We start from the raw sequence: 72,089 nt of genomic DNA on the forward strand, positions 1-72,089 counted from the left end.
GCCTTCGATGCTATAGCCAACTTTCATCTGAGTGTGCCTTCGTTAGCAAGCAAACTGTTGGTTTCCCTCTAATGGGATTGAGATTTAAAGGGTACATTTCTCCCTTTCTTTTCGACTTCAGCAGAATATCATTTGACTTCTTTTCAACAATCTCTGAGCCTTCGTTATCAAAGGAGACCTTCAATCCGGTCCCAACTACCAGATGTGAGACACTAATGAGGTTTTGTTGCAGTCCTTCAATGTATGCGACCTTTCTGATTGAGAAGTCGTCATTTTTAATCATTCCATAGCCTTTGATAGTCCCAAATGAATTGTGGCGATACTTCACTGTTCCACCATCCTTGAGAGACCGAAACTCCCTCAGTTCTTCCCTTCTTCCTGTCATGTGATGCGAGCAGCCACTATCAATGTACTATTCTTCATCAAACTGCTCGTCATGAATAAACTGCAAAATATCAAGCAGATTTAGGAACCCAAAGTTTCTTGGGTCCTTGTGAGCCTTTTACAGGACAGGGAATAGTAAGACAAACATTAACCAGATAAGTTCTTTTTATTAGAGTTGTTTCATTTTTTATTGTAAAAACTTTGATTTTGTTTGACTTAGACTCATTTGACTTAGTCGTAGGATTTGTGGTTTTGACGTCTGCATTCTTTTGGGTCTCTTTTGTGCGTCCATCATTATCTGGAAATAGCTTTCCTTTCACTTTTGAATCTATAGATAAGTGAGAATTAGAATAAGAATGAGAAGAATGAGGTTTAGAATCTTGATTAGATCGTTGATTATTGCTCCTCTTTGGTTGAGTATGAAGACTTTCTGCCCTTCTATTCTTCTGACAATTGGATCTGGAACTGAACGCATCCATTCGGATGCTATCATGTTGAGGACCGAAACCTTCCTTTCGGTTGCTTATATGTTGAAGACCGAAACCTTCCTTTTGGTTACTTGCATGTTGAGGACCGAAACCTTCCTTTCGGTTACTTACATGTTGAGGACTGAAACCTTCCTTTCAATTGGCCCTTGGTTCTCTTCATGACTTATTTATCTTTTCATACCTAACGTTATGAGGATTCTGAGATCGCCAAAACAGTTTTCTTTCTGGAAGTTTCTTCTTGTATCTCAGATTACGTTGGTGTTTTCGTTCTGCCACCTGTTTTGGATTTTTATGAATATTGGCCTTTTTCTTCGGTACTTGAGCATGGATTTCGCTCTTTGACGAACAAGTCTTACTGGATGCTATCACTGGTTCACCTGAAGATGTTTTGGTGTCCCTTGTGCTTGGCACATCATATCGTGTTGGTTCATTAAGTGGTTCTGCCACATACCTACCCTTCACTGTCCATGAGGTTTTCTGAGATAGGCCTTTTGTTTCAACAACGTTGTCTATGGGTGCTGACCAGAAAAATTCCTCACATCCATTAGCATTATCTTCTTCTACCAATGCTGATAGTTCTGCTGTTTGTTGAGGTGTAACTCCCTGAAATGTGTAAACTTGATTTGGAGTTGTTTGAACCTTTTGATATACAACAACTTTTTCCTTGAGGACTTTGGTCTTGTCTTTCGATGAGCGAGCGAACTCAACGGAGTTTTCAGAAATAAGATTTTTATTAGTTTCGGGTTCGCTCTTGACAAATTATGAACAGTCTACCACGTCCTCTTCAGAGATTTCACTCATGTCATCATCCTCATTAATTTTAGATGCATTTTCAACATCAATTTTATTTTCTGAACTTAATTTTGCATTCAATGAGTCAAATTTCTGTACCATTTCGGTTCTTAATTTCAATTTATCATTTTCATCTAACAGATTTTTGAGCATGTCCTTATGGTCTTTTGACTTTATGTAGGACTCTATTTTGTCAAGACCAATTTTGTAGGCAGGAGATATTTCATCAGAAGATACAACATTTTCACAGTTGTAAGCTTCGGCATCAACTTCATCCTCCTTCAACTCAAGGAAGGGTAAAATCATGTGATGTATTTTCTTTCCTATTTTACAATCGAGATGTAACTGAGTGATATTAACATATAATCTTTTCGCAATCAAACAAAAAACGTTTCGTGTTTTTAAAAGCTTAAGATTGTCTTGTTGCAAATAGATTGACTCATCCCTAAACCTAATTAATTCCTTCTCCTTTTGCTCAATCCAGATTCTCCTCTCCTCACTCTTCGATGATATCCTGCTAATTTGATCAGTCAGGTTAGAGTTTGTGACACGAGTTTGGGTAAGACTACTACTTAAACTAGAGAAATTTAGATTTTAAGCTATTCAGTTCCTTTTCATAGTTAGTAATAGGCATTTTCAGAGAAGTGAGAATATTTTGTACCTTCTTGATCAACTCATCACATTCTTTGATCTGTGCACTGATAGGTTTCGCAGCAAAACACTTGTCCTCTCGCTCTGTCTCATAATCCAACCCACCATCTGTTGTGTATCCTCGCATCTGTGATACACCTTCCGTCACCATCAAACATCTTCCCTCAACATTTTCTTTTTTCACCAGCAGAGCCTTGCCATGCGTGGGCTTTCTTACTTCTTCATCCTCTGAATCTGTGGACCATACCTACACTCCACCAAATTCATCATTATCACCTGTATCCTGTACAACCAAAGCATTCATGGTGGTATTGTTAGATGTTGATTTCTTTTTCTTGATCTCCTCTAATCGTCTTAGGAGGTTCGCTTCCTCATCGTCTTCATCAACTTTTTCATACTTCTTCTTCAGCATGCAGTCTTTAGCAAAGTGGTTCTTGCCTCCACAATAATGACATGCATAACCCAAGTCACCACCAATCTTTGTTTCCTTCTTAGATTCTTCAGAATTTGAACCCATCTTTGGTTCCTCCTTCACCTTTTCGGAACTATAACTTCCCTGCCAGTTTCAGTTCTTGTTGGCAGGGATCTTCCTTTTGATAAACTTTCTTGGATCGGAAACCATCTGGGCATACTCTTCACCGGTTAGATCATAGTCAGCTAGATCTAATTTTTCTTCTTCTTCAACAAAACTCTTTCCTTTGGAGATAAGATCCAACGAACCCAAGCTAAAAACCACATTTGTTTCCTTTGATACCGCACTTTCATGGGACTTCAGAATTCCCACTAGTTTCGCCAGAGAGTATGATTTGAACTGTTCGTGTGCCTTCATTGTAGACACAACTACCATCCATTCGGGTCTAAGACCGTTCATGAAGGTAACCCTCTGCTCAATAACCTTCCTTTTGATCCTGTGCTTTATCATCTTATTAAGGAGATGATTAAACCGATCAAAGGCCTGAATAAGTTTCTCTTCGGGCTTCTATTTGAAATCACCAAATTCAGAAACCAGCAAGGTTTAAATCGAATGTTCCAGATCTTCATCGGTAGAGTACAATTCCTTTAACATATCCCATATTTCTTTTGCTGTAGCACATGAACTTACCAATCGAAACGTATCTGATTGTAAAGCAAACCTAGTTATTCTTAAGGCTTTAATATTGCACTGAAACTTTTCTGATTGTACTCCATTTGAGTTTTAACAATCTCTGAAGTGCTTGAGTGAGCAAACGGACCAACTGTAATTGCTTCCCAGATCAAATACCCATCATCCTATGAGTTGATTACATAATATTCGAAGTGGTGCATCCAGACTTCATAATCCTGAGTGTATAGAATTGGAATTATTGTTGTTGATCCAATACTATTGGAGATGTTGATTGGATTGGATTGTGAATCGTCCATAGACATTGTGATGATGTTTGATCAATAACCTATTTAAGATCAGACTTGTAATTTATCGTTAGGGCAAGATTGACAATTAATGAGATACGCCAATTTGGAATGATGGCTCAGTTAAAATATCAATCAATGCAGAAAAAAACTCTAATAACTTCTTCAACAGAAGAGATTTGTATGAATTACACAGCCTCCTGCTCTGATACCAATTTATAAGAATAAATCTCTAGATCGTTTAGATCTTTCACAGGTATATTAATAAAGAACAAACTATTCAATCAAACACAAGAAAGAACACAATATAGAATTAATATGAAGCTTATGATTCAAACGTAGTCACGCCATAGCAGAGCTCGATAAAGAACTTCCACTGTAGAGGCGAGCTAGTGTTTACAATACTATGATCAGAATAATAAAAGTGTTACTAGCTAAGGATGCATGCATGCACCTTAAATCCTAAAACCCTAGAATAAAATAATGCACGGTTGGACAGGCCCAAACCGGCTACAAAACTTGGCTAAAAGGAACGAGCCCAAGACACAACATCATAATCCCAACACGATGATCCTTATAACCATGAGAAGGTAACTAGAACCTCTACGCTTCTATCAACTCATACTTGCCTTAAAACTTCCCGAACTAAAATCCAATTACCATAAAAGCCTAAACTAACACTTTACCGATATACCCCTTGGCTCCAAAACACAAACCAAACTCCCGAATCATCTAAATTACATTACCCACACTCAAATAGATCTAAATCCCTTTTAGTTAAAGGCCCTCAGCCTGATGATACCCGATCTTTGGTCACTACCCCACATTAGGAAATGATTCAAAACAAAGTGTTACATGATTGCAAGCATCACACCCCTTTCTTGTATTAAAATTCCTTAGTTAAAATGTTTCTTGTTATGGAAAATCTACCAAATCCTCAATTTGAGTTCAGGCATACTCGAGAGTATGCGTGAATCCTCACACAAAGGCTCTAATACCAACTTGTAACATCTTAAAAATTCAAGTAAAAATTTCATTTTTAAATTCATTCCAATCATACACTAATCACATCAAAACAGGCATGAGTATATCATAGTAACATATTATCATAGTACAAAATCTAAAAAACATATGATGCAGAAAATCATAGGTGGATGGAGTGCGATCAAGTTGGGCCCTTCGTTTCTGAGCTGGAAGTACCTGAAACATAAATTGAAAACCGTAAGCATAAAACTTAGTGAGTTCTCCCAAATTACCCCATACCACAGAAAAAAATACTAGGTCTATTTCACCCCTTTTGGTATGCTTCAACCGGTACTGGGTCTATTTCACCCCCCTTCGGTCTATTTCAACTAATATTGGGTCTATTTCACCCCACTTCATTATCTTTCAACTAGTACTGGGTCTATTTCACCCCCTTCGGTATCTTTCAACCTATATTGCATCTATTTCACCCCTACCACTAACACATATAATCATAATAATAAGAGTTACAAAGCTATCAGGTTGATATATGTATAACAGGTAATTGTCACGGAGAAAATCATCATACTACAAACATGATTTATTTGGCCCACATTGTTGCCTTCGACTCATGCATACAATAAAGGAAACTTACCTCAATCTGAATATATCAAATCACTCTTAGGCTGCGACTCATGAAATATCTCTCACTAAATCACAAGTAAAGAGACCCTAATAAGAAATTAGGTCAATAATCCAACCCATGAGCCTGAACCATAAATTCTGGCTTTAAAGGCACACATGCTGCTTACTCCTTGCCTTATTGGGCCTAATCCATAAAGGCCCAAGTCTAAACTAGCCCAAAAGCCATTCTAAGTCTAACTAAAAAGGACCCTAAGGCCTAACATGGGCCCAAGAGCTCCCAGATGGCCTTAAGCCCACTAATGAGCTGATACCACAATTAAACCTAAGGCCCAACTCAATCAAGAAAAATAACTCATCTAATTCTGAGCCCAAAACTCCCAAGGCTCACAGATGGATGTACGATCGATGACCTAGCTCGTATGCCCGACGTACATCGCTATTGCTAATCCAAAAACGGGGCACTGACCTACTACGCGCGACCTACTCATGAGTACGCACGACGTACTAGTCGGACAACTGCCCTTCTCGAATTATCTTAACCCATTAAGCTTATGATGTCCAAAGTTAGATCCAATGTCATTGAAGTGTATTAAGCCACAAATTTGTAAACTTTATGCTTTTCCATGACTTAATGGGACTCAATCCATGAATTAGGCCTTCTATTTCCCTTAAGTGGTCACCAACTGATGCATGGTTGAGTTCTAACCTCTAAGATTCAATTTTTATAACTTCATCCACCCTTAAGAGACCAAAATGACAACTCAAATGGTCTGGATTAGTTCATACTTCATGAGACTAAGTTATGGGACCAAAAGATGCTAAGTTCTTCCCCAAACCTAGATCTAGACTTATAATGAACAAGTTTCAGACTTTATACCTCCAATGAGCTAGAAGTCATGAACAACCTCTAGATCTATCAACTCTTTCTTGTCTAATGTTTCTCTTCAAGCCTCCTTCTTCTTCAAGATCACAAAATAACACCGAAAAACTCTTTGTAAGCTCAAGAATGCTCTCAAGATGGCAATGGTTTCGAGATTAGATAAGAAAAGGCAGGGGGGGGGGGGGGGGTTGATAAGGTGAAGGGGTTGAGGGGCTTAATGATCTTAAATAGGGTACCAAGCCTAAAAATTTGGGTTTTCCCTTGGCTTGCATACGCCTCATGTACGCAGGGGACACCCCTGCTTCGCACATGCATGTGAGTACGTGGTGCGTACCTTGTGTACACCCAGTGTACTGTGATCTTGTCCATGAATAATAAAAATAATTGCAAAAGTTATGTCTGGCGATTCGGGCATTACACATACACATCAAAGTACTATGGACTTACAAAAATGCAACGAAGGGTTTGTGTTAAGAAAGTTGATTGGAATAGATACAACATAATCGGAGGTACATGTAGAAGATGATGCAACTAATTGTCAAATATGGTGGTAGAAATTGTTGATCAAATTCTGGAAATTTGTTGAGGGCGACGAAGAACGAGGGCAACCTATGGCTTGAGGAGGGAGGCATGTTCCGATGTGGAGAGTGGACAACTATGGCAAAGGGAGGCGGGAGGCGGGAGATAAGGATACACGTGCGAAAGGAGTGGACAACCCCCTGGCCCTATATAAGCTCCGCCAATGAGACTTAGAGAGACCTGTTCTCTTATTGGCACGAGGGGGGGGGGGGGGAGAGAGAGAGAGAGAGAGAGAGAGAGAGAGAGAGAGAGAGAGAGAGACTCATTCTCTCATTGGTTGTGGTGATTAGTTGCGGAAACGGAGGACTTAGAACAAAATAATAACAAAAAAAAATTAATTAAGAAAATTTGTTTATTAGAAAATAATTTGTTTTGTCCTTTTCAAAATAATATATTTTGACTCTTCAAATTTTTTATTGCACAACAATACTACTGTGTATAGTAAAAAAAACATCCGGATAACCTGCTGTTTATCGATTTTCAGCATTAGAATACCATAATAAGTCGGAGAGGCCCTTAGATTAAACATTTAAATAAATCATTGCAAGTGTCTTTAGTTGAAGCACTACTTTCACATATTTGATTAAACGAGTTTATACTTGAGACGGAAGCTGAGCCGGCCAACGTCGGCAGTATTACATATTATATGAAACAAATGTCATCTAATTCTGCTTAAAAAGCAAAACTTTGTTTTTCAAATTTGCAAAAGCGATATTCTTCGAAAACCAATACCCACATTATGGGTTCCGCCTGCAGCTGTTGTGAGTCAGACAAGGTTGATGAAGGGTATGCAAAACTTTATTACGGATTCTTATTTCAAATCTTATAAAAATTAATGGCGTATTTTATTTTTTTCCTTTTTTTTCTTTTAGGGTTCTGTCAAGAGATGGCCATTCTCCATGGCGGATCTTTACCTTCAAGGAGTTGCAATCAGCCACCAATGGTTTCAGTGAAGATAACAAGCTTGGAGAAGGAGGTTTTGGAAGCGTTTACTGGGGAAAAACGTCCGATGGTCTTCAGGTCAGTTTTTTTCTTCTTGTGTTTTCTTGAAGATATCATCCTGTGATTCATGCATGCACTCCCGATATACGCATATATATAGCTCGAGTCATGCATGATCATGAATATTGAAATCGTTCTACATATATTTTCATCAATTGCTTAACTGTCTTTATCATGCAGATCGCAGTGAAGCAATTGAAATCGATGAATTCAAAGGCTGAGATGGAATTCGCAGTGGAAGTGGAAGTTCTTGGAAGGGTACGTCACAAGAATCTGTTGGGACTGAGGGGTTATTGCGCTTCGGCTGAACAACGACTTATAGTCTATGATTACATGCCGAATCTTAGTTTGTTATCTCACCTCCATGGCCAATTTGCTAATGAAGTTCAACTTGATTGGAAAAAGAGAATGAAAGTTGCTATTGGCTCAGCTGAGGGACTATTGTAAGTTTCCATAAATACACTTTTTTCATTCGTTTTCCAACTTTTGCATAACTGAATAATATATAATCCGAGTCCGACTATTCTACTGCCTTGTGATTTGTTAGAGATACATCAATAAATTAGCGAAAGTCTCACCATTTATATATGAAAATGGTTAGTAGTTTAGCAAGTGACGTTTTTTGAGAACTTGAGAAATGATTAAATTTTGTCATTTACTTATTAAGAGGATCTGCATGCCATAGTCGTTTTCCCCTAATTATTTTCTTTAAAGAATTCAAGATATTACTCTAAGTTAAGAAATGGCATTTCTATTTTTGAGTAGATTATTGTATGTTTCGCCATATTAAAATATTAGCTGCCTAGCTGTTCGTGTTGCCGGCCGTTGTACTGAAAATGGGATCAAGAAAAAAAAGGAAAACTTGTCGAAAGTCAAACTATTTTATTTGAGTACATAAATATATACGGTTTGGTTATAAAAAAAGTTATTTGTTTTTATAAATCAATAAGGATTCATCCACCATTCTTACATATATTTTATATTATATTAGTGTATGTTTAAAACAACGGAAGAAATATTATTAAGAATCAAAATGGAATTATGAACTTATCTATTTTAATATATAAAAATATTTTTTCCATTTGTTTGATTCTTATTTAATTTTTCAAATGTTATTTTGGGTTTATTTTGAATAAATTTTTTTACCACATATCAGTTTATAAGTTTATTTATCTTTTTAAATTTTATATAATATTTTAATATAATAATTACAATAAATGTAATAATAAATTGATATCAATGTCATTAATTGATTTACTTTTTTATTTTAAATTTTCAAAATTATAGGTCACTTATTTATTTATTTAAATTATTGGTTTAAATTCAAAAGATAACAAATATTTCTATTATAAAAATTCATTATTTTTCTTAATTTAATAAAAATTTAAATTCTCAGATATTTACATCTTTATATTTAATTTTTTTAATCTAATTCATGTAATAGATAAGTCTCACAACTAATCTTTTATTAAATGATACTACGATGTGTGTCTAAGAGTGGTAGGTGCTGACCAAATGATAAATTATAAGGAACCCTTACAAGGTTAGTGTTCCTTATTATTCTAAAACCATTGAACGAATTAGTTTCGTTACACACATAAGATTTAAGTGTTCACCATCCGAAGACAACACAATTTCGTTACACACATAAGATTTGAAGTTGTAGTATAAAATGAAAAATGTTGAACGTAAATAGGTTTATCATAAATATAATAATAAATAATAAGGATAATGACTTAAAAATGTAATATATTTTTCGATTAATACATATTTGGTCGATGGGTTTTTTTCGTCAACAATTGTCGTTCAACTTGTTCAACTGTACACATTCAGTTTATATGATTGATTATTCTATGTAAGCAGAAAAAAATGATTTAATAGGATAATATATTTCTCACTTTGTACACATTTAATCATTAATATTTTTTTTTGTTACAAAATAAGTAATTATTGTGTTTGTACACATTCAACACTTACGATCGGTTTTTTTATGTTTTTTTTTCTCATGATATCTTACTTGAGACAATCATTAATGATGTGTTCGTAACTGTTGATATTTATGGGCCCCGTAACCCTGGTTGTTTGTTTGCTTAGGTTTTGTGGTTTGACTTAGGTATTGTGTTTTAAATATCGTAAATTCTTCATACGATCTTGGATTTTAAGGATCCTTATATCCACACATTTGTATTTGAGTCTACTACAACTTTTGTATATATTACTCCCGTAAAAAAGTAATATATTTTTACTTACAATTTTATAAAAAAAATATTCATACATACATTTATAAAGAACATATGTATATAAAAGATCATAAGTAAAAATATAGTACTTTTTAACGGAAGTAATCTAAATAAAAGTTGTAGTATACTTAAATACGAACGTATGTATATAAAATCATTAAAATCCAAGATTGTATGAAGGATATATGGCGTTCAGAATACAAGACCTAAACAATCAAGCAGTCGAAGACACGGTGGCTAAAAGCATCAACAACCCCGAACACATCATTAATGATTGTTCCATTTAGGATACCGTGAAAAAACTTAAAGAAACCGATCTTATATACTGAATGTGTACAAAACAATATTAATGACCAAATTTGCTAAAAAATATTAAAAACTAAATATGTACAAAATGAAAAACATATTAACTTATTAAATCATTTTACCGGCTTACATAGAATAGTCGGCTATAAAAACGGAATATGTAGAGTTAAACAAGTGGAAATGTCAAATGTTGACGAAAAAAAACTCAATAACCGAATATCTGCAAATCAAAAATTATATTACATTTTAAATCATTATCCCTAAATAATATTATCGAATTTTACAAAGCTTCAATTTTAGTCGTGTTCAACTTTTTTTAAGAAGATAAAAATTAATAAGGAATACTATAATTCTTTTTAGATAAATGAAACTTAAGAACACTAATTCTTTACAATTCTTTCAAACGAATCATTAAATTGTGTTTTAAGCAAAATGGATACTCTTAATCAGAAATTATTTGAAGACGCTATTTTTGTTTTTATAGGTACTTGCACCATGAAGTAACACCCCACATAATCCACAGAGACATAAAGGCTAGTAACGTCCTCCTAGACTCGAACTTTGATCCACTAGTAGCTGATTTTGGGTTCGCCAAGCTAATCCCAGATGGTGTTAGTCACATGACCACAAGGGTCAAGGGAACTCTAGGTTACCTAGCTCCTGAATACGCCATGTGGGGAAAGGTCTCAGAAAGCTGCGATGTCTACAGTTTTGGCATTCTTCTCCTTGAACTTGTTACAGGAAGAAAACCCATTGAGAAGCTCCCTGGAGGTGTCAAACGAACCATAACCGAATGGGCTGAACCTTACATTGAAAAAGGTCGTTTTCGCGAGCTAGCTGACCCAAAACTGAGAGGCAATTTTGACGAGGAACAGTTGAAACAGTTCATAAATGCTGCGGCACTTTGTGTGCAAAGTGAACCAGAGAGGAGGCCTAATATGAAAGAAGTTGTCGAGCTGCTTAAAGGGAATGAACCTAAAGGGAAAGTTATGCAGTTGAGGTTGAAGAGTGTCAAGTATGGTGATGATCTTGTGAGTATGGATCAAGCTAGTGATGAAGATTATGACAGTGATGCAAAGGGTGGTGGTCGGTATGATGAAAGTGATGCTTATGGAGTGTTTGGTGCGATGAGTAATGTGCAGAGGATGCATGATCCATACAAGAGGTATGCAGACAGAATGGGGAAGAAAGGTTGATATGAAGATCGTGAAATTTCAATTGAAAAAACATCAAATCTTTCATTTTCAGATGCTGTTTCCTCGGATGTTTAAAAAAAAAAAGAAAGAAAAAAAAGATATTTGTTGAATATCCCATCGCAGAAAAATATGGGTTTATATACAGGAAACTTCTACATATTTCTTAAATTATTAATTGGTTGTTTAATTTAATGTTGTAAATTACAATATCTTGAAGAATTTTCCTATGTTAAGAAACTTATCATTGCGTAAGCTATTTAAGTGCATTGTAATTTAATGTTTGATAATATACATAAAATAGTTCATCAAAACTTTTAAATTAGATTACATGTTAGTTTTTTTTATAAACTATTTGACATAGGTGTAGCTAGAGCTAGTACCATTCTTTCATGTTGTGTAAGAGACGCATAGAGGAAGGGATAAGAATGCCCATTCTCATGACATTTAGTCGAGCTAGCAGCCGTTTAAGCCATGTCTTCCAGAGGTTAATGTTGTGTTTTCCTAGGACCAACTTTAACCAACTACGTACAACTATGATCACCAGAACTCGGAAATTCTTTGTCAACTGCCATCCGTAAAGACATTCCCATATAGCAGTTAATGTCTTCAATACCCTCCTTCAAATTCAATGATCCTTATCTTGGTTGAGGTGAATCTATGTTGGGTATAATCTTAATGCTAGAAGATTGAGCTGAATAAAAGACAATGGGTCATAGCTTTGAACGATATGCATGAGAATGGTCCTTATCTTGGTTAGGTGAATCTATGTTGGGTATAATCTTAATGCTAGAATATTGAGCTTAATAAAAGACAATGGGTCATAGCTTTGACCGATATGTATGAGAATGGTCTGGCTATTATGGAAATCATGTATACCCACATTTACTTGTAGCATGTGTACCTACTTTATATGTACATCTATTTAGTTAGTCTATACCAGGGCCGACTTTATCATTTGCAAAACTAAGTAAGACATTAAGGCCCCTAATTTTAAAGTTTATTGTGTTATATATGTATGTATACGTATTTCTTAGGATACAAAGACAAGTTGAAGTTTGGGTTGGTGGTAAAAGAACTGGTTTATAAAACTAAAGCTCTCAAGTTCAAAATTTTTTGCTTACTTAAAGGACCCCAGTTTATTTGTTTGCTAATTGTTTGCTTAGAGCCTGTAAATTGGTTGAACCGCCCCTGATCTATAAATATGATAGGTTGTCATTTGTTTTTGAGAGTGTAATTTCCGTTTTTGAGCAGATCACACACCAAAGTATTGTTTTACTTTGTTTGTTATAATCTTCTTTCTGTAGTAGAGTTGTTCATAGAGGTTGGCTCCAACCCTTGGTATTTGTCACACCCCCAAACCGGACGACGGAAACGTCCGAGGGCTCTTGTGACTCAAATTGAATATCATCACAATGAATATACATGAATCATAACATAATTCATCACCATGCATTGGAATATTACAATTGATATTGTTTACATTCAATACATTGTTTTAGACATTACAAATCCATAACATAAACTACTGACAGATAATTTAAGCAAAACACCATGACATTTCTTGATATTTATTCTTCGGCTTACCTGTTATCTGAGAATACAAGTTATTTGGGAAAACATCAACATATGAAATGTTGGTGAGTTCATAAGTAATGTTATGTAAAAATGATTTGGTGAAGTTTGAAAATCCTAGAAAATCCGATATTTTCTGAAAAAAAAAATTGTTTGTTTATAAAAAGTGTGAAGATCCGTAAATATTTTTGTTGATTTTCATAGCATGTTTAATGGTTGAACTTTGTATACGTCACACAAGTGACAATGTTGAACTTCCTGGGAAAACCCGATGTTTTCCCCAATACGTAAATTACATGACTTGTTTATTGTTATACCGATACGACGAATGTTTTGATTACCCAGGTGACATTGGATTAATTAGGGTTTGTAAGTCATTACAATCACGCATTTAAAGAAATGAATAGTTTATAACTACAGATTACGACCGATCCTTAAGGCATCGTCCGTACTACTCACTTAATCCAACCACCCTGATTTCTCCTGATTAACACCATGAATCTGTTTACTTGATTTCTCATAAGCCCAACAACTGAGGAAAAAGGAGGGTACGAAGCCCCCTTTATTTCCAGGAGTTATTCAAGGCTATCAGGAATGCGAAAGACACTTGATCCAACTCGCATTTGACTTCTCGACCTCACTAGCAGTACTAATGGGCCATTAGGGCCCAATAACACATTAGAGCTATTGAAAGTCCTTTTACGTGGAATTGGATCATAGAAGGCCCAATATCACGTAAGCATAATCCCTTTGGGCCCAAAGATCATGTTGATGGGCTAGCAAGGCCCAACAAGCATGATTTGAAACTTTCAAGCCCAAAGTTTGTATATTGACTCATTGTAATTATCGCGTGATTAACGAATTACTTTGGTTTAACGATTTTGTGTTGTTATTGATTCGAGACCGAATCAATTCGTTTTGTAACTATATGTGTTATTGAGAGTGTATTTGTTTTCCATTTCGTCGGTAGTTGCGGATCTTATATCTTGATTTAACTTGTTTGTAAGTAAAGTTTGACCCTTTTCATTACTCTTCCATTTATAAAAATAACACTTTTAGTCCTTTATATAAAAGAATTTCATTTTTAGTCCTTAAAACACTTTTCTTGACACTTTTGTACAATTTATTTGATGACAACATGATTTTAACCCAAAGTTTATTTAGTTGACAGCTTCAGCCCCTCTAGAATAGTGATTCTCGGTTAAGGATCCATTTTTCACAACTTTTACAGTTTTGACCCTAAATCTAAAAAGTTTGCATTTTTAGTCCTTTTTGATAATGAAAAGCATTTTTGAACCTTATAAACATTCTATTATGCTAATTACTCCCTGTTTTACAGAAAATTTCATTTCCAGCCCTTCAACTTGTAAAATTTTCGCATTTTGAGGCTTATTGGGCCGAAAAGCCCAAAATTAGCCAATTAGGTTAAAAATTTACATTTTAAGTCCTTAGAAATTTCTAAAAATCGGGAAAATATTTATGGAAACTGTTTTGGCCCCTTTTAACCTTCCAGAAACCGTGACTTGTTGATTTTTACCCCAAGTTTGCATTTTTGACAATTTAGGCCCAAAAATAGGTCTCATGTTCAAGTATGTTCATCCTAACCTTATAAACTATTTTTCTTGACTTGATTAGTGTATAATAGCTTATGTTATGTTTATTTCCTTTCTCATGTCTTAGATATCGGTTTTTACACACTTTTTGATAACATATTCATCCCAAAACACATGATAACACACACATACATGCATCAAATCACACATAGCATACAGTTACACATAGATCTACACATTTTCTTGTATTCTCCCCCATAAAACTCTTAAAACCAAAAAGGAAGGGGTATGAAACTCACCTTGAGTTGTGATTTTGGTTATGAAGAATGTTAGGAGGAGTTTGATGTTACTTTCGGCCCTAACAAGCCCTCCTTTGTTGATTTCGACCTTAGAGGGTTTCTAAGAGAGTGATCATGATTTTGCATGGGTTAGGAAGAGATTTTTGATAAAACAAAGAATCTAGATCATAGATCCAAGCATGATCTTACCTTAGATGAAGAATTTGTGGGATAATTTCCTTAAAAGCTCCCTATATCTCGAAAATTTTGTAAAGGAATGGAGAGAGTTTCTTTGAGAGATTTTTGAGTGAAGTGTGTGTGTTGGTGTTGTTTCGGCCGAGAGAAAGAGAGAGGAGAAGAGAGAGGTCTTGAGGTGATGTGTGCATGGAGACATAGGATAAGTTGCATGGAAGACCATTATGTAAAAATAAGGTGGCCATGAGAAGTCAACTCCTCCTTTCATTTGGGCTTGGGCCCAGATTTGGAGAGAGAAAAGGACAGAATTGGGCCCTTAAATGCCTAAGTCCAAATCATAGATAATTTAGATAACTATTGGCCCAAAATAAATCAAGAAATGATTTTATGGCCCATTAGGGCTAATTAGGTTAGTTATGGTCCAATGAGGTCCATTAAGGTATTTTATTTCATTCTAGGCCCAATATGGCCCAAAATGTTAAAATAAATAAAAGTGGGTCCAATTAGAGCCCATTCAAGAGTTCTAAGCCCAAGATAGTCCAATTGGAAGCTTATTGGTCCATTGGGCCCAATAAGGAAATCCTAGTCCAAAAATGGACTCAAACAAGGATTTTTTTAGGGTTTCCAATTGCTTGTTGGCTATTTGCAGTGCATGTATGATGTGTTCGATTGAGATTTTGTTGTTAATGAATAAGCATCTTACATGCTTTCCCATTGTTGGTTTACATTTGTTATCTTTCTTCAATGCTTACAAGGCTTCAAATTCCTAGTTGTGACAGTATCAGAGCACCCAGGTTCACACCTGGTTCATAGAAAGAAAGAGAAGATCGAACTCTATGTAATCAAGTGAAGAGGAAGAAAGCAAGTAGCAAGCATGAAGACCGACTGAATATCATCAAATTAGAAAGAAAAAAGACAGAAAGGAAAAAAAAAGAAAAAAGAAAGAAGCAGTAGAAGTATGTTGTGTGTTAGAAAGCAAGAAACTAAACGCAACAAGATTAATGCAAGATGACAAGACTAAACCTAGGTGGTTTGAATAGCGATTTAACTACCAAGCAATAAGATTTGAAGTAAGCAAACAAGAGAGTTCGAATCAAGTAAGAAAATAGAAAGTTTGGCAAGAGCAAGATATATGAACTTTGTGCTCTTAAAGCAAGCAACAAGTGATTAGAAGTAGGACAGGGCCGGTTGCAAGAAAGAAAAGCAAGTAGCAAGGTTAATCATGTCTTAGTGATCACAAGAAAAACAAGATAGCAAGCAAGAAGTTTGTAGCAAGTAGCAAACCAGAAGTATGTAGAAAGTAGTAGTAAAATCACAACATTTAGCCTTCAACAAACATAAAAATGAAAGAAAGAAAGCAGGCAGCAAGATGAAGCAAGCAGGAAGGGGGATCAATCAGTAAGGTTGATCACATGTTGGCATTAAAAAAGGCATGAGATAGTAACAACTCTAAGCAAGAGAAGCAAGGTCAAGAGCATCAATATTAGGGGGGTGATTGTTGAGTATAATCTTAATGCTCGAAGATTGAGCTAAATAAAAGAGAATGGGTCATATCTTCGACCGATATGCATAAGAATGGATCGGATATTATCGAGATCATGTATACCCACGTTTACTTATAGGATGTGTACCTACTTTATAGGTATATCTATTTAGTTAGATATCTATAAATACGTTTACTTATAGGATACTTGTTTTTTTTTTCATTTATGTTCTCCTTCCAGCAGATGACACACCAAAGTATTGTTTACTTTTGTTGTTACACACGTCTTTCTGTTGTAGAGTTGTTCACAAAGCCTGGTTCCAACAATCTACACATGTAAATCTGTTAGAGCTTCCAAATAGAATATATGTCTTCTACTAGAAGGCTATTGGCTCCAGTTCCACTAAATATTGACCTTCATACCACTTAAGACAAGCCTTTTGTTAGATGCTAAAACTCATATCAGATTCCAATACGAAAAGTAAGGAAATGTGTATAAGAGCTTCATGTTATCCCACCGGTTATCGAGTTATCAAGCCTGGGCCTTACTTGATTGTTAGTCCAAAAGAGCGGTGTAGAACACTTTAAGGTCCACCTTGAGGGTATCCACCATGTTGTCTATATCATTTGTAGTTTCCCAAACACTTTAGTTTCAAATATGGTTATTCTTACAATTTAACTCTCTATTTCTACCTTGTAAAGACACTATGACAACTTTTAAAAACCCATAAGTCTCACACTTGCCAAGAAGGTGGATGTTAATAGATTTGAGGATACATATGATGACATCTTGGCTCTTCCTTTTAGAAATCTGACACATGAATTTCTTGATGTCAAGATATCCCCACCCCCTTAAATTTCACCACTCTGGCGATGTATATTTGAAGGGTTTAGAGCATTCTAACACTCCTAAGGTATACATGAAAGCCTAGAAACCTTGGATCTATGTTTGACTAAGATACGTGTAAATTTGTTTTTCCAAGGCTCTTCAACTATCTAACATATAATGGGGAACTTTAAAACATAACTACTAGAAGAAGAAAATACCTTGTTGTAGTTTGGATTCCTTGAGAACCTTGTGAGCCTAGCACCTCAAGTATGATTCCTCAAATGTCTCACACAACAGTACAACACTTGGAATAACCTTGAGAGAAGTACACTTAACCTCAAAATTGGATTTCCCCCTTATTAATCACTTAGTCGGTGATTTTTCTTGCCTTGGGGCTTCTTATATAGTTATGACACAAGTAGGGTTACATCATGTAAACCCTAATTGTCATGGATTTTCATATTCCATGATCCATGGGTTTGTAACCTCCATGGACTATCCATGGATCTTCTTATGGGTTTTAACCCAATCCATACAAATCATGGATCATTAGCCCACTATATAAGAATAGATTATTTACACAATCAACCCCATATATTTAATTAGTCTCTTTTTGATCACTTAATTAATTCCAAATTAATTATTTGATTAATACTAATTAAATAATATTATTAATATATTAGAACTTATAATATATTAACTATCCTTAAGTGTCATTTCTCTCATTTAGTCTATCCAAGTGTTGCAATGCCATGCAACCCGAATGGACCATGCCAATCGGGTCAAGTACATCCCAGAAATAGTTATGAACTTAGACACCTAATCCAACAGTCTCCCACTTGGATAAGTCTAATAATTATATCTACAGGAATAACTTTAGGAACCGATCCACAATCATAGCTCTTTCAAGGTCTCGTGGAACTGAGATGATGATGATACGCCATTTAAGATAAGTGATCATATAATCCTCTATTCTAGATATCAACCAAACAAATACATGGAACAATGTCTTACTTATTGTCCAACAGTTTATTTTCCGATTTCTGATTTGTTTGACATAGAACTTAATTGAGCACATCAACTTAGTTCTGACCGGGCCCGGTACATGGGTCAACAAAAATCATCGAGGGGCCCAGATATCGTTTCTAATGCAAGAAGGAACAGATAAACATCGACTCATATGCTTGTTCTACTACTTGTTAAATCATACACAAAGAGACGTTTTATAACATCGAGTTACCAATGCATTTTCGTACAATCAATGTATAACCAACTCATAGGCAACAAGTCATATCTCTTGGTTTGAAGACTTATATGATATTACCGTCTCATGATCACTCGAGATAAATTCCATGAATTGATACCAGTGAGCGTGGGTTGAATCTAATACTCAGAACTTATGAGCACTTATGAATGTTGCAGCAACTCTTGCTATGTCCCATACCGTGGACATCTACAATCCAACTTCATGATAATCTTGATTCATATCTACTTCCAACATATGACCGACTGTCGTTGGTTTGAATAACTTAGCCATTCGGGAAGAATGACTGAGTTATTATGGAAGTCAAAACATGCAAAGTGAAACACAAGAATAATCGAATCAAATATGGTCTCAGAACTTATGAATATAAATAATACATCTTTTATTTATCACCATATTGATTACACATTATTCATTGCATACTGTTTCAAACTATCAACTTTATACTTGAATTAAAACAATAGTTGTCCCATGCTCTAAGCATGTACACTATGGTTTTTTTCTAAACACTAGTCATGGGATAATCCAAGTATTCACACTATGTTTTTCCAAACATTAGTTATGCCATACACCAAGTATGCATACTAAGTTTGTCTATGATCTTTACTCTGTGAAATAGATCGATTGAACATAATTCCAATGATACTCATTTCACAATCCCAAATCCTTATCACAAATGCAAGAATTCCAAATTCCTGCCATTTACCTAAATCTATTAGATTCTAAACTTATATGCATTGGTCCTCTTCTAATGATTATGCACAAAGTCACAAAGACTTGTCAACAGACATTACAGAGTATTCCAATGGAGATCAACTCCATGGAAACGAAGTCTCATATTCAATGTTCATTGCTTTGAACATTCTTCTTGGATTAAGTTTCCTAATCTTACATAGATTTAATGAATAACTTCCACCTATGGGAGCATTTCCATATTCCCTTTTTGACTATTACTCCTGAACAAGAGTTGTCGCTTTTCATAATATGTCAATATGGTCCTTCCAAAATTTAACACTATACTTTCAACTATCCTTGAGCAACCAATCATTGGTAAACCTTAGATTTTCCTCGACAATTGCTTAATCAAATTAGTCATATCTAGTTTCAGTACTTTTCCCTCTTAATGCTCTGGGCATTCGGAAAACATTTAGAACAGATAAATATTATAGCACATGCAATCGATCCTATATCCGAAGCATATGGGACATCCTTCAAAAAGACATGATACCAGACCAGTCTTTTGCTATAATATTTCTATTTCTATTTGCCAAGTTCTCATAATTCAGATTATGAAAAGGGATGCCGTAATCATAATCAAATTTTACAAATCTTTCAAGGCAATTATTATAATTATTATAATGGCTATTGAAGTTTGATAGGGAAGAGATGGAGGGGTGGGATTGGTGTTTTTTAATATTATAATATTATTAATTATAAATGAGTAAAAGAAAAAAAAATGTTACAAAATTTATAGTAAATTATAGAAATGTTCCTTACGGTTTGATCAGAATCGCATGTTTATTCCAATGTTCGACAAGTTGACAGGTTGCATCCTTGTGGTTTCAAACAATTTTAGTTTTGGTCCCATTTTGTAAATCCCGTGTTTCCAGTTAGGCTTAGTAATCAAACATGTAACATTTGTGGTCAAATCATGTAGTCATTTTGTGAATGAATAAGACAGGATTATTCATATATTTTGTGCTTATGTGTTTATTATACAACAAAATAAATAAGATTATTTAAAATACATGTCAAAATTAAAAGATAACATAGGGAAAATGATCTCAGCCAAGATATAGTATTTGTAATTAGTATCACATACATATCTAGAATGCCTCAATTCGACTTACAACGAATAAGATAGGAAGCACCAAGGTCTTGCATTAGAACCGACACAGCTACAAATAACGAAAAAAGTGAATCTTGTTTAGATTGCTTTTTAGCTTAGGAAGTCTAAACGGAATTCATGGATGTCGTAAAAGTGAATTCATGAGTATAGGTGTCGTCAAAATCTGACTTCAGTAGAGGAAGTTATGATTTTTCTAAAATTTGTGCAGCAGTGTGTGCATCAATATCGAATTTTAGATTGGTATATTGTTAGCCAAAACAATATAAACAAGAGTTGAAGATTATGTTGTTAGGATTCCAATGATATAAAAACCATTGAAACGGACGCATGATGTGAGAGTTATGCATTTTATACGGGATTTAATAGGCTAAGCCTGTGTAAATAAAGTAAAGTCAAAATTAGTCGGCTTGGTTGTTGGATTTTTGTAATTAAGATTTATTAATGATTACAAGTTGTCATGTTGATTGATGTACTATAGGAGAGGTATCTATAATGGTCATGCTGGCTTGGTTGTTGGATTTTTGAAAGACTATATATCAAAATGATCATGCCTCCTGACTGTCCTACCTGGCTAATTCTTACTTGTTTGATCTTGAAATAGACTTTGGAATTGTTGAGAAATCTAAACTCTTAAGAAAATAATTCCACATAATATGAAACCAGACTAAGACGTAGTGTTATGTATATCTAGGTCTTTCGAAAAAGGTGTAAGGCGATGCTCTGCCCGATTCACCAATCACCAGACACTTTGTCAGGTGAGTGCATAGTTGTTATCAAGAACATAATCTCAACTTAAAAATATCTATATAATAAATTTTGCTTGTATTATCTGTGTTATGTGTTATTTGTAAAGATAAGATAATAACATTTGGATAACGAATTATTGTAGAAATCAATTGCTTTTAGATATAAGTCTTGCCTTAGATAAGGGATAAGACTTATAAAAGATTTCTTAGTGTTGAATAGGCTTGACATTGATTAGGTCTCATAGTTGGGTTAAAGTGTAGGACCAGATCGGAGTGTAATCCTCCCCGTCTTGGGAAGACCAGAAATGGTGGGTCCTAATCAGACAACCGGACGATATATTTGTATCATTGACTAGAGTACATGACCAACACTTGGCTGTTCTAGGCGGTCTTCTGAATTATATTGATTGCATTGATTTATAACCCATGGACGTAAATGAAATGGAAAGCCATATTCATCAAAATCTTTGAACATTGGTTGCCTTATACGACTTACACTAGCCAAGGACTCCCCTAGCAGGTGTAGTCAACCAACTTCTTAGACAGTTCATTCGTAAGGTCATTCTTCCATTTGATTGTCAAATTAGGATCTATAAGGGTCGGTTGAATTGGGGAGATGGTCTTAGGACAGGTTATATATTTACACCTGATATATGTCTTGTAGGAATGATATTTTATCATTAAAATGTTACAGACATGAAAAACATATGTATCTCACCAGGTTTCCCAAACCTGACCCACTCATTTTATTGTATCATAGGTAGTGGATCCAAAGTTGAAATTGCCTAGGTAAGATGATGAGTGGAATAAAGGATAAGCCTACATTAATTATTTCAGGACCTTTTTATTTATGTTGTAACATATGTTTGGATATAAATGAATGACATCCCAGAGGTTTTAATAAAATAACTTTTGTTATTTCAAAAATGTTTATTTAACAAGGAACTTCTGTATGTCATACTTTTCCTTCTATATCTATATTTATTTAATTGTAGGCACCTTTTTTTTAAAATATTGTAAAATCAATCAAGGCCCTGATAATGTATTCCTTCGTATCACTGGCTACACACAAACACCCCGCCCCTATCACCACGAATAACCACAACCCGCTTTTGTTACCATCACCACTACATATTATGCCTCCATGATCGTAGCCTTCTCCATCCTCTCCAACTCCATCTCCATCGCCACAACTTCTTCCATTGTCTCTTTGTCTCACAAGGAATGCCTAATCCACAACCTCTTCCATCATTTCATTCTCTCACCTCTCGTCATGTTGCCGAAAGTGAGGAGTCGTGTCAAAAATACGAAAGAAAAGTCGAACTTTAGTCTACAAACCTTCTTGAAACCAGATGCACCTTAAGGAATATGCTGGAAGGAACTATAGTTGAGGGTAGAAAGCACCAAAATTGTTGAAAATCAAAAATATAAACATGGAAATTGTGGATCTCCCGCACCACCTCCCTCTTCCTCCGAATTATTGACATGTAAAATAAATTCTTGGGGTAACCACCACTCATGTATCATGGATGATTTGTTGTGTGGACACGATTTTAATGGAGGGATCAGTTTTCTTGCTGACATGTGCTATGTAATCAAGGATCGTCATTGATATTGTCACTGAGATTGTCACATAAATTTGGCTTCTATGGATTTAGGGGTATAGGTAAAGAGATGCAGGTTGATAGGTCTGACTGATTTGAATTCATCATCATCTTTGAAACGATTAAGTGGTGGAAACACGTAAACAAGGATATGGTTTGGATAGGAGTATCCAAAAATATATATTCCTTTTTAAAAATTGTATTTATTGTTCTTTGATTGGTTTGGATTTGAATCTCGACATGGTGATTTAAGTGTAATTGGTTTGGGAACCCGAGATTTTGTTTTCAGATTTTATTTCCATTTTGTTTGGGTTACCTTTGATTTTAGTAACCAATTTAGGTTCTGATATCATTCGATTTAGGTTTTAGATTTCTACTCCATGTTTTTTTTTTACTTATTCGTTGTTGTTGTAAAATAAAAAAATCACATGTCGCTGATGGATTGCTGGAGAAGATGATCATCCTCGGAGACACTGTCGTTGCAGTGGGCCGATTTAACTTAATAAACTATAATTGTAGCACCTGGTTCCTGGTACGTAAAATTTATCTAAGTATTTGTCATTTTAGCCTTGGACTTGGCGAGTTGTAGGTCTGACTCGCCGAGTAGGGATGCGGTCCGGGGGTACGTTTAAGTTGGTGACTCGGCGAGTCCATATTCTGGACTCAGCGAGTCACCGCTGTTTGATGAAACCCTAAATTTAAAGGGTTTGCACCCTATTTAAACCCTCATTTCCGCCCCAAGCTCGCCCCCATTCACCCTCAGAGCTCCCAACATCGTTTTTAACCTTTTCCTTGTGAGATTGAAGTGTTTTGGGTGTGTTCTTGAAGTTTTTGAGGAGAAAGAAGAGTAGATCAAGAAGAGGAGAAGGAGGCCAAGCATCTTTGTGACATCTCAATGTTTTCCTTGAGGTATAGCTCATTTCCCCTCTGTTTTCAAGCTTGTAGTCCCTATTAGCTTCATGCAAGTCCTTCTTGAGCCATTCCCCAAGCTTGTTTGTACTTTGTGGGTTGTAATAAGTTGTTAGCCTTTAGATCCAGGCATGATTTATTCCCTTGAGCTTGGATTTACTGCCTTTATGGAGTCATATTGCATGAAAGTCCTAGATCTACCCCTTTTGGTGCACTTTGACCCCTAAAACCTTCATTGGTGATTATCCACACGTAAAGTTGGAAACTTTACATGTAAACCAGGCCCTAGGAACCTAGATCTATGAATGACATGGGTTGGATTCAAGCAAAATCGTGTGTATAGTTTTTGCATGAGGCAGACTTGGCGAGTCGTTCATCTGACTCGGCGAGTCGAGTCGCGAGTCCCCGGGCTTTTCCCCTTTTCGTGTTTGCGAGTTGGAGTAGTAAGTCATAGGGTATGACTCAGTGGGTTGGAAGCCAGACTCACTCATGAAGTCACTCGGCGAGTCAATGCCATGACTCGGCAAGTTCATGGCAATCTTCTTGTCTCAAGAACAACTCGGCGAGTCATAACTTAGAGTGTTCTTCGGATGAAGGCGAACTCGGCGAGTTGTTCATACAACTCGGCGAGTAGGATGAAGGACTATTGGACTTGGGTATAGAGAAAGGGACTCGACGAGTTGGCAAGACAACTCAGCGAGTCTGGTCAACTGGCAGTTGACTGTGACTTGACTCATGACTTGTTAAGGGTAAATGGACAATTTACCCTGAGGGCGGTTAGCAGTATTTGACTAAGTGTTTGGTGGGAATTACAGTCGGAGGATTTCCGGAGCAGCAGTAGCAGACAGACCATTCCCACACAGATCAGCAGCTACTACGAGGTGAGTTACCTTCCAGTAGCGGTGGGTCTAAGGCCACAATGTCGGCCCACCAGTAGGAGATGTATGTTAGATGATTGTTTTTGTGATATCATCTAGGTTTGCTACTACCTGATATGTTATATGATAGCATGATATGTTGTATGTGATAAGTAGTAGAGTCCGGCTGTTAGGACCGAAGGGTAGTCAGACACCCCAGATACGTCTGACAGTATATGATGATATGTTTGCATGCTGGCTTTTACGTTATATGCGATATAGGTAGTAGGAGGGGACTAGTCCCCGAGTTCGGTTGCTAGGACCGAAGGGTAGTTCAGGCACCCCAGATATGTCTGATAATATGTTATGTTATGATATATGTGATAGTAGCAGTAGGGGGTGAAATAGTCCCCGAGGTTCGGTCGTCAGGACCGAAGGGTAGTCAGCACCCCAGAATGGCTTGACATGGGTAGTCAGCACCCCATAATGGCTTGACACGGGTAGGTCGGCACCCCAAAATGGTCGTACCGGGTAGGTCGGGCACCCCAGAAATGCCTGGCAATATGTATGATATGTGATTGTATGGTATGCGGTATGATGGGGGAACTCACTAAGCTTCGTGCTTACAATTTTCAGTTTTTGTTTCAGGTACCTTTCCTTCGAAGGGGAAAGAGTTGGTGCGGTAGCGGCCCATCACACACATGCTCCGTATTTCGCATCATGAGATCTTCGTGGGGATCTGTACTCTGTCATTATTATGTTTCATGAAATGTTTTCTAGACATGCGTTATCTTTATAAAATGTTATGATCAGTAAACGTTTTAATTCGAATGTTTTGCTAAACATATGTTTTCAAAAATGAAATTTTTGGCTCGTATTTTTGGGGTGTTACAATAATCAACAGGTAGGGAAGAGCATATGGACCGGGGAACCGGTCGGAACCGGTACCGGAACCAGAACCGGCACCGGAACAGGAACCCGATGGAACCGGTTGGGCTGGGACCAGGATGTTATTTTTGTGGATTTTTGAAACCGGGAACCGGTAGGAACCGGAACCGATATAACCGGAACCGGTAGAACCGACAAAAACCGGAACCGTATGATGTTATTTTTCGAAGATCGGTTCCAACATTTGAAGACACGACAAGAACCGATAGGAACCTGGAACCGGAACCGGTAGAACCGCCGAGCCGGTTCGGTTCTTGAGTTTGGCCGAAGCCGGTTCCCGATTCCGGTCCTGTTTGGGCCGGTTCCGGCCAGTTCGATCCTTTTGCTCATCCCTATCAATAGGTAAATAAAAAGAAAATTAGAAATAGAATAGGGGCATGTTAGTCATTTTAAATGTTTTTAACAAAGGGTTACTATCAGAATTAGATGAAAGGACCAAAACTACAATAATTTAAAACTATAAGGACTCGACCTATCAACTTTTCATAGTTTGGACTAAAACTTTGAATTTAACTAAACCACAGGGACCATTTCTGTACTTTACTCTAAAATTTAATATAGTCATTTTAGATGATTTCAAACTAAAATTGCAACAACCGAAAAAGTTTTAAAAAGGGATAATGACTTAGGAGGGTAATAAGGTTTCCAGCTTGTCCGTATTAGGTCACTAAGGTTTTTTTTGTGCGTATTAGACCAATATGGTTGTTATTACCGTTTAGAAATAGTCATTTTACCGGTTTTAACGGGTAAAAATTACTATTTCTAAACAGTAGTAACAACCATATTGGTCTAATACGCACAAAAAAATCTTAGTGACCTAATACGGACAAACTGGAAACCTTATTACCCTCCTAAGTCATTAACCATAATTATTTAGAAAATATGCTTACTAATCAATGTGACTGATTTGTTTGACTGAAAATAGTTGCTTCCATTTAAACTTATCTCACAACTCTTCCAGAACTTCTAAATCCAGAAACCCATATGATTGATGATCTTCATTACATAAATATGCAACATTTTATCAATAACTTCTTTTTTATCATTTAAATGTTTACATGAACACATCCATATGTACAAAAATAAAATCTCACTTTGATACCTCCCATCAATGTCTACATTTGATACCAAATGGAAATGTAAAACCAACAGGGATTTGTATAGAATGTCTATTATCAATTATTTTATAAAAGCAAAACCACAACATAAACTAAGAAACTGAAGTTACAAAATGAAAAAAAAAAAAAAAAAAAAAAAAAAAATTAGCACATAAACAAATATATACATACTATATACAACACATAAACGAAAGTTATAAAGCATGAAACTTAATGACAGGAAAAGTAAAAAACTTAAAGGAGACTTTATAGAAAGAAAGATCACCCTTACTTGCCACAAATGGTTGAAGACATCAATAAGAAGATCAATCTGGCCATAGAATCCACATGTTGTCTCGATTTGTGTGTGTCATCCTTGCGCAGGGGTCATGCTAATCTTCTCTATATTGTTCCAATTTTATCGGATGTCCCCAAAGGGACGACTATAGATGAAGAGCTTCGCTATATAGAGAGAGTAGCAGGTTATATGGGACGACACGAGTTCTAAACGAAGTAGTTTACTGTTGATGGTCATATATTCTCAATTTCTTTAAAATTAGGGTTAATGACTTAGGAGGGTAATAAGGTTTCCAGTTTGTCCGTATTAGGTCACTAAGATTTTTTTGTGCGTATTAGACCAATAGGTTGTTATTACTGTTTAGAAATAGTCATTTTTACCCGTTAAAACCGGTAAAATGACTATTTCTAAACGGTAATAACAACCATATTGGTCTAATACGCACAAAAAAAAAAAACTTTAGTTATTTAATACGGACAAACTGAAAACCTTATTACCCTCCTAAGTCGTTATCTCTTTTAAAAACATTTGAATGTAACCTATTAAGGCTAGTTGGCTACGGAAGTCACACTCAAAGTGCAAAGTTGATCACATCATATGGACTATATTAATATATTTGATCGTGGATTTAAATTCAAAAGTTAAAAGAGTACAAATAAAATAAACTAGCAAATACATACAAAGAAAATAATTAATTACTAATTTCAACTTTAAGACTATATAAAATGCACAATAGACTTTATTTTGACAACGGCCAAAACACTCCCAATCCATCTACTCTAAATAAATAAATAAAACTTATTGCATATTTATGATACTTCCATTTCTAAAAAAGGAAAAACTTTACCATTTATTTTTAAATATCGTTGATTAAAGCATTTCCAAAATAAATAAAGAAAACTTAGTGTGCGTGTAGTTGTGTAAAATTATTTTATTTTTTAAGAAAATGTTTTCTGTTTGTTTTCATTTTTAATGATAATTTTAAAAAACGCGTTTGTTTGAAACCGTAGGAGTTTTTTTTCCATCTTAGAAATTTGGAAAACTGTAAAAAACACTTATCTAATTTACATACAATTTAGAAAAATGAAAATTTTTATTTTCTTGAAAAATTTTGGAAAATTGAACGAACCAAACGTGTTTTCAAAATTATCGTTTTTTTTAGAAAATTTTCATATAAATCTGGAAAATTTTCCATAACCAAACGCATTGTTAGCTTTTTTTTTTCTTTGTACACTATGTACCTCTATAGATATGACATCAAAAAATTAATATACATTATCTTTTCAACTCTAGAAAAATTTAATATACATTAATATGTAAGAAAACCAAATATACCAAATGGAAATTATATAGACACATGTTAGATCTACAACTGCATGTATGTTTGGTTTCTATTCATGTATCCCGTTCTAAGTGTCATGTCTATGCATCTATGAAGTCATGTTGTTGTTAGTTTGTTTAAATTTGTCGATGACACACATTATACCGAATCAAACATATTCATGATATAAATCGTCATGTTTATGAAGTCCTCGAGTTGTTTAAGATTTTTTAAAGATAATCCCAAAGCGACATTCAAAACTAATGGGACAATTAATTAAGTGATTCAAAATACAAACCCTACATACTTTTGAAGTTCATGGATGTTTCCAAATCATGGTAGTGTCATTCAAAAGATTTCTCCATGATAAAGGGAAGGAATCTTAAGATGTCACATTCCTTATCCTACCAAACTCCAAAATGAAAACACTCCTTTGCCTTTCGCTTATCTCACAAGACAAAATCATACAGTGCCACTTCACCTTTGCTTAGTCAACAAAGCACCCCATCTTCCTCCTTCAACCATAACCAATTAATTGCAGTCCTCCTTTACACACATACACACTGATAAATAGGTGACACTTAAAAGTTGCTTATGCTTCTTAAACAAGCTTTTTCAATCGCTAGGATAATCCCAAAGTATAGCTAGCCTTAATCAATCATCACCATCACCACCATCATCATCTTCTTATACATATCCAAGCCTAGTATTTAGCATTCATTGTGCAGAAAGAACATGTACAAGCTCGTTGTTGTTTAATCTTTTTTTCTTCGTGGAGTACAGAAAAAATGATCGAACCTGTTGCAACTAAAATACTCATAGGAATCACATTAGATCAAGAACAGAGCATGGATCTTCTGTCTTCAGCAATTTGTAATTTGGCTCGTCCGAATGACACTATCGTGGCTTTGCATGTCCTTGGTTAGTATGTAATAAACATGTTCCTTGTTCGTACAATCAATGTTTTTTTTTTCTTGGTGTTATATCATTTCGATAACGTTACAGTGGCCAAGAGGAGGAAGAAACACAAAGACATAAGTAAGAAAGAAGAGGGCATAGAGAAATCAGTCAACAGATATCAAATGCGAATTCGGAAAGCAAAATCTTTTGTTATATCTGTCATGGGAGAATTCGCCAACATATGCCGTGCCAAACAAGTAACTCAATAAATACACTCACAATGTTGTTGATCTTTCGCTTATGTCTGTTCTACACGATAACTTATAATTGGGGACTTAATATAATGTGCTTATTTCCTAGGTGAAGTTGGAGGCAAGAGTTGGGTTTAATTCAAGTGTCGGGGAAGGACTTATTGAAGAAGCAAAAACCATATCTCCTAAGTATCTTCTCATCGGAAGTAAAAGCAACCAATTAAACCAGTAAGAAGTCTATCAAGCATTAATTCAATTTCTGTTGCTAACATTCTGGATTAATATTTATTCGAGGTTTGTTATCATGGTTAGGGTCCATCAAGCAGAAAAGTACTGCCTTGATCATCATCCAAAGTCGTGTACGTTAGTTTTGGTTCGAAAATCTGATGTCCCACAACAAGATTTTCAATCTGGCATTGTCAATGTAGAAGGTTAGTTCATATGATATTATATAACAGCGAAGTTATACGTTGCTTTCACTAAGAATATCAAATTCTTATGGATTCTATCAGAAACTGTAACTGAGACTAATGTTTCAGATTTGTCAAGAAAGAAGAACGAGCAACGTTCACCTAGAAACGTGTTGGATTTATCTGAAGGAGACTATCATAGCACAGAAGAAGATAGTTCTAGCTTTGAAGGATCAAGCATAACAGAATCCCCACGACCTCAGTTGGCTACTGAGTTAAAAGGACAATTTTCTTTTAGAAAACATATATCTTCGTTAAAACGCATTTCATCTTTCTTACGCTACCCATTTGAGACTGACGCTAGGAAACCCAACGCGAAGCTTCCAATCAAAGAACAGCCCCCTCCTTTGTTGAAGTGCTTTAGTTATGTAGAGCTTGCCAATGCCACAAATAACTTCCACCAAGGTACAAAATACTTATGAAATGTAAATATTTAAGTATATGTTTGTCTCTATGTGTTACTATTGAGACACATAAAGACTGATAAGTATATGTAAACACATATATACACGATCATGTATACAAATTTAATTCCAGACACAATCAAGCGCACAACTAGACATAACTATGGGGTATGTTATGTACGATATGAAAGTCTAGTTATTGAAGTGTAAAAAAGTAAAAATAGAAGTTTTTATCATGCTAAAGCATACCCACGATTTGTTTTTCAATGTCAACACAAAAGTAGTTTTTATTTTGTAATAGTGTGTATCTAAAGCAGTAAATTAGATACGCCATTGGTCATATAACTGTTATACATACATTGTGAACACTGAAAATTCCAAAGATATGTTCTTCGATTTCGGTAGTTGTCAAAAGAAAATATGCAATCTGAGTATCTAAGTATTTCTTTTCAGATAATATTGTGGGTATAGGAGGATACTCAGAGGTATACAAAGGTGACTTACAAAATGGACAAGTAATCGCAGTGAAAAAGCTAGCTAAGGACAACAAAGATCAAAATAAGGAGAAAGAGTTCCTAATGGAATTGGGAATTCTTGGACATATTCACCATCCTAATACTGCAAGCTTGGTCGGCTGTTGTGTAGAAAATGGACTTTATCTCGTCTTTAACTACTACCCTAATGGAACTCTCTCCTCAGCATTACATGGTATGAAAAACTAAATTGAAATATTTATCATTTCTTTTTTCTGATTTGTCCCATTAATTGTTATAATCTAGGAAAAACAAAAAAGCATATAAACTGGCCAGAAAGATACAAGATAGCTCTTGGAATTGCTAGAGGTTTACATTATCTTCATACATGTTGCAAGCATCGGATAATACACCGTGATATAAAAGCATCAAACGTTCTTCTAGATCTAGACTTTGAACCCCAGGTGAGGAGAAAGGTGGCTACTACGGAAGGAAAGTTTGAAGTTTTCCATTTATCAGCTAATTAAAGTTATTTTCATGTAATTATATGTGTAGATTTCAGACTTTGGTCTTGCGAAATGGCTTCCAACCAATTGGACACAACATGCTGTAATTCCTATTGAAGGGACTTTCGGATACTTAGCACCAGAGTACTTTATGCATGGGATTGTTGATGAGAAAACCGATGTTTTTGCTTTTGGAGTTCTTCTTTTGGAGATCATAACGGGGCGTATGCCTGTGAATTCAGACAAACAAAACCTTGTATTGTGGGTTAGTAACGATATCATCCTTTAATTAAGCGACATTTGGTTCAACAATTTACTGGTAGAAAAGACACCCAGATGTATGACTGCTAAAAGTAAATTTACATATATAAATAATGACGTAAGACTTTTTTAGTCCAACAGAGTCGTTATGCAGTTTCTAAGGAACCTCTGAGTTTGTTATGATAACGCACGAGATGATATATTGAACATATGTAATGATAGGGATGTAAGTGAGCCGAGCTACTCGTGAGCTACTCGGAATCGACTCGTTAAAAGCTCGACTCGAGATCGAATTAAACGAGCCTGAGCCGAGCTCGAGCCTAAATATGAGGCTCGTTTATTAAATGAGCTCGAGCCGAGCTTCATTAATAGGCTCGCGAGCCTAAACGAGCTTAAACGAGCCTATATATATATATATATATACACACACACACACACACACACATAGAGGCTCGTTTAGGCTCGCGAGCCCACTAAATTATTCATGAGCCGAGCTCGAGCTTCATTTTAAGGCTCGAATCGAGCTCGAGCTCGAGCTCGAGCTTCCTCAAATTAAACGAGCCGAGCTCGAGCTTTGTCAGGCTCGGGCTCGGCTCGGCTCATTTACACTCCTATGTAATGATATAAAGATCGATACATTTGTACTAATAATAAAGTGTGCAATGTTATAGGCCAAACCACTTATGGACTCTAGAGACATCCATGGACTAGTTGACCCTGATCTAGAAGGTGCATATGAACTTGATGAAGTGTACAGACTAGTACTTGCATCTTCATATTGTGTACAACAATCGTCTGATGCGCGACCTTCCATGACTGAGGTATATATGTTACTCTTTGCCCTTTCATTCGAAGCGCAAACAAGTGTTTTTAATGATAATTTTTTCTCTTTCTTGACTTGTTAGGTGTTAGAAGTTTTACAATATGGAGATGACTCAAATTTCACAAAGAGTTGGAGGATACCAAAATATACACAAGAGGGGAATGAAATGGATGATTACTCCATGATTTTTGGCTACGATGTTCCACAAGATATTAGTCTAGATGAGATGTAGATGGAAATAATTATCTTTTTATAAGAGGTTGTAATTTTTGTCTTAATTAAGTAGCTCACATGAAAAACTAGGTTATAACCTTTCCATAATTAAATTCTTTATATCTTCATCTTTATTTTGCAATTCATCACCATTTGTATTGCTTTTTGTATGGAAAACGTAATGTATATTTTCCTTCTTATGAATTAAGAGTTTGTGGTTTAGTATTTCATTCATGACTTGAGGAATTTGTATTTAACCATGTGTTAACATAGAATTAGTTGTGGTTGTTAATGATGGCTTATGAGTATATCTACATTTCGATTTTGGATCTAAGTTTTTCTCTATTGAACATACAAATATAAATACCAAAGCAATAACCCTAGATCTAGCATATATACAATTTGAAATTCATATGTAACTAGGTGTGAGACTCATGCATTACATGAGTTTATTTTAAAAAAAATTAAATATAAAATTTAAAATAGTTGAGAAGTTTGAATTTATAAGAAAAATGAGAAAAATATTGAATTATAAAAATTAAAGTGTTTTTTTTTTCTCTTTTAAATTTAAACAAATGATTTAAATAAATAGATAAATGAAATTAATAAAACTTTAATTTAGTAATTTTGAAATTGGAAGGAAAATCTAATAATGAAATTGATATGCATTTATCATTAGATTTAAATTTAAATAATATATGGAATTTAATAAAATGGAAAAACCATAAAATGACATGTAGAATAAAAATTAATTTAAAATAACCATAAAATTACATATGACAAAATGAATTACAATGTGACATGTGGTAAAAAGATCTGTATTTATTAGAGTAGATATTAGGGTTTGATCATTATCTTACTTGTTATGTAGCAATAACAAGAATTACCTTGACTATTGAAAGTTTAGTGCCCCAAATGTTGCACCTCTAAAGGAGTGACAAACACTCAATGCAAAGGATGAGAGGAGAGAGGTGGAAAATCAACTAGGGTTCTTCCAAAGAGTAGGGTTAGCCGAAAATCCAAGGAGAAGCCTCCTTATATACTTGTAGTATTAAGGTTTTCAAGTGGAAACCCTAATTTTCTTGCTTATGGCCAAAGCAACTAATGGACCCCTCATTAGAAGCCCTTGGATGAAATCTATAATGCGTCCCTATAGAATTTTGTCCACTCCTATCCAATGGGTCGAAGAACTCAATTTCACAACTATCAATGATTTGCAAAATGGCCCTTGCTTTATCAATCAGTATCTTTAATTCGAAAATTAATTCTAGATTAATTACTAATTAATAATATGATTTCCAAATAATATATTAAACTTGTAATATAATAATAAAATCATTTTAAATACTAATTTATTATTCCAAATAATAAACTCAACTCTCTCACTCTCTCTCTCTCTCTCTCACCACTAGTCATCCTGTCAAGTTGTATGAGTGAATGCAACCCAAAAGGACCATGCTACAAATCAAATCAAGTACATATCAATTACAGTTATGGGCTTAGACACCTAATTCAACAGTCTCCCACTTGGATGAGTCTAATAACTATTATTGCATGTATGACTTCAAAATTTGACTAGCAATAGTAGCTTTTAAAAGCCGCTGTCGAACGCTGATCTTATCAATAACGCATCATTTAGATAAGTGATCAAATTTTCCTCCATTCTACAAGATATCGCATAGGCAAGAGACATGGATTGTAATCATTCTATTTTCCAAATTTTGTTTCCCAACTTCCGACTTATGACGACTGATTCAGACTACAATTTGAACACATCAACTTAGTCCAGGCTTGACCAAGTGCTTAGGGTGTCATCACTAAATCATCGAGGGGCCTACATATATCGCTTTTATCCCATTTAGGGTAAAAGGAACGGATAAACTTTGACTAATATGCTTGTACTATTTACTCATCAAATCACACACAACAATGTGTTTTATAACAAGTTACTGATGTGTTTACGTATTATAAATGCTTGACTGATTCGCAAATAACAACTATATGTCTCTATTTCAAGAATATAAGATACAATCATCTCACAATCACTCGTGATAAAATCCATTAAGCGATTCAAATGAGTGTGGGCTTAATCCAATACTCAAATCCTATTTCAGGGGTACTCACGAACACTGCAGCAAACATTTTCTATGTCTAAGCACTTAGATAATTTACAATCAAATTCATGAAAGTCTTACATCGTTACTTACTTCCAAATTATGATCGACTGTGAATATTTGAATAATCTTATTATTCGGAAAGTAAAACATGAAAAATGAAACACAAGATTAACCTAATCCAATATGGTCTCAAAACTTTTGAATATAAATAGAACACTTATTATTTAATCACCATGACCTTATTAATTGTTTACTGTTTCGTCTAATCAACTCAATACTTGAATTAAATCAATAGTCATCCCATGATCCAAGCATTCACACTATGTTTATCTATGGTCCTTCCTTTGTGAAATAGATCAATTGAACACATTTCCAATTATGCTCATTTCATAATTTCTCAATCCTTATATGTGTAAGAATTCAAAATTCTTGCCACTAATAGAATGTGTTAGAGTCTAACCTTTCAAGCAATTATCCCTTTTGTAATGTTGAGGTTCCAAAGTCACAGAGACTTTAACAATGATATTACAAAACATTCCATTGGAGATGAAGTCTCACATTTAGGGTACATTCCTTGAACATCCTTCTTGCATTAAAGTTTCTAACTTACACATAGATTCTTAATATCCAACTCCTATTATGGAAACATTTCCATAATTGCCATATAAAATATATTCTTAATAGAATCCTATCTATTCAGAATTATATTAATATGGTCCATCCATTACTATTCTTTCAACTATCCACAAGCAACCAATCCTCGGTAAATATTAGATTGTCTTTGACAGTTGTTTAACAACTTTAGTCATATCTGTTTCCAGTCCTTTTTCCCTCTTAATGCGCTAGTCGTTTTGAAAAATCAAAACATCAGAATATTATAGCATATGTAATCGATCCAATACCCAAAGCATATAGGATACGATTCATAATGTCTTACATAAAGACATGATATTGGACTAGTCTCTCGCTAAAATATTCCCATATATAGAATTTCCTATGTCGACACATTTCAACATGACATTCATACACGTTCATGACTAAGTTCTATTAAATTTTCAATCTAGACTTTTAGATTTGAAATGAAGTATAAATGCCTTCTCCATTAAGCCTTACTATAGTGAAACAATTTTCAAATTCTACAACTTTGCAAATTTAGAACTTTTTTTCCTATAAATAGCATTGTTAACTTGCAACACTTAACATAATAATTTTACTCCCACTAGCATAACAATTATGTTCTTATTAGCATAACAATTATGCTCCTACTAGCTTTGACATGTTCTCAGAAATCAACTGTTCTAGAAATCAATACCTATTGACTTTCTTACCAAAGTTTAGATTTCTGATACATGGTGCTTTGAAAAGTCTCTATCTAGACCTCTCAAGCTCACACACCTTTCATTAGATGGTTTATGTGTGTGTCTAAACCTTTTCATAACTTATAGCAATAAGTCCCGCATGTTTAAACCATTTTTCATTTCTCACAATTCGAACTATGAAGAAGGATGACGTAATCATACTTGAATTTGAGAATGTAGTTATCACAACTACTAACTTTAATCATTTAAAATCTACTAGTGAAAGTGTTTCATCACAATCATTTTCATGAAGTAGAGAGAACCTTATTGCCATTTAGATTTTATGATGTATGTGTTCCTATCCATCTGAACTTGTCATTTCAAACCACTATCATAAGACAATGTTTATGAAAAATTAAACTCATATGGATTAAACCTGCTTATTCTTAATTTCTTGCCATCTGGCAGCACAAGGGCCTACCGGTGCTTTTAGTTTATTGAGTAGCTCACTTACACTGATCAATATACTTTCACTGATCAAGGTGCTTTGCCATTATGCAGTCAAATGAGAACTCATAGAACTCACATGCATAGTCAACTTAACTGGAATAGGTATAGAAATAAGAATATGTCAACACGATAGGTTGTTAACCTTAGGTCTTGTGCTAGTGATAACTAAAAGGTTTATTCTTGTTTAGTTCTTGAAACTATTCAAGACCATTAAGACTCCCACTAACCTGTTGACATATAAAATTCTCTGTCAAAGAACATTTCTCAACAAGAAAATATTCAATAGTTAGTGTAGGTTCTTATCAAGAAACACTTCATATATTTGGTCTTAGATGGTCCTTACTTTAGCCAAAACATCACAACTACCAATTTCAAATGTGCAAGAGTAAGAAACATTTCTACTCCATATTTTATGATGTGTTATAAACCTACTTAGAACATATCACTCAAGGTACAACTTGGAGTAACTAGAGAATGACTCTAAGACTCGATTGTGGAACGAAGTATGACTTATCTTCTTGATTAACCATTTTAACAATTCCCGATTCATCATCTAAGCCATACAAATGCACTAAGGTGTCCTTAGAAGATCAATTGTGACATGGTTCCATAATCATTAGGATGATCATAAAACATGATACTTAAGTACTCTCGTTTCCTTTCAGATTGGAGAAACTTTTATCTTTCTTCCTAATTGATTCTTCCTATTATTTCTACTATACATTGAAACTTTTCAAGGTACTAGAATTACATTTAATCTTGTAAGCATAACCATATTTACTGAACCTACAGTAAATCATGAAGAATAGACTTATCATCCTTTTTGGTAGATTTAACCAGTCCACATCAATGTGTACTAGATCTTTTAGTCTTTCACTTAACTCACATATACATGTGAACAAGGAATTAGCCATAATTCCCCAAAGATCAAGATTCTCATACATTACACAATTCAATATTGCACGATTACAAGTTTCTGTCCAATTGAAACTTGGGCGATGATAATCTTTCCTAATTTGGTAAATTATGACACTACCACAAATGATATATCTAAGAATCAAATCCATTTCAACATTGCTAACAATAGAAATATAAACATCAATTTTCATAAATGTCATTGCAAGGAAACGTAAAATAAGATAAAATCAAAACTATTTTATTGATAAAGTGCGAAAAACTTGTCCTTACAATGCAAATATAAATGAAAACTATGTTTCTAGATATTCCTAAGCAATCTATCATAACTCCTAAGCAGTAGCTCAAAAATCTGATCCTCAAACCATGTAATTGAAATCCATCTCTTACCAATTAGATTCAACTTGCTCTTCTTTTAAGCTTCCTTCTTTCTCTTTGATCATACAAAACATTAAAATGCAATCTTATCACATCATGTATTAAGAATCTATAAATAGGAACTTAATAGAGTTATATAGTGGATACACCTGAAGTAGAGTCATACAATTTGACTTTACCATCCTTGCGATCTTTCAGGTAGATACGGCAGCTTCACATCCAATGCCGCTTCTCGTGGCAATAGAAATAGGTGAACTCTTTTGGAATGATACATGGGACTATCTTAGAATCAACCTTTCTCTTTCTACTCGGAAGATAAAACTATTCTGGACTTCTAGTGTTGCCATTGTCAATATCCATAGAACTTTAGGAGATTGATCCTTCAGACTCTTTTGCTTGACCAGTGCTCTTCAGCATTTCTGATTCAGCAACAATAAGCAATTCTTTTAGATCAATAAGGGTCACGTCGTGATTTTTTATATAGTAGTCCTTAAAAAATTGACCATATGAATCAGGAAGTAACGGAAGAACCAAGTCAACAGCCAGCTCCTTTGGGAAAACGACACCTAACATTCCCAGTTTGTCAACGTGCGACTTCATGTTTAGAACATGTGTACATATAGAGTTTCCATCTTTATGTTTGCATGCCAATAGGGCTTGAGTAACCTTGAACTTTTCAAGTTGACGAAAATGTGGGTCAAGGAGAATCATTGGAGGAGGTGCAGGAAGAAAAGTATGACTTCAAATTCCACCTTCGCACGAAGAAGGGAGTGATTTTTCATCTTGATCGACACTTGAACTGAAGCATTTTGAGCATTCTAACACTCCTAAGGTGTATATGCAACCCAAAATACCTTGGATCTATGTTTTCTATATTATACATGCAAACTTTCATTCTCCAAGGTATTACCCTAACTAGCATACAAATCTTTGATACATAGGTAATAAAACAAGTTAGATAACATTCCTTTTATTGTAGCTTGTTGCTTGGAGCTTTAACAGCCAAGCACCAATAAAGTTAATGCCTCAAGTGGAATCACAAATCACCACTAACACTTGGAAAACTTGGAAGAGGACTCTCTAGCACACAAAAAACGGTCACACAGTTATATAGACTCTAGGTGCCAATTTCTTGAACAAAAGGGCTTCTTATATAGTGTGGTTACATTAAGGTTACACCATGTAAACCCTAATGTGCATGACTTTCCACATTCCTCATGATCCATGGGTTTTAACCTCCATGGAGTATCCATGGGTCACCATACGGGTTAAGCCCAACATAAGAAATCATGGATCATTAGCCCACATTATAAGAATAAATGATTTACACAATCAATCCCTATATATTTAATTAGTCTCTTTTGACCACAAATTAATTCCAAATTAATTCTTGATAAATACTATAAATAATATGATTTCATATTACTATATTATAACTTATAATATATTAATAAACCATACATATCCTCTTCTTAAAAGTTCAAACTGTTTCGGTGAAGTGCAACCCAAATGGACCATGCTAAATCGGGTCAAGTACATACCAAATATAGTTATGGACTTAGACAACTTATCCAACAGGAACATCATCTTCAGAAGGAAAGCCTTTTCCAAAAAGGATGAGGAAGACCATAGTTGTCAGAACTAGACATCTACAAAGGGAGAAAATTCAAGTTAGTTGATTTAAGTCCTTTATATAGCACCAAAATGAAACATTAAGGCTAGGACCCAACACACCAATTCATAATTTGTAAGAGGGATGTAGTAATCCAATTTCAAATTATTTGAAGGTAGGTAAATGATGATTTACAAATTCCACCATGAAAAAAAAAATTTAATGAATTAGGTTTTAGATGAAACTCCTAGATCCTTTGAGATTCATTGAAATTTTCAATGGCATGTTTAATCTTGATTATGCTCTTCAAGTTTGTGACTGGAATACCAAGGATCACAAAAATGGTGTGAATAACCATGTAAATTAGGGTGGTACTCTCGATGCCATTTATCACCAAATAAATATGTCGGTTAGCCACACATGCTCAATCGATCTATGATAATTTATGGGTTACTCATTGCCATCCTTCATTACTCCAAATTAGTGTGTCGGCTAAGCACACACGCTCCACTAACTGTCCAATATAGCGTAATGTGCAATTTTATGGGTTAGCATCAAATTCACATTTTCCTAAATAACTAAGATTAGGAATTTATAAAACATTTAGTTACTTTGTATTTTCATTATACTTATTAATGAGAATCTCCTATACTACCCGTTCAGCTAACGATTCTCCAGCAGTTAAGAGTGCGGTGGGTAATAGTGGATACCCAATGGCGATCATTTTACAGGCTGCTTTCATAAACACCCTTGTAGACTAGCTTCATGAATGAGGCCTACTAACAGTAATACTGACTTTTCTTATACAGATATATATATATATATATATATATATATATATATATATATATATATATATATATATATATATATATATATAAATTAAACCTTTAATTTTATAATAGTATAAGGGAGTATTTTAAACTTTTAAAATACTAGGGGTTTAGTCTTCTAATAAATTAAACTTTTAGTTTGATTATATCTAAACTTTTTATGAATTTATTATTTGTATTTTAATTAAATTATTAACAACATCCATAAAGATGTATTTTAAAAGTTTTAAAATACTAGCGGTTTTAAAATTTAAGATTTCAAAATTACAACTATTTAATTAAATTAAAATCATAAAGCCATAGGGTGTAATTTCAAACTTTCCAAACTACGAGGGTTTTAGAATATCATATTTGAAAATTAACTTTGAATTAAATTTTAAATTCTAAAACCAATAGGGTGCAATTTGAAACTATTCAAAATACTAGGTTAAATATTTGAATCAAAATAATCTTATATTATCCAATGTTAACCAAATCTTCAAATTTCATAAGGATATCATGTTACAAATTAGAAAAATCGATTTTAAGCAATAAAAATGAGTTATGGTAATTATCCAAATCAAAATCTGATCAGAAAATCAAAATTTTAGGTAACAGACAGGTCAACTCGTCAAGTTGGGCTCTGAACTCGTCGAGTTCACTGGTCAGACAATAGATGTTTATTTTCTTCAGCTTTGAACAATTCACTCTTGTATCAATTCAATTGACAAACATCCTAGGCTCTGATACCACTGATGGGTTATGGGTGTATCTATTTTCCTATGTGATCATGCAATCCTAATTGCTTTGGATCTAAGTTTTTCTCTATTAAACTTACAAATATGAACACCAAAGCAATAACCCTATATCTAGCATATACAATTCGAAATTCATATGTAATATTAAGGTTTGCTCATTACCTCACTTGTTATGTAGCAATAACATGAACCACCTTGACTATTGAAAGCTTAGTGCCCCAAGTGTTGCACCTCTAATGGAGTCACAAACACCCAATGCAAGTATGAGATGAGAAAGGTGGAAAATCGGCTAGGCTTCTTCCAAAGAGTAGGGTTGGCTGATAATCCAAAGAAAAACCTCCTTATGTACTTGTGGTATTAGGGTTTTCAAGTGGAAACCCTACTTTCCTTGCTTATGTCCAAAGCAACTCGTGAACCCCTCATTAGAAGCCCTTGGATGAAATCTACAGGGCTTCCCTATAGAATTTCGTCCACTCCTATCCAATGGGTCCAAGAGCCTTGTTTCATAAATATCAATGATTTGCAAAATGGCCCCTTGCTTTATCAGTTAGTACCTATAATCCCAAAATGAATTCCAGATTAATTACTAATTAATAATATGATTTTCAAATAATATATTAAACTTGTAATATATTAATAAAATCATTGTAACCACTAATTTATTATTTCAAATAATAAATTCAACTCTCTATCCACTAATCATCCTGTCAGATTGCATGAGTGAAGTCGGCCCAAAAGGATCATGCTACAAATCAAATCAAGTACATACCAATTATAGTTATGGGCTTAGACACCTAATCCAACAGTTAAGATACAACCTAACCATAGTTAGTTCCCTACCAATTCTGTAACGTTAGTTCTATATGTGTTAGTTCCTTTATGTGTGTGTGAAATCATTTAGCTTAATGAGAATAATGGAGATTTTCACTTCTCACAATCGTTTCTCTATATTCTCATTAACGGTTTCAATGCATCAAGATGATACAGTCACCGATTCCATCTGATTCACTCTGAATTGAAATATCATATTCCGAGTATTAGAAATTACTTTCATACTCAATTTTAGATCCATTAAACATTCACCTATTCATTTATTAGTTGGATTTTTCTTCTCTTTTTCTTCTGATCTAATTTGTCAATATCTATTACTTAATTTCCATTGAAAAAGAATAAAAATTTCATATCTACCCAACAAATTGTAGTAATTACCTTGTTTAGACGTGTGCATTCGATATAATCCTTCAAACTCTAGATCTAAAATCATATGTTGATTCTTCTAGTTCTCAACCTTCTTTAGATGCTAGAGTTTCTTCGAAGGAAAAAACTTAATGTCTATATTGAAGCATGCAACAATTCTATTCATCATGCTTCAATAGCTTTATATTCATATGAAGCAACACTTCAACAAAACTCTAGAAGATTTATTAGAGTCATATCTTCTTTAACTGGTGGATGAGTTTCTTTAATGGAAGGAACTTTATGACTATATTCTAGCTTTCAACAATGCTACTTGTCAAGCTTTTCTATCTCCAAAGTCGATAACAATCAACAGTTCAACAAAACTCTACAAGCTTTTTGAGACATCATATATACAATAAGCTTTTACTAAACAATCTAAGTTGTATAATGAATTTTAGAATATACAGCAAGGTAAACTTTATGTTACTTTTTGCTATAATAAAATGAAAAGTATTCATTAACTAAAGTCAGTAAGAAATATTGAATCTCAATCTGATCTTTTTATCCATTTTCTTCATGGATTGAATGTTGCATTTGATAATGTTAAACGTGACTTGAGCATTTAAAATAATGGTCGAGCATTCTGACATAGGGTGGAGCATTCAAATATGGAACATTTTTACATAAGATAGAGCATTATGTTGGAGCATTCTAAAGTGTCAAATATGCTATGGCATTCTCTGAATGTGCTAATGGGCTAGGGAGGTTCCTTTGTGTCCTAGAATGCACTAGGGCATTTGGTGAAGGCGTTGTTTGCTTAACTGTGCTATAGTTGATGTGTGAACATGCTATATACGTGAGTGCACTATGGTGAATGGGTTAGGTACTCTTGTATGTGCTCCTTGTCAAGGTGAAAGCAATAATAAAATGCATACAACTTTAGGTTTATGATCTCATTGTATATTCGCCATATGTCATACTTATAACATAGGCTCACGATCCTACCATGACACCCTCTTCTATTGGGATTATTGGCCCATGGTTCCATGTTGTTCCGTTATCATCTCAAAGACATGTATAGTAGGATCATGATCTCATCATGTCACTACTCCTAATGAGCATGTAGGCTCATGGTTCAATACGTTCCACCATTAATTCATACAAAGACATATGATCTTATCATACAACCTTCTGACTATCATAAAAAAAAAGACTACTCTAGTAAATACAGACATTTGTACCAAAATAGTTTACAACCATCTAACCATATAAAGGTCATATAATATGAAATAGAGTATGGTGAAAAAACTCACATGGTGCTAGAAATCCAAATCTTAAACACAAGTCTCCGCGAGCGAATCGACTAGCACAAGCCAACTAATTTCACCATTAAACTTAGACCAAGCAACGCATCACGTTGCGCTCAAGGGTTAGTCATGTTGTGTCACTTATGTGAGTTAACCACTTCTACTAAGTGCTTATTATATTTAACCATGGCTATAACTAACAGACACCATCATGGGAGGTTTCTAATGGATAAAAAATTTAACTTTACTAACATGCAAAACACAAATCCTAGATAAAAAAAAAAATAATAATAAGACAAAATGGCTATGGCCTTCTTACAAGGATCAAAGAGAGCTTATAAATTCACTCTTTTCACCACAACAAATCCAAAAGAGTCCTTTAAACTACTCATTAACATGGAGTTTTCCAAATTCCAAACTCGCCGAGTAGGGACGCGGATCTTGACGCGGGATCGCGCCTGGACTCGGCGAGTCCAGGATATGGACTCGGCAAGTCAGCACTGTGTAATGAAACCCTAATTTCTCGGGTTTGAGACCTATTTAAAGGGTCTAATGGCTGTCATTTGTGCTCACCAGTCCCTTGAGTGAAACCCTAATCGAGTGTGAGCATTTGGAGCTAAGTAAGAGGCCATTATTGATCTTGGAGGTGTCATTGTTGCAAGGAAGGAGAAGAGCTAGCCAAGGGAAAGCAAGAGGAGCCACTTCTATGGGTTTGGAGTCCAGAGCATCACTATTGTGGTAATAAATTCGAGTTATCTTCTTCCTTGTTGTTTTTTATCTAGATTTAGGGTTTGTTGAACCCTTTTATGGCAAGATCTAGTGTCCTCTTGGTCCCTTATGAGGTTTGAACCATAGATCTGGACCCTTAGAGGTCCAGAGTGTCCCTTTACCCAAGTTTTTTGGGAATTAATGGAGGCTTTGGATTGGAATCCTCATGCCTTAGGTCAAAACTCCATTTATGAGCCATGGGGTGTGTTATGGGCACCAAGATAGGAGCTCTACGTGATGAATCAGTCTAGGGAGGCCAGATCTATAGATTGTGGAAGCAGATCTGACCTTAGAAGCGAGTTGGAGTGGTTGTATGGCATGGACTCGCCGAGTCTGTTCATCAGACTCGGCGAGTAGTTTGAAGATTGCCTTGGGATTGCTTAGTGAGTGGTCCAATCGAGTCATGGGTAGACTCAGTGAGTCAGGGTGAGTTGGAGAGGGATGACGAGTGGACTGAGTCAAACTGGGACTCGCTGAGTTGTTCTTGCGACTCGGCGAGTTGAGTCGGGGTGGCCCCGCGATTCTTTCAGGTGAAACTCGTCGAGTAAGTGGGGGATACTCGACGTGTAGTAAGGGGATTTCAGAGGGTTGGTGAAAACGTCTAGACTCGCCGAGTCTCCGTAGCACTCGCCGAGTCCAGTCAAAGTTGACCGTTGACCGTTGACCAGAGTTGACCTGTGTTGACTTCTTAGGGATAGTCAACCTTAGAGATATAAAGTGTTAATTAGAGACATATAATGTTATAGGAGGATTAGAGCTCGGAGGATCGAGCACGAGGGATTTCCAGGATTCGTGAGATACCGAGATACGCGAGGTGAGTCTTCTCACTATACTATTACCTTGAGTAGGTAACCAGAGTTATGTGATAGAGTATTTGTATGTTATGTATGTTATGTGTTGTACTGCATTATTTCTATGTGATTTATGTGGTGCATGTTTATCAGAGCCAAAACCTGAGGGTTCATAGAGTTTGGGTGCACGGACCCACAGAGTTATAGCCTCGAGTGGCTAATATGTGTTATATGTGGTATTTTGGGGAACTCACTAAGCTTTGTGCTTACAGTGTTTGATGTTATTGTTTCAGGTACTAGTGACGACCGCGGGAAGGCGTCGACTTGATCCGTACACACACACTCGGAGTTTTTACATTGTGATCTTGGGATTTTGTATTGACCTATATTGGATAATTAAAATGGTTGTTTGATGAATATTAATCGAATTATGTTTTATAAGAAAATTGAAAATTTTGTTTTGAAATTTACGGTGTTACAGAGTCTTAGTACATTAATTTAGAAAGGGGCCTATAATGCTAACTTTATGATTCCCTAGTAGAAACATCAGAGATATATATTAATCAGATCCAACAGACAGTAGGATGTGTGCTTTCCGCTTCATTTCCTGTTCCATGTTTGGTTATGGGCTTAGATTAGATTCACCCAGTCTACTATCTATTCGATCTTAGCAATATATATTTCGTATACACCAAGTAATCATAAGGAGTACCAGGTATGGGTCATGTCATAGTATACAAATTCAATATACTGTTTTGTAGTACAGAAACATACTTTTCAAATAAAACATTTAGTAGGCTAAACTAGAAACTTATCAGAAAAAGGGTTTAATTCGTTTTAGTAAACCAGTTTAACTTAAAGGACCTTTAGTGGTTAATTCTATAATACCTTAGTTTATACATCAGGGTTATATGTAATTAACGTCTGATAGCAATTGGATGTGTGCTTTCCGCCTTACTTCCTGTTCTTTGTTTTGGTTGTGAGCTTAGGGCAAATTCACCCATTTAACTGTCCGTTCGATATTAGATCATATATAATTTGTATAAACCAAGTGATTATAGAAGGAACTATTGTAGTTACTATTTTTACTAAAGAAAATATATGATTTTCTTAAAGATTGTTTTCATCAAATATATAGAACTGCTACAGTTAACTCCGTAAGTACCAAATGAATACACCATGGTTATATACAGTGAAGATCTAACAAACAATGGGATGTGTGACTTCCACCTCATTCCCTGTTCCTTGTTTGGTTGTGGGCTTAAGGTAGATTCACACAATCGATTGTATGTTCACTCTAACTTATATATAACTTGTATCCATTTAGTACTCATAGAAGGAATTGTAGAGTAATTTTTATTTATCTTCCATCATATCATAAAATATAGTATTTTCTAGAGGAACATGCGAACTTTTCTAAAAAGAACTTACAACATACTTTACATCACTTAAATACTTATGAACTCACTAGCTTAAATGATGATCATCTCTTTCAAAATAACTTGTATTCTTAGGAAACAAGTAAATAGGTACGCGCACTGAGATTCAGAAGATGGAGTATAGTAGCTTTATGTCTTGTTTTGTTATTTACTTTTGAAGTCAATCTTTTGTGAATCACATACTTTATAAACACTTTTAATATTAATACAATGGTTGTTTGTTACTTTGATTACTATGATGTATGTTTTGTGATATTAAAAATGACGTCCTCCGCCCCCGAACATTTTCGTCGTTCCAGTTTAGGGGTGTGACATATCTTATTGGGATTCAAGATGGGAAATTGTTACATTGCTAAATTCACACTCAATTGATTGTATTTGTGTTTTGAAGATTGGATTTTTCATAGTATTTGAGATATTTCCATCTAAAATCTAAGTAGAGATGAAGGTGGTTGAAAGTGGTGGTGGCAATCAGGGTGGTCTTGAGCTGGTATTAATTTTTTTGGAGGAGACGACATTTTCGTGTTTTCTTTAGAGAGATATTAGGAAGAGTGATGACTTAGGTAGGGTTGGATTTCTCTTTAGTTTTTTTAATTAAAAGAAAAAGAAAATAAATAAAAGGAAATTAAAATAACTACATAAGATATCCAAAATTGGATAATTGGTACACCAAAAAAATGTTTTTGAATTAAAACAATATATTTTTTACAAACACACAGACCATTTTTGCAATATTGTCTATCCAAAAATACTATGATGTGAAAAATATTATGATGCATAATATTTTTATAATTCGAAACTATTATAATTTTTAAACATAAAAAAACTCTAACCGATATTTAATTCAGAAAAATAGAAATAAAAACTTAAAACAAAAATTAAAAAACACAAGTAGCTTCAAAGACATACTACAATCAAAAGAATTAAAAAAAAAACAAAAAATCAATAAAAAAACAAAAAAAAAAAACATTATAAAAACAAAAATATAAAAAAAACAAAAAAATAGTATAAACCTCAAAACCGAGATTATGTTTTTTTTATAAAAATAATAAGAATAATAAAAATTCACTTAAATATCGTTCCATGAATCTACGTTGCACATTGATTATATCTTTGAATCTGTATTATATTTCATTGACCTGTGGCACATACAAATGTTTCATAGCACATTGATTATATCTTTGAATCTGTATTATGTTTCATTGACCTGTGGCACATACAAATGTTTCATATCCAAGTAATTTTGGTTGATGTTTGTATCATTGATAGCAATGTATCATTTTTTTTGGAGGTTGACTAATAAGATACCCCATTTTACCATTTAGACAACCCTAATTAATGTTTGAAATATTTTTATTGGTTGAAATTGCATTATTTTCCGAAAAAGATGATTACAAGAAGTTGATTATAGGTTGATTTTTTATAAAAATAATTATAGGATGTCTCAAGGATATCTTATTAGCATCACTTTTTTTTTTATCCGATAAGAAAAAAAAAATAGTAGTAAGAATTCTTTTGCACTTATTTCCGTAAAGGTAAATCTGTCAAAACGTCGGAATGGTGCTTCCGATATTTGCTACGTCACTTGCCGACCGTCAATTAATAAGCCATTTGATGTGCCGCTAATTGTTAGGCCTTTCACTGGGCCAAATTCGGAAGATAAAGAAAAAAAGTTACGTATTGCGCCCATGTGCTTCAACAACTGAGTGTTTGGTTTATATATTTTTCACACGCCATTAAATTAAATTGCATATAACTTGAACTTTTGTTGTTTATCGCTTTTTTTCTTTTAACATCACAAAATACATTGAATATATTATTCGGCTGTTAATCACCATTAGGTTAATGAATAATCATAATATTTTTTCGACACTATACTGGCTGATTATTACGATTTGTATAAATGAATAACATTAGTTGTTTATGATTATTTTCAAATACTATAATAATTAAACAGCTTAATATTTTTTTTCTTTATTTATTATTATTATTATTTTGGCTTTTCACTTGAGATGAATCATAGGCAACAACCCATATAAATTCTATTTGCAACTGTCATCATGAAAAACATACACTTTTACAAGTTTTTGATTGTGGATATAATTCGTTTTTCAATTTATGATGAAAAATTTTTAAAATTATATTTTGGATCTATATATTTTCATTTATAATATTAAATAGAATTATAATATTTTTGATCGGATTTGAATATTAACATGTCGGATCATATCATTTTTAATTATATTACAAGGTTTTTGGAAACAAATTATAATAACTAGGATCATATACTTTGATTCATACAATTCCCGATAAAAAAAATACAATCATAACATTTTGAATCATATAATTTTGACTTATACATTTTTAATTCATAAATTTTAGATCATATATTTTGAACCGTAACAATTTGAATCATAATAATTTTAATCATAACAAACAAGTTTTATTATAATATTTTAGATCGTCCATTTTTAAATCATATATATTGGGGAATAAGACTAATTAAGGTAATTAATTTTTCGGTTTGTTCACATGTAGGTAACTATCTTTTTTTTGTACACATTTAGGTAACAAACTTTTTTAAACTGTTCACATATGACCATTATGACCTGCTGTAGCAGGTTAACCTCCGGCTACAGTAGGTCACAATGGTTACATGTGAACACTTTCAACAAGTTCGTTACCTAGATGTGTACAAAAGAAAAATAGTTACCAAAATATGAACAAAACCAAAAGTAAGAGTAAATTACACGAATGGTCCCTGTGGTTTGGGGGAATTTATGCGTTTGGTCCCTAACTTATTTTTTTAATTCGGATGGTCCTACTGTTTTGTTTTGTTGTTGTTGGTCCATGTCTTATCTAAAAAGACTAGTGTGTCCTTATTAATTTATTTTTTTTTAAATTAATTTCCTTATTTATGTATTTTTTTTATATGTTTAAAAAAACTAATAGACCTCACATATCTGTATCTCCTCACCATCCTATCTTTCATCATCCTAAACTTTTATTTTTTTCCATATTTAATGACAATGAAGTCTTCACCATCTATTCTTTTTCGGTCCTTCAACTTCAGCGAACCAACACCACAACTCAATAGTGTGAAGAGACTGTGGGTTATGGTGTTTGTTCGTCAAAGTTGAAAGACCAAAAAAAAGGATGGTGAAGACTTCCATGTCACTAAAAATTGAAAGAAAATAGAGGTTGAAAAGGATGTGAGATGGAATGGTGACCGGTGGGACCCAAATCAAATTTCTCATATGTGGTTTCAGATTTACGGTGAGGAGATATAGATATGTGGGGTCTATTAATTTTTTTAAACATATAAAAAAACATAAATAAGAAAATTAATTAAAAAAAATAAATTAATAAGGGCATAATAGTCTTTTTAGGTAAGACAGGGACTAAGCGCGCAACAAAAATAAACAGTAGAGACCATCCGAGTTAAAAAGAATAAGTTAGGGACCAAATGCATAAATTCCCATATACAATAAGGACCATTCATGTAATTTACTCTTACCTTTGGTTTTGTTCATATTTACGTAACTATTTTTTTTTTTGTACACATATAGGTAACGAACTTGATGAAACTGTTCACATATAACCATTATGACCTGCTGTAGCTGGATGTAACCTGCTACAGCAGGTCATAATGGTCATATGTGAACAGTTCTAAAAAGTTTGTTACCTAAATGTGTACAAAAAAAAGATAGTTACATATATGTGAAAAACCCGAAAAATTAATTACCTTAACAAGTCCTATTCTCTATATATTGCATCGTAACTTTTTCTCACAAACTATGATTCATAAATAAATTTTGATTGAGATTTGCCCTTTAGAAAAAAATATATATAAAAATAAAATAAAAGTTTGAATGATAAAGATTTTGATTCATATAATATGTTATAAATCCATGATACGAATTTTTAAAAAAAAATGAAAATGTTCATTAATGAGTTTGTTTGGTAGATAATAAAAAAAAGTTAAAAATACTGGTTTTTTTAGTTTTTTATTTTGTCAAACATAAAGAATGATATTAACAAAAGAAGATTTGGGTAGATAAACAAAAACTCACTTCCAGTGAAACGACATGCCGCGGAAGGTTGGAAGAGTCTTAGATAGTTATATGTGGCAATTTCTTAATCTACGTCGATATGATTTTCGTATAAATGTGTTTTTTTAATCATATATTACATTTATCATATAATACATAATTACACATTAAACCGTTGAAGATATTTTTGTATTTTTATATGGCGTACTAATAAATTATAATATTAAAAACTAAAATTGAAAACTATAAACCGATCATAGATAGCAATGTTATACTAACAAATCATAATATTAATACGTATTCATACCATTTGCATTTTATACGTTTAGTGTTCTTTTATCGAATGTTGTAGGGCTTTTAAATAGAGTACAACAAATTATTAAATGTATAAATGTAGTTTTCAAAACAAATGCTTTTAAATTTTACCTTACGAAAAGATTTAACGACGTAATTTGTTATCCGTTTGTCTTCTCATTCGTGGTACGTTGATAACTAAGTTCTATTAATCAAAGATCAGTAATTTAGTTTGTAAAAAACAAACCATAAAGAAAAAGTTTGTTCTAAACTTTTGAATAATAAAATATATAGTATTTAAAAAAACTATACAGAAAAAGTTTGTTTGAAACTTTTGAATAATAAAATATATAGTATTTAAAATAAACAATGACTTTTGTGCATATATATATATATATATACACGTTCAGGTTCATTTGAGACCATTCTAATTTTGTGAGACCGTGAGATCAAATCTAAAAATAATTTTAAAATGCAAAATAAATGGAAAAATCCAAAAATTCTTTTTTTAAATATTATTTTCGGAACTTGATTTAACTAAAAAAATAAAAAAAATTAAAAAAAATATAAAAAATTCCGTTTTTTTTTTTTAAAAAATACGTGAAATATTCTAAATAGAATATTACACTGACATATTTAAAAAAATAATTTTAAAATGCAAAATAAATGGAAAAATCTAAAAATTCTTTTTTTAAATATTATTTTCGGAACTTGAATTAACTAAAAAAAATTAAAATAAAATAAAAAAAATTCTATTTTTTTTTTAAAATACGTGAAATATTCTAAATAGAATATTACACTGTACATATTCTAAAAATAATTTTAAAATGCAAAATAAATGGAAAAATCAAAAAAAAAAATTTAAATATTATTTTCGGAAATGAATTAACTAAAAAAAAAATAAAAAAATGCGTCTCACGGTCTCACAAAATATAGGTGGTCTCAAATGAACCTAACCGTATATATATATATATATATATATATATATATATATATATATATATATATATATATATATATATATATATATATTTCACCTTTGAAAAATTAAAACACAAAATAATGTAGTTTATTATTATTTTTTTTTATGAGGTTTCGTTTATAACACCCTAATTAGATTAATGTATTTTTCAAATTAAATGTTGCATTTACTTTAAACATGTGAAAGATATAAATTCTGAGAGGGCCGGAAACCAAAAAGATGAAGTTCGTTAAGGTTTAGAGAATATGAAAATCATCCATTTGAAATAAATGTTCAACAAACACCTATACAAAACCAAACGCACCTATACAAAATCAATCTCAATTCAAGGCTTCTAGTCTAATCGTATTAAATCTAATATTTTTTATTTTATTTTTTTTAGTTAAAGGTTCAAATTCCATTGAAAAATACTTAATATTATAAACAATTTAATAATAGATTAGATTGTGGTTACAAAAAAATATAACCATCTCAAACTCTATATATGTTCATCATTTTTTTCTTTATTTTATTTTATTTATTATGTCCATTCATAAATGTGTGGTATTGCATATACCATTGACTTAATTATTTATCACTTATTTTAGTGGTCTCCATATATATATATATATATATATATATATATATATATATATATATATATATATATATATATATATATATATATATATATATATATATATATATATATATATATATCGAAAAATTCAATAAAGAACCATTATTAATTAAGAAAACAATGAAACAATCCAAAACGTTAAAATTTATAGAGATCAATGGAAAAATGAAAGGTTGGAAACTTTTACGATAAACGCAAATGCATCGGATTATAACAAAACTCATTTCCGTTTTTTAGTTTAATTTTTTAGACCATGATTTTATATATAAAAAAAAACGAATATCCCGTTATTTGTGATTTTCTGTCTTCTTTCGATAGAGATCCGTGTATATATATATATATATATATATATATATATATATATATATATATATATAATGATTTCTTTTCAAAAAACTCATTTTATTTTCTTTGTTTGTTGAAAAGTTAAGGTGTATTCTTTTATAGAAAAAAAAATAATGAATATATCAAAATTCATACTTTTTGGTACTTTTTAAACATAGATTTATATTGATTTTTAAAAAATCGACATTGGAGTTTAGATTCAAATTATGAACCTGTTCAGATTTACATTGTGGATCTGTTGAGACTCACATTGTGAACTTACTCAGATTCACAGTGTGAACAATAATAAGTTAGATTGACACTACGAACCTGTTCGGATTCATATTGTGAACTTGCTCAGATTCACAGTGTGAATAATAGTAAATTTTACTAAGTTAATTTGTGAATGATCAAAGACTTGAAATAGTAAGTCAAATTCACATTGTGAATGTTACAAATTAAAATATTTACAGTTTAGATTACAGTGTGAACCTGAACTGATCGAGCTTTTTCATATTGTGAACATTAAAAATTAAAATAATTAAAGTTTAGATTCACAGTCTGAATGTACACTGATCGAGATTTTTTTAATCAGTGTTGATGTTTCTTAATAGAGTAGAAAAGTTAATATTTTTGGTATAATTAGTTTATTTTGGATAAAAATAAACATAAATATTAAAAAAAATAATAACAAAATGGAGTTGGTTTTTTTTTTTTTAAATCACTTTTTATATGTCAATATATAAAAATGTGGCCTAAAAAATCATGAACAACGGTATATTTGGTTTTTTTCGATAAAAATGTGGCCTAAAAAATCTAAACAAAAAAGGGGTGAGTTTTTGCGTAAGGAGGTGGATCTTTTTGTCACACCCCGAAAACCGAAGGCGGAAACATTTCCGGGGCGTACTCCACGTTAAGTATCAAATCCAATGCACATAGTAAGTAAAGTAAACAACCATTACATTACATATAGAAATTTACATTTGTTTCAAAAGTAAAGTTGTACAGGTGATATACATATGCATCATATTAACAAAAGTAAAGACGAGGTCTTCAGTATGCTCCGTCTTCTCCAAAAAGGATTGTTGGGTACCTGTCTATCGTTGACCTGAGAATACAAGCGGTTTGAAAATCAGCATAAAGCTGGTGAGTTCATAAGATGTTTGGTTTCTGAAAATGTATCAGTTTCCTTTAGTTTACCAAAGAGGTTGTTATCCAAGAAAATCCCATATTTTCTTATGTAAAGTGGGTTTACCAAAGAGGTTGTTATCCAAGAAAATCCCATATTTTCTTATGTAGACTTAGTTTAGTTATCACTTGTTACCAATTCGTTTATGTGTTGTATTTTATCCCAGGAAAATCCCATATTTTCCTAATTGTAAGACCGGTTGTATATTACAGAGTATAGTTTAATACATAAAACTATATATTGAGGATCATGGGATTACTATCCCGAACTAAATATGAATTAGTTTGAAATGTGCGATCTATAGATGGAAAGTAGTTTGAAAACCATGGGACTCACATCCCGTATTAAGTATAAGACAATTTGATATACATGAAAATATAGATTGAAAACCATGGGACTACCGTCCCGTACTAGATACAGTATAGTTTAATATTCATGGAATTATAGATTAGAAACCATGGGACTACCGTCCCGTACTAGATATAGATTCAAATCCATGAGATTATCATCTCGTATTAGATATAATTTCAACACCTTGGGAATACCATCCCATATAAGACATAGGTTGAAATCATGGGATTATTATCCCGTACTAGATATAAGTTAAAGACCCTGAGACTACCATCCCGTATTAGATATAAGATCAATAGACTGAAAATCATGGGACTACCATCCCGTACTAGATATGGAAACTATAGATAGAAAGTAGATATGGAATTGAAACAAAGTCTAAACCAAACCCCAAAGCAATACTGTGAATAAACTCATATTAATACGTATTGTGAGTCGGGTAACCATGCTGATACAACAAAGAGACCTCCTTGACGCTTGTTAGACGTCGAATGATATCCAGATATTTGTCACCCCAGGCGTGCCCGCCTAACTGTAGCTAGCAGTTAAGGTGTGGGATTGTCAGTCCCGAATAGATCTATTCACAAATTCCTCGCTCTCCCTCCAGGAGACTCTGGTTACACTTCCGGGGAGGATTTACTGATCATCCAAAAAGGGTAGTGACGAACTCACAAGCTAGTACTAAACTATTCGCAGGGTTCTCATATGATATCAAACATACAAAAGATTATAAAACATAATACAGTGAATACAACTATATATAATGAAATCATTTGGCAATACACTCAAAATGAAACGGAGATAAACTGAACCGGACATAGTTTATCTAATAACTTTGTATACATATCGGAACGTGATGAAACAAGAACTAAAGAACCCCAAATTATTCCCATAATAATTTGATTAGTTTGGTTATTTCCTTAACTAAAATTCATATAGTTGTAGTTGATAAATCATCCCTTATGCTCAGCATAATACATAAGGGGTAAAGGTATTTATAGTTTGCCAGATATTATTTGAAATATATCAATGTTATGTATTGAAAACATTTGTAGTTTGCTTGTATTCCCCCCCTGAAAACATTGAAAAACCATTGAAAAAGGGTAGGGGTATGAACTCACCGGACGAGAAATGTGACGATTTCGGATGCTAAACGTTGGATTGGGGCTTGAAAACGTACGAGATTCCTATGTATGATGAAAAGATACACATTTGGATCTAATCAGGACTTAGATTACTTAATTGTTAGGGACAAACGCGTCTAGTTGCGGAAACACCTCATTTCAAGTGTTTGGAGAGACCCGGGTGACATCTACGGACGTGTAATGGCACTAGGGACTTGGAATTTGAGTTTACTCCCCAAGAGTAAACTCATATAAGAGTTTTCAGCCCATAACATCCATTCCCCGTGATTTTACGGTCGTAAACTCATGGTGGGGTGTTTTTGGTTGTTAAATGGCTTCATATGACTAGGGAAAATTTGCTAGGATTAAATCTAAGGCCTTGGAATGGATTAACTTCACATAGGGGCCATTTATTGGAGTTTACGGCTGTAAACATGGAGTTTACGGTCGTAAACTCCGCCATACATAGAATCCTTAATGGTTTTGGTCCTTAATCAATCACATGTGATTCTAAAAATCCATACAAGCCTTGAAATGAATTTGGGGCACCAATTGACACACTTTTAGGAGTTTACGGCCATGGGACACATGCTATGGCCGTAAACTCTCAAATGGTGGGTTTGGTTGAGTTTAAGGCCCCAAAACTATTTTTGGTTGGATCTATGATTTATTCTAAGGCTTTTGGTGGTGTTGGATGGCTTTCTAACACATTGGAAATGAGTTTATACCCATGTTTGAGGAGTTTACAGCCCAAGCACATGCCTTGGCCGTAAACTCATACAAATCCCTCAAAATTCATGTTTGAAGTGTTCTAAGTCCATTACCAAATTTCTAAAAGTCATATCCAGGTCTAGTTTGAGTCATGGAAGGGTTTAAGGGCTTAAAAACCCTTTAATTATGGGTTTACGGCCTAAACACCATCCAGGGCTGTAAACTCATATACAAGGCTCTAAATTATAGTTTAAGGCATTCTAGGTCCTTTCCATAAAGTCATCTAGCCATATCTAAGGTCCAATTGTGGTTTGGAAGGGTTTTGTTGCTCCAAAAATCCCCATTTAGATGAGTTTACGTCCTAGGACTGTTCTAGGGCCGTAAAATCATAATAATGGTCCTAATCTATTGTTTAAACTCGAATTTGAAGGCTAGAGAGGTTGCATAACAAGCTAGGGAAGGTACCTCAAAGATTTGGAGCCTTAAATTGATGATTTGGACCCTTAAACTTGGATTTAGGAGAGAGGTTAGAGAGAGAGAGAGAGAGTAAAGAGAGGAAGCAAAAGCTTCAAATGGATGTTTAAACACGTTTAAATAGGTCCTAAAACTTGGACATGGTGGAATTCTACCCGATACCGGCATTAAACGGGGCTTTAGGTCACACCCGATTAAGTTTCCATAACCCGACGGGAACGTTTCTAACCTTTAGAAATAAACATTTTTGGGCTAATTTCATGAGTTCCAAGGGGTTTGGACGCTCATTGGATTATTATAAACATATAAATTTAAATAATTTAACCCAAAACGAAAACGGAACGGATTGACAAACGGCGAATTTTTACGGGTATAATGGGTTTTCGACGATGGAAAACTTCGGGTTGTTACACTTTTAGTATAATTAAGTGTGTGTGCGTCCAATGTACATATATATATATATATATATATATATTTCCTTAGTTGTTGATCATTATGATTTCCAATACGATTGGTTCTTTGGTTTCTTGTTAATTATGGTTTTCTATTGAACCTCGGTATATATATATATATATATATATATATATATATATATATATATATACACACACACACACACACCCATTAGAGTTGCCAATAAAACATATTTTTCTAAAATTGATATGAATTATGGTTCTAATTTAAGGATCACGTGATCAGTTTTCGAATCTAGTATTTTGACCTAGTGCTTAGGTTAATTCTCCAAAGAACATTTTCATATCAAGACATTTACATGAGACCACAAACTAGGGTATATAGTTTTCAGAGTTCTTATGATTGTCAAAGATAATATCAAATTAGTTGCCCCTTGGACCCTTCTAGGGGCATTGCCCCTAATACCGTACAAGAGGGGTGTTGACCCCTTATCCATCACCATTTGATCGAAACGAGATTAAACCCGTTTCATAAAAATGTATACTTAACACCTTCTAAGTTGTAAATAAAATCAATAAGTGAACTTCAATGGTATTTTGTAAATTTAATTGTACTAAAATGACATCATGACACCAAAATCACCAACATGTATTCAATATCATTTTTTAAGTCATATATTTAAATATTCAACCAACTAACTACAATATAAAAACACCATCAATTACCACGGGTTCAAAAAACTCATCGAGGTTAGAAACTCGATTATTCACCAAGAAAAATAATCTAACACTATACTATCAAAAGTTGAATTTTTCTTAATCTGGCCCACATCTTATACCACCGAGTTTAAATCTCAAAAGAATCCAACATGACACCATGAAATCACTTCCAAACATTGTTTCTTTATACATAAAAAATGACTATCACTAATCTGTCAGAGGCATTCTTTAATCTAAAATGAAAATGGTAATGTTTCCCCTCACCACTTTGCCACCAACACACATAATGTAAGACTAGCTAGAATCAAAAGAAAAAAGATGTTGATTCGACTCCACCACATTTCCACATTTCCACCGACCAATTTGTAGGATTTCTAAACTTAAATTCAGAATGCTAAGCGATGATTGTGAGGTGTGAGCATTAGTATATTTTAGAAAAGATGCCTAAAATGTTTTTATGTGCTAAATGTTATGTGTTTGCCATACATGATATTATTTGTTCGGATCTATGGTCTGTTGCCGACCGGATTTGGAAAACCTTATGTTTGTAGGATTCTAAGCGTATGATTACGATATTAGAACTAGCATGTAAACGTTTCAGAGTCTATAGTAAATAAAGATCTAAATTCACCCAATTCGGTGTATAGATCAAGATGACAAGAACTCGCAGTGGAGCTGGAAATGCAAATGGAAATAGAAATCAACCACCAGTACTTGAGCAAGTACCTATTGAAGGAGCTGCACCAGAGCCAATAACGATGGCTGGAGTGCAAATGATGATTCAGACAATGTTGGTTTGTCAGATGGAGGAGACCAGGAGGTCGCTACAACAGAATAGGGAAGAAACTACGATACCTGTTGAACAGCCTGATTTGAATGAAGGGCAATCAGTAGGAGGAAACTATAGTGGGACTGTTAGTCAAGCCAACCCACCAATAGTTAGACGAAACAACCAGGATGGAGGAGGTGATGGACATGGATGCAAATATAAAGATTTCATGGCATCTAAACCACCGTGTCTATCCAGAAGTCCAACGCCAGTGGAAGTTATAAATTGGATCTCCGAAATGGAGACAATGTTTGAATGTTGTGAGTGCAGCAACAAACAGAAGACCACACTTGCAATTCCTCTGTTGAAATCTGGTGTATTGAGCTGGTGGAAGTTACTAGCTGATTCGATGCCAAAGGGAGAAACTAGCAAGATGTATTGGGAAGATTTTGTGGTACAACTGAAATTACAATATTGCTCTGAGCAGGATCTTCTGGAAATCAATAATGAGTTTCAGAATTTGAAGAAAGGAAAAATGAGCATTATTGAATACGCTCCTAGTTTCACTAAAAAGATGAAGCTTATTCCATACTTAGTTCCAACTGAACTCTCTAAGGTCAATAAGTTTGCACAAGGTTTACCAGCGGATTTTGGTCCAATGGTTAAGCAAGCAACCACATTGAAAGCCGCCATTTGGATTGCTAAGAATGTTGAGACCCAGATCAGGGAGAAGGGTCTGGAGAGGATAGGTGTTGGTGAGAAGAGGAAGTTTGAGGGACCTTCAAGGCCCAACAAGAAAAGTAAATTCTCGAAGTCTGGTTTGAGAGGAGTAGGAGGAGAAGCAAAATGGTGCGATAAGTGTAAGAAGAAACATGTTGGGAAATGTGGCGAAGGGGTCACATGTTTTAAATGTGGAAAGCCTAGTCATTATGCCAATGAATGCACCCTCATCAAGAAATTTTGCTATGGGTGTGGTGAGGAAGGGCACATCTCAAGGGACTGCCCAAATAGTCGAGGTTGGTAGAAAACTAGCTATGGCTATGGGTGTTCTGGAGCCAACTACTCCTTTATTTCACATGAATTTGGTAGAAAACTAGCTTTGCCTGTCGATAGACTTGATAAGGCTTTAATAGTCGAGGTTGCTAGTGGCAAGTTCGTATCTGTTAGTGATCGTATTAGGAACATTGTCATCAACTTAAACGGAAACAAATTCTATGAGGAGCTATTACCCATAGAGTTGAATGGTTTTGACATCGTTTTGGGAATGGATTGGCTTAGTGCCAATGATGCTGAGATTATTTGCAAGAAGATAGTAAGAGTAAACCCACCTGGAAAAGAGTCATTTATGGTGTATGGGGACAAACACCGAGTGAGTTCTGGAACCATTTCCACAATGAAAGCCAGAAAATGTTTGGCCAAGGGATGTACATCATATCTAGCGTTTGTGATCGATGCTAAGAAGGAAAAGAAGGAGGTGCAGGAGATACCAGTGGTGTGTGACTTTCCAGAAGTGTTTCCCGAAGATCTTCCTGGATTACCCCTTGATAGACAAGTAGAGTTTAGAATAGACTTGTTACCAGGAACAACACCAATAGCAAAAGCACCATACCTATTAGCACCAGCGAAGATGAAGGCGCTTATGACACAACTTCAGGAATTATTGGACAAAGGTTTCATTAGACCTAGTTCATCGCCCTGGGGAGCTCCGGTGTTATTCGTAAAGAAGAAGGATGGGAGCATGAGAATGTTCATTGATTACAGAGAGTTGAACAAAGTAACGATAAAGAACAAGTACCCGTTGCCAAGGATCGATGACCTGTTCGACCAGTTACAGGGTTCGAGCTATTTCTCGAAGATCGATCTTAGGTCGGGATACCACCAACTAAAGGTGAGAAAGCAGGATATCGAAAAGACTGCGTTTAGAACAAGATATGGACACTATGAATTTTTGGTTATGTCGTTCAGACTAACCAATGCCCTAGCAGCTTTCATGGATTTGATGAATAGGGTTTGTAAACCATTCCTAGATAAATCCGTGATAGTATTCATAGAGGACATCTTGATTTATTCAAAAAGCAAGTAGGAGCATGAAAAGCATCTACGTGAAGTGCTAGAAGTCCTGAAAAAGGAAATGTTGTATGAAAAGTTCTCCAAATGTGAATTTGGGATTCAAGAAGTCCAATTCTTGGGTCATGTGGTCAACCAATATGGGATAATGGTTGATCCAGCAAAGATTGAAGCTGTAATGAAGTGGGAACAACCAAAAAGTCATACGGAGATTCGAAGCTTTTTGGGATTAGCAGGATATTACCGAAGGTTTATCTAAGGCTTTTCTTTGATAGCTGCTCCATTGACAACCTTGACCCACAAAGGACCTACTTATACTTGGAGTGAAAAGCATAAGGAAGCCTTTGAGAAGTTGAAGAAGAAATTATGTGAAGCACCAATTCTTTCTTTACCTAAAGGAGTTGAAGACTTCATAGTCTATAGTGATCCATCAAGTTGGGTTAGGTTGTGTTCTGACCCAGCGGGATAAAGTGATAGCATATGCATCAAGACAACTGAAGGAGCATGAAAAGAACTACGCTAATCATGATTTGGAGTTGGCAGTGGTAGTTTTCGCTCTAAAAATATATTACCTCTGTGGCACGAAGTGCAAACTTTTCACTGATCATAAGAGTCTCCAGTATCTCTTTAATCAGAAGGAATTGAATATGAGGCAATGACGCTAGCTGGAATTACTCAAGGACTACGACTGTGAGATACTTTATCACCCTGGTAAAGCAAATATTGTTGCTGATGCTCTCAGTCGGAAAGTAAACCTTGAAAAGAAAAGGCCAAGAGCGTTGAGAATTGAGGTTGTCTCAACAATTGTGGAGAGTATAAAGAAAGCTCAGGAAGAAGCTTTAGAGAAGAATGAGCGAAAAGTAGAACGCTTGGGCAAAACATTAGTATTCGGTACAAACAACCAAGGGTTGATGGTATTCCAAGATAGGATTTGGGTACCTAAGACGGGATGAGTAAGAGATGTTCTGATGGAAGAAGCTCACAAGACCATGTACTCGATTCATCCCGACAGTACGAAAATGTATAGGGATTTAAAACCCTATTACTCTTGGCCAACGATGAAGCTCGATGTTGCTAAGTATGTGGTCGAGTGTGTGACATGTGCAAGAGTCAAGGCACAACATCAGAAACCGTATGGGAGTTTAGAACCTTTACCTGTACCCATGGGTAAATGGGAAGACATCACCATGGATTTTGTGACTAAACTACCCAGAACAAAGAGCGGTCACGACATGATTTGGGTGGTTGTGGATCGTTTCACCAAGAGTGCACACTTCATAGCAGCCAATGAAAAATGGTCTATGGATAAGCTTGCAAATGCTTACGTGAAGGAAATTATGAGACTTCATGGTGTTCCTATAACAATTGTATCAGATCGTGATAGTCGTTTCACATCACGATTTTGGAAAAGTCTACAAGAGGAAATGGGTACCAATTTGTGTTTAAGTACAACTTACCATCCACAAACTGATGGTCAGAGTGAAAGAACAATACAAACACTTGAAGATATGCTGAGAGCATGTACCCTGGAATTCCAAGGTAACTGGGATGAACATTTACCTTTAGTAGAATTTTCCTACAACAATAGTTTCCACTCAAGCATAAAGATGGCACCTTATCACGCTTTGTATGGACAGAAGTGTCGTACGCCGTCTTGTTGGCTTGAAGCTGGAGAAAAGCAGTTTATGGGACCTGAGATAGTCCATCAGACTACTGAAAAGTTGAAGGTGATTAAGGAAAGGATGTTAGCAGCTTAGGATCATCAAAAGAGCTATGCTGACAAGAAAAGAAAACCGATAACATTCGAAGTTGGTGATCTAGTTTTGCTTAAAGTCTCACCGTGGAAGGGACTTATAAGATTTAGTAAAAGAGGAAAGTTGAGTCCAAGGTTTATTGGACCATTTAAAGTTCTTCAGAGGATTGGGAATCAAGCTTACAAGCTAGAACTACCAGAAGAACTAGATGGTATTCATAACACTTTCCATGTGTGTTATTTAAGGAAGTTCACGGGAGATGTTCCCAAAATAATTCCAATATCTGAGTTAAGGCTGGATGAAAGCAAGAGGTTAATCGAAGAACCAGAGGTAATCGTTGACCGTAAGACTAAAAAGTTGCGACACAAGATGGTCGATTTAGTGCTTGTGCAATGGAAACATACGAATGGGCCAAATCTCACCTGGGAAACGGAGAGTGACATGATGAGTCACTACCCGCATTTGTTTGCTGATATGTGATTCCGGGGATGAAATCATCCTAAGGGGGGGGGGGAGAATTGTAACGCCCGTGTTTCTAGGCTAAAAGAATTAATAATGTTGTAATAGTCTAGGTCAACCTTTGTAACTCATTTTGAAGTAATAAAGAGGAATTATGTGAATATTATGTGAATTATATGCTTATTTGCTTAATTATTATATTAATAATGAAAAAAGCATTGAAAATAAATGTTAGGAAAAGCCGATATCTTTTAATAAACTTGTAGTGGCCGAAACAAGGATTCCGGAGATATAAAGAACGCCGAAATCCGAGTTATAACGAAAAAGTTATGACCTGTCGAAGTTTCGCGACGGAACCGACACGACACTAGGAAGTGTAAAAAGTGAATTTACGATAAAGTGCTTGTTAGCCTTAACAATCTAATCAAAATTCATAGTATTCGTTAAGCCGAGAATTTTGATAAAAAGAACGTCCAAATCTGACTTCGTATGAGGAAGTTATGATTTTTCTAAGTTTTAGCTTAGCAGTAGACAGCTAAATACTCGAATTTAAGATCGAGTGATATTTAGCTGACACAACCTAAACGAGAATCGAAGGTCTCATCAATAGTAGTACAATGGTAAAATGATTGATGAAAACGGACGTCGGATGAAGAAGTTATGAATTTTTAACGGATTTTCCTGTCCCGGTTTGTTAAAAATAATAATATTCAAATTAAAGTCAAATTAGCTGATGAAGTCCAAACGAAAGTTGTAGAATATATTCCCGCCTACGCGTGCATATAAAGAACATCAAAAACGAAGCTCGTATGCGAAAGTTATGAATTTTAGAAGATTTGGGTGCAATTTTCGAAAAATTCGCATGAACAGGAGTCGGCCACGTCACCCTTCTCGCGAATCTGCCTCGTGGCCATAGCTGCTGCGTCACCGAGATGTGGCCAAGTCCGGATCCGACGCGTGTCACAATCCCCTCGGACCGAAGTCTCGGCCAATCAGAAGTTGCCTCGTAGCCTTCGCGTGTCCGAGTCTCGCAGGGGCCACGTCCGAGCCTCGCACGAGCAGCGTGGCCTTCGCACCTGCTGCCACGTGCTTCGCCCCCTTCGCTGCCACATCCTCCCTTCGTGACCGAGCCTTGCAGCTGCTACGTGGAGCTTCCTTAGCCATTCAAACCTCGGTCTCGCACCCTATAAATAGGGGGGTTGCGAGCCTTCCCAGGTACTTTTGGAAAATTGACATTTTTCACCCCTAAACTTATATTTTGACTATTTTGACTTCCCCTGAAGCCCCGACATCATTTTAAGAGCCCAGAATACGTCCCGAAGTGACCGAAGACCCAGAAAATTTTATCTTTTCGGTTTTGAAGCTCAAACCCTCGCAGAGCCCGGTTTCTCAATAAAACTCCCGGTTTTATCAGAAACGGTCATTTTAAGGAACGAATTGCTGCCCGATTATCATCAAATCAAGTGAGTGTATAGTTACTTTCATGTTACACATAGATATGATGTATTTTCTATAAAATACGTGTTATGTGTAATTATATTGATTGTTTATTTGAGATGACTGTTGAATAAATGTTTAATACAAGTTATAAACTGTATATGTATTTTTATCTACAAATATGTTGGGTATAACATGGGTAGATGAAATAGTTGATGTGTGTTAAAATGATGAGAGGTCTCGATGTTGTTGTTGTTCCAGTAATCTAGCGGAGTATGGATGACGACCACAGACTTTTCTAGATAGCCCAGTGGAACGATAACAGGCTCGCAACCTGTAGGTGATTGTGGGCTTGATGTTCACCGGTGTACTCCATCCCCCTCATGGTTGCCTTACGGACATATATGGCTGAGGAATCCCCTTAGCAGTAAAGTCCATCCCGATGATAAAATCCTTAGACTAGGTCCCTTGTATAGGTGTTTAGGGACATACAGTGAGGATAACGAGAATGGGTAATCAGGGTTATTGTTGGTTTGATAAAATTAATAAATTTATTGTTGATTGATGAAATTAATAAATTTATTATTATTTGTGGGTTGAAATGTGACAACCCGAAGTTTGCTCCATCGCTGAAACCCGTTTCCGTCCATAAAATTCATTTTTTTCGAATTGCTTCCGTTTAAGTTTTAAATTAAGTCATTATTTTTGAGACTTCTATTATGACTTAATTGGTATCCAAACATGTTAGAAACTCATGAAAACATCCCAAACAATTACTTAGAAAATTTTTAGTTTCGACCATATCGGGTTACGACAACTTAATCGGGTGCGACCAAAAGCATCGTATAACGTCGGTATCGGGTAGAATTCCACCGCGCCCCAAACTTGGAACATATTTAAAGTGGTTTAAGCTTCCATTTGAAGCTTTTACTCTCTCTCACTACTGTCTCTCTAACCTCTCTCCTCAAACAAAATCTAAGGTCCAAAAACATCAAATTTAAGCTCTAAATCACCAAGGTAACTTCCCTAACTCTTAGTATAGCATCTTAGACCTTCAAATTCGAGTTCAAACAATAATTTAGGACCATTTTCATGTGTTTACGGCCCTGGAAGATGTTTGGGCCGTAAACACACATATGATGGGTTTTTGAGCCTTTAAACCCTTCCAATCGACCTTTGGAGCTTAGATATGGCTATATGACTTAGTGTACTGGACTTAGAACACCTTGAATCGAATTTTTAGGAGTAAACATGAGTTTACTGCCCAAGAACATGCTTGGGTCATAAACTCAGCTTTATGGAGAGTAAACTCATATTTGAGTGTTTAAAAGCCACTTAAACACACCAATAGCCTTGGATTAAATTCTAGAATCAACCACAAACGAATTATAAGCCTTAAACTCAATCAAAACCCCTCCCTTAGGAGTTCACGGCCGTAAACCCCCCAAGGATGGGTTCCTGGGCCGTAAACTCTTAAAACAAGGTCAAATGATGCCCTCAATTCCATCTAAGGCTTGTAAAATGAGTTTAAATCACATGTGATTGTATTAGCACCACCAAAACACATAAGGGATGTGTGTGGGGGAGTTTACGGCCGTAAACTCCTAGTTTACTGCAGTAAACTCCATTAAATGGTCCATTTATAGGTTTAATTCACTCCTATGACCTAGATTTGATCCTAGCCAATTTTCCAAAGTGAAATAAGACCATTTAACACCTTAAAACCCATTAACCATGAGTTCACGACTGTGAACTCATGTGTTCATGGTCTTAGGGCCGTAAACTCCTTAAGGAGTTTACTCTTGAAGAGCAAACTCATTATCTAAGCCCCATACGTCCATAGATGTCACCCGGATCACTCCAGACACTTGATTTGAAGTGTTTTCGCGTTTTGGAGTGTAAAATCATATCTAATTAGTAAATTAAAGTGTAATTAGATGTTGGGTTTTGAGCAATCTAACACTTCCTAAGTGTGCATGCAACCCTAATAAACCTTGGATCTATGTTTGTCTAAATACATGCAAAATAATAATTTTTCCAAGGTTCATAACCTATCTAACATGGCATGGGGTACTTTGAAACATAAAAGAATTAGATGATATTACATACCTTTTGATGATGAGTTTGATTCCTAAGGAGTTTGAGGGCCAAGCACCAATAGTGTGAATGCCTCAAATGGAATCACAAATCACCACAAACTCTTGGAAAACTTTGAGAGAGTGTATACACACTATAAATCGGCCACACACATACATACACACTAGGGACACTAGTGGCTATTTCATGCAACATAAGCATGCTTATATAGTGTACATGATTAGGGTGAAACCCTAATAAACCATGACCTTTCCTTTCCCAAGGATCCATGAGTTAAAAGCTCCATGGATCATCCATGGACTTCCATACAAGCCTAACCCATTAACAAATGAGTGTTAGCCCACACCATATAAAACCAATAGCCCACAATCTAATTAGTCTTCCTTTTAATCTCTAAATTAATTCGTAATTAATTTAAGACTAAAATAACATGACTTCATATTAATATATTATAACTTACAATATATTAATAAACATACATGTATAACTCTCATAAAATTATCCATAAATAATTTGGATGAAATGCAACCCAAATGGACCATGCCGGGTCGGGTCAAGTATGTACCAAATAAGTTATGGACTTAGACACCTTATCCAACAGACTCCCATTTGGATAAATCTAATAACTATATTTGCCTATGTTACTTCAGGAACCAACTAGCAATCGTAGCTCTCGAAAACTCAGTTGAACTATGAAGCACCATTTTAGATAAGTGATCATATAATCCTCTGTTCTCATGATATCAGCCGGACAAATACATGGAGCAATGTCGTACTTATTGTCCAATAGTTTGTTTCCCGATTTTCGATTTGTTTGACAAAGAACTTAATCGAACACATCAATTTAGTTCTGACCGGCCGATACATAGGTCGCAACAAAATCATCGAGGGGCCCAGATATCGCTTCTATTTCTAGAAGGAACAGATAAACTTCGAATCATATGCTTGTTCTACTACTTGTTGAATTGTACACAAAGGCACGTTTTATAACGTCAAGTTACTGATGCATTTACGTGCAATCAATGCACAACCAACTCATAGGTAACAACTCATATCTCTAGGTTTGAAGATTTATATGATATTACCGTCTCACGATCACTCGAGATAAATTCCATGAAGTGATACAAGTGAGCGTGGGTTTATTCCAATACTCATAACTTATGAGCACTCATGAATGTTATAGCAACCATTGCTATGACTAAACCCATTTAGCCATCTACAAACCCGATTCATGACAGTCTTGATTCATACCTACTTCCAACATATGAACAACTGTCGAGTGTTTAAATAACTTAGTCATTCGGAAAGAATAACCTAGCTATTTTGGAAGTCAAAACATGCAAAGTGAAACACAATAATAATCGTATCCAATATGGTTTCAGAACCTTTTTGAATATAAATAGAACCACCTTTTATTTATCACCATATTGATTACACATTATTCATTGTATAATGTTTCAAACAATCAACTTAAGACTTGAATAAAAACAACAGTCGTCCCATGCTCCTGGCATGTACACTTTGTTTTCTAAACAATAGTTATGCCATACTCCAAGTATGCACACTATGTTTGTCTATGATCCTTACATTGTGATGTAGATCAATTGAACATGATTCCAATGATACTCATTTCACAATCCCAAATCCTTATTGTAAATGTGAGAATCCCCGATTCCTATCATTTACCAAAAAATCTGTTAGATTTTAAACTTTTATGCAATGTTCCTCTTGTAATGATTATTCACAAAGTCACCAAAACCTTGTCACCAGTCATTACAGAGTATTCCAAAGAAGGTCAACTTCTATGGAATGGAAGTATCATATTCAAAGTACATTTCTTTGAACATCCTTCTTGCATTAAGGTTTTCTAATCTTACATAGACTGAATAACTTCCACCTATGGAGACATTTCCACAGTCCCATTTTGACTATCACTTCCGAACAAGAGTTACTTCTTTTTCAGAACATGTCAATACGGTCCTTTCCGACAACTTACATCATACTTCCAACTTTCCCTGAGCAACCAATATTTGGCGAACCTCAGATTGTCCTCGACAATTGCTTAATCAATTTAGTCATATCCAGTTCTAGACTTTTCCCTTCTCAATTCCTTAAGCATTCGGAAACTTTAGAAAAGATGAATATTATAGAACATGCAATCGATCCTATATCCGAAGCATATGGGACACGATTCATGATGTTTGACATAAAGACATGATACTTGACCAGTCTTTTGCTACAATATTTTTTATTTGCCATGTTTTCAAAATTTAACTATGAAGAGGGATGTCGTAGTCATAATTGAATTTTGAGAACGCAATATATATAGAATTTCCTTAAGTCAAACCATTCAGACATAAAATTCATATATATTCTTGACTAAAGATGATTAAAATCTCAATCTAAGCTTTAGAATTGAAATGAAGTATAATTTCCTCTCCCTTAATTATAGCAAAACAACTTTTTAACCCTTACAACTTGACGAATTGAAACTTTGTTTTCTATAATTAACATTGCTAACTTGCAACAATAAACGTAATAATCATGCTCCCACTAACATGATGATTATCAGTATAACACTTATGCTCCCACTAGCTCTAACATATTTCCTGAAATCTGCTGGACTTCTGAAATTTAGATTCATACACCCTTTTTTAGATAGCTCACATGTGTGTCTAAACAATTTTCAGAAATATGAAAAGGGATGTCGTAATCATAGTCTTAATTGTTTAGACTGTTGCCATTTCGCACAAGTCCATGTTAGTGTGCCGGTGACCCACACGCGCTCCACTAACGACTTTTGAAAATGCAAATAAGACAATTGATATCTACATAAAATCTACTTAATGAAAGCGTTTCCTCACCATCATTTTCATGAATCGGAGAGAAACCTTATGACACTTAGATTTTATAGTGTATGAGTTCCTATCCATGTGAATTTGTCAAAACCATAATCACAAGATAAGGTTAGTGACAAATTCAGCCTTACATGGATTAAACTTGTTCAATCTTAGTTTCTTGTCACCTTGGTAGCAAAAGGCCCACCAATGCTTCCAAGTTGAACTCTGATAACTCACATGCAAATTCAACTTATTTGAAGTAGGAACAGAAATAAGAATTATGTCAAACGATAGGTTACAAACCTTAAGTCGTGTGCTAGTGATAAATTACAGGTTTTACTCTTGATTAAATCTTGAAACTCTTTCAGGATCTTTAAGGCTCCCACTATCCCCTTGACATATAAGTTTCCTGAGTTTTTAACAACAATGAGGTTATTAAAAAAACTATTTACCAATCTAGTATAGTTCTAAAAATATTTACGAAAATAGTTTTTTTTTTTCATTTTACTTTTATTATTCAGTTTTTCTTATTATCTTTTTACTTCAAATATATTTTTTTATTTTATTTTTAATATCACCCTTTCTCTTGATTAAAAAATCAGTTTTTTTTTTTTTTTTTTTTTTTTTTTTTTTTTTTTTTTGTTTTGTTTTTTTTTTTGTAGATGAGTATAAGGAATATACAAAAATGAATATTTCTATATATGAGTACATGACTTATAAAAAATATATCTAAGTTAATATCATAAGGATATATTAGATGTGAAATCAACCTAATATATAACACCACTAATATTTTTGTGCTATTATTTCTATAACGCAATTATATACTTTAGTAACAAAGGTTTTTTTTATTGCTGTGATCAAAGTTTTTTAAAAAAAAAAAAACAAAAAGAGAACTACATAAGTATATATAAAACTTTAAAATGGAAATACTTAGCCATAAAACCATTTGAAAAACCATTAGGTTTATTATAGAAAATAATCATAAAAATTCCGTATAACTAATCTAATGCACACTCGTAATTTTGGTTCATTAGATGCCTATTTGTTCAGTCTTTTTAGTGTTTCTATACTAATTAAGATGTTTTTTGGATTTTTTTTACATTAGAAAAAACATTATATAATGTTGAAGTTTTTGTATATTAAAGAACATTGTATCTCTAATGGTAAATTTAATTTAAGATAGCTAAAATTTGTTGTTCAAAATGGTTTGTATAATTTGTAAAAATAATGTCAAAGCATTTATGTTAAAAAAAAAAAAAAAAAAAAAAAAAAAAAAAAAAAAAAAACTAAAATTTTGAAATAAGAAACTAAAAAACAGATTTACAAATAAAATAAAATAACTAATATTTGAAAAATAAAATAAAAAAGATAATAAAAAACTGGAAAAAAATATTTAAAGTAAAAAGATAATAAGAAAAACTAAAAAATACAAGAAAAACACTATTTTAGTAAATATATTTTTAATAAGACATGTAGTCGTGTGTGTGTATATATATATATATATTCGTTTTTGTATATTCCTTATGCTTATCTACACTTATTTAACAAAAAAAGAAAAAGAAAGAAAAAAAACTGGTTTTCAAAACAAGAAAAAAGCTATATTAAAAATAAAATTAAAAAGATAGTATAAAAAAAGATATTTAAAGTAAAAAATAATAAGAAAAATGAATAATATAAGTAAAATAAAGAAAAAACCCTATTTTAGTAAATATTTTTAGAACTATACTAGATTGGTAAATAGTTTTTTCAATAACCCCATTTTGGTTAAAAACTCTAAGTTTTCCCAGTCAAGAACCATTCCTTGACAAAACAAATATTCAAGGGATAGTGCGGATTCTTATCAAGACTAACACTTCACACAATTGGTCTTAGTTGGTCTTTGTCTCATCCAAGACATCACAACTTACCAATCTCAAATGTACACGAGTAGAAACATTTTACTCTTACATTTTACTAGTGTTAATGAATCTTCCTTTATGTCACTCAATGTTACAATCTTGGAGTATGACTCTAAGAATTGTTTTGGAACGAAGTATGACTCATCTTCTTGATTTTAACCAATCCAACAATTCATGACCTCTCTTCTTAGCCATAACAATGCACTAAGACATCCTTAGAGTATAAATTTGTGATATGGTTTCATAATCATTAAGATGATCATGAAATATGATACTAAAGTACTCTCCCATCCTTTCAGATTTGAGAAACTTTTATCTTTCTACCTAAGTTGATTCTTCTCATTTGTTTTGTCATACATTGTATCCTTTCCAATGTTACAGAATTATACTTAACCTTATAAGTATAATCATATTTACTAATCTTTAGTAAATCATGACAAATCAATCTTTGTGCTGGGCCTTGACCAGCGCATACCCAGTGTACCTAATTCCTTAGTCCTTCAATTGACTCACATATACATGTGATCAAAGAATTAGTCTTAATTTTCAAAGATGAAATTCTCATTCATCATACAATAGAACTTGTATGATTCCAAGTTTCTGTCCAATTGAAACTTGGGTGACGAAAAACTTTCTTCATTTGGTAAATTCAGACACTACCACAAATGAAAGAATCAAATCCACTTTCCAATATTGCTATTACTGGAAACATATAAGCAATAATTTTCCACAGATGTCATTGTAAGGATATTTTTAAAATAAATTAAATTTAAAACCCTTTTTTTCTTTTATTTTAAAACTTTGCGGAAAACTTATCCTTACAATCCACATGAAAACCTTGTTGTTATCTATTCATAAGCAATATATTATAACTCTTAAGCAACAACTCAAAATTCTGACTACCGAACCATGCGATCGAAACCCACCTTCGCAATCAGAATCAACATATACTTACTTTAAGCTTCCTATATTTTCTTTGATTCTTAAAACATCAGCATGTGACCCATTC

The 72,089-nt window shown here is 34.2% G+C and overlaps 2 protein-coding genes and 1 non-coding gene across 3 annotated transcripts; 2 read left to right on the plus strand and 1 right to left on the minus strand.

The window, feature by feature from the left end:
* Window positions 1-7,493: 7,493 nt before the first annotated feature.
* Window positions 7,494-11,591, plus strand: LOC145005922 (PTI1-like tyrosine-protein kinase At3g15890). The gene is made up of 4 exons (XM_078965029.1): window positions 7,494-7,557; window positions 7,644-7,791; window positions 7,954-8,216; window positions 10,804-11,591. The coding sequence occupies exons 1-4, from the start codon at window positions 7,511-7,513 to the stop codon at window positions 11,513-11,515; spliced, it is 1,170 nt and encodes a 389-aa protein (XP_078821155.1). The 5' UTR covers window positions 7,494-7,510; the 3' UTR covers window positions 11,516-11,591.
* Window positions 11,592-27,037: 15,446 nt separating this feature from the next.
* On the minus strand, window positions 27,038-27,140 carry LOC145007660 (U6 spliceosomal RNA). The gene has a single exon (XR_013663034.1). It is a non-coding gene; the product is annotated as a U6 spliceosomal RNA (small nuclear RNA).
* A 1,774-nt stretch (window positions 27,141-28,914) lies between these two features.
* On the plus strand, window positions 28,915-32,844 carry LOC145003992 (Protein kinase superfamily protein). Its single transcript, XM_078962899.1, has 10 exons — window positions 28,915-29,239; window positions 29,324-29,475; window positions 29,579-29,697; window positions 29,782-29,900; window positions 30,009-30,344; window positions 30,797-31,051; window positions 31,123-31,280; window positions 31,372-31,587; window positions 32,255-32,404; window positions 32,489-32,844. The coding sequence occupies exons 1-10, from the start codon at window positions 29,107-29,109 to the stop codon at window positions 32,636-32,638; spliced, it is 1,788 nt and encodes a 595-aa protein (XP_078819025.1). The 5' UTR covers window positions 28,915-29,106; the 3' UTR covers window positions 32,639-32,844.
* Window positions 32,845-72,089: the final 39,245 nt, after the last annotated feature.

Source organism: Lactuca saligna, chromosome 7 (genome assembly GCF_052625555.1).
Source record: "Lactuca saligna cultivar CGN05327 chromosome 7, ASM5262555v1, whole genome shotgun sequence".
Classification (NCBI taxonomy): Eukaryota; Viridiplantae; Streptophyta; class Magnoliopsida; order Asterales; family Asteraceae; genus Lactuca; species Lactuca saligna.

Bases quoted from the DNA above. Each gene is read 5' to 3' on its own strand.
- LOC145005922 (XM_078965029.1), top strand. From the start codon at position 7,511: ATGGGTTCCGCCTGCAGCTGTTGTGAGTCAGACAAGGTTGATGAAGG. The intron at 7,558-7,643 runs GTATGCAAAACT...TTTTTCTTTTAG, and splicing joins TCAGACAAGGTTGATGAAGG to GGTTCTGTCAAGAGATGGCC. The intron at 7,792-7,953 runs GTCAGTTTTTTT...TTTATCATGCAG, and splicing joins AAACGTCCGATGGTCTTCAG to ATCGCAGTGAAGCAATTGAA.
- LOC145003992 (XM_078962899.1), top strand. From the start codon at position 29,107: ATGATCGAACCTGTTGCAACTAAAATACTCATAGGAATCACATTAGAT. The intron at 30,345-30,796 runs GTACAAAATACT...ATTTCTTTTCAG, and splicing joins CACAAATAACTTCCACCAAG to ATAATATTGTGGGTATAGGA. The intron at 32,405-32,488 runs GTATATATGTTA...TTGACTTGTTAG, and splicing joins CGCGACCTTCCATGACTGAG to GTGTTAGAAGTTTTACAATA.